Raw genomic sequence first — 72089 nt, forward strand, 5'->3', positions numbered from 1 at the left:
GTTGCTACTGTATTTGGCATATGGAATATGTCACAGGTAGCTTGCCAGGCTTTGCCATGTGGGCGAGATACTCTTGGTAGCTTGCCGGGCTCTCTGAGAGGGGCAGAAGAATCAAACTTAGGTAGGCCAGGACAGCCATGTGCAAGGCATGCCCTACCCGCTGTGCTGTCCCTCCAGCCATTTAATACATTTATTCGGTTGACTTGTTTCTTCTCCATCTGAATATTAATTGACCTCTGATTGGTAATGTGTAATTATTTTGTAGTCATAAAGTAGAAAAAGTCACTGGTAACCCGTTCAAAAGTGGACAAGGTTTGTTTATTTAAAGTAGGAAGAAAGTGGAAATGATTGATGACCTATATTTTGCATCCCTTAGGACACAAAACTAGTAGGCAGTAAACATCTAAGAAGATAATACTGGTAAATGGAACTGGGAAGTAAATTAAAGTCAAATAAATGCCTTTTTAATATTAGGATAAAGATTTTCATATGTTTTATAGGTGTTTCAGGGGGGATTTTATGGACAGCTTTTCTTTTACTACTCCTACTTTATTTTTTCCCTTTTTAAATATAAAGAAAATTGATTGAGAACCCGTGGTTTAGAATACTGTTAATAGTGGTTTCTCAGGGCCAGAGAGATAGTACATCAGTTAAGACACTTGCCCTAAATATGATTGATCTTTCAATCTTTAGCACTCTCTATGATCCCTTGAGTATACCACCAGGAGTAATCCCTGAGGGCAGAGTCAGAAGTAGGCCCAGAACACCATTATGTGTGTCCCAACATCACACCCTCAAATAATAATGATTTATCACGCACATAATTCCATCGTCACACTCATAAATCATCACCCTCTTCCACGGACCCCAGTGCCTCTTCCTTTCACTCTACCACCCCACCAACAAATGAAACTGTGGATCAGTTTTCCCATTCTATTGCCTTTGGCCCTTTTTTACTACCTTACTGTGCATCTTTAAGTTCCACAAATGAAAGATATCATTCTGTATCTACCCCTTTCTTTCTAACTCACGTCACAGTATGATAGCCCCCTAGTTCTACCCATGTTGCTTCAAATGTAATGAGTGTGTTTTTTCTTACAACTGAATTGTGTTCCATTGTGTAGTCTTGACCCATTCATCTATAGTTGTAGATTTGGGTTATTTCCATTTCTTGTCTATTGTACTAAGTGCAGTGATGAGCATAGCTGTGCATATATCTTTTCAAATTAATGTTTTTGTGTTTTGGAGATAGATGTCAAGGAGTCATGTTGCTGGATCATATGGTAGTTCTACTCCTATTTTTTGATAGATTACAATATTGCTTTCCATAGAGGTTAAACCAGATGGCTGATATTCCCACCAACAGTGAATGAAGGTTGCTTTCTCACCTCAACCCTGCCCACACTGGGTGTTTTCAGATATTTTTTGTTTTTGATATATGCCATTTTCACTGCTGTGAAGTGATATGAGTTGTTGGTTTGAAACTTCTTATTAGTTAGTTATGATGAACACTTTCTCATGATCCACTGGACCATGATAAGTTTTGATTCTCTCCCAATTTTTGGATGGGATTTTTGGTTTTATGTATTTTACTGAGCTTTGTAAGTAATTTATAGATCTTAGATACTATCCTTTTACAGATGTATAGTATACAAATATCTTTTTACATTTATTACAGTGTGTTTTTATTTTTATTTTGAGTTTCCTTTTACTGTGCATAAACTAACTAATTTTATGTAGTACAATTTGTTTATTTTTGCTTATATCGTATTTTTATCTGGTCATATCAGTTAAGAGACATCTGAGGCTCATTTCTTGGCAAGTTTTTCAATATATATTATGGATTCTGGTCTAATATTGAGGTCTTTAACCCATTCAACATAGAAGATAAGATGACTAAGAGGATGTTGGAGGCAGGAAAACAGATTGGGGCATCTCATTAACTTAGGCCAGAAGGTTATTTGCCCACATTTGAGTAGAGAGAAAATGGAATAAAAGCAAGATTCAAGAGGTACTAAAAAGACTGACAATGCCTCTTCAAATTTGTAATATATCTATGTGAGCTGTATTGTTTTTATAGGCTTTTATGAAGCACTTACCCTCATACAAGATTTCAGAGAAGGATTATGTGCTTCAGGCCTATGCAGAGGGATTAATAATATAATCAATAATTGAATAAATGTGTGTGTTTTGTGTGCATTGATTCAATCAATAATAGAATGTGATTAAATATACATATGTCATAACAAAGCTTGTTTCTAATAAGTATTTTGCTTTAGATGATCTGTAAGTGAATGAGCACTTTAACTTGTTTAGAGATGTGAAAAATTTCAAGAAATGGTACCAGTGCTGGAACTGTATATATAAAAGTGAGAATTCAACATACTCATATCTCAAGACAGACTTTGTCACTTTGTTGGAGTCTTAGTTTTATGATTTCCATATTTTATAGATACCTTTACATTGGCACTCACTTGATTATTTTAACACAATTTGGAAGGTATAGCAATTACTAGTAATTACTAGTATTAGTGAGACTACATATGAAATTAATCAGAAGAAAACATATTTATAAGCTTATAGGATAATCATTGCCTCTGCTCAAATCTTAGTTTTTTTTAATTAGTGAAACACCATGAAGTACAGTTGTAGACTTAGAAACTTTCATGCTTGGATTTCAGTTATACAATGATCAAGTACCCATCCCTCCACCAGTGCCCATTCTCCACCACCAATGAACCCAGTAGCCCTCCCACCCTCTTACCCCCCCACCCCCTCTGTGGCAGGGCATTCCCTTTTGCTCTCTCTTTCCTTTAGGGTATTGTGGTTTGCAATAGAGGTAATGAGTGGACATCATGTTCGGTCTATAGTCTACTTTCAGCACCAAATCTTAGATCTTAAACTACTTTATTTAGGGGGATTTTATATTCTATATTCAATTATAGTACAGTGAGTAGGGCCATAGAGTACAGTGCATGTACGCACCCTGGGTTTGATCTCTGGCACATACCAAGTATGATACCTAAACACAGAGCCAGGAATAAACCCTGAGCACAACTGGTGTGGCCCAATGCCCTCCTCCCCCCCCCCTTCTGCCCCACAAAAAAGGGGAAGTTCATTATTTGAACTTTGTGAAATTTTGAACTCATTATGACAATTTTCTGCAACTTGAAGGCTTACAGCGAGTTTTGTTAAGACATTACAAAGTTGATGATTGCCTGAACTACTGTTTTAATTTTTTCCAAGATATAATGGGAATAACCTAGTTAGTTTTTGGTATTCTTTCCTTCTTTGTAATTTGATTATATTATGCCTGACTGTGACCAATTTTCAGAATTTTTAATTCGGTATGATCATCACTTGGGTGAGTATCTATCAGTGTGCCATTCCATTTTCTTCTGACAGCTCTAATTTATATTCCAAATTATTCTTTAGCATTTATATCATTCATAATATATATCAATAATATTCATGCATTTCTCATAATTACTTACCTACTTATGATATATTATTTCTATGCCCTATTTAGTACAATGGCATGGAACATATGTACGGCAACTTACCGTTCAGCTGTACTAAAAAAACTGAAAAATTGCATCAGAAGCCAAGGGCTTCTTCAGTTAATTTCAGAATTATAACTTTACAAAATTGTTTGATGTTGATTCTTTGTACAGAATTGTTTGTATTATCTAAAATAAGATTAGAAAATAATTTATTTTTATGTTCTACAGCAAATAAGTAGTTTTATACAAAGGCATGCTACAGTGCACACTGAAGTCTTCCCTTTTATTTTTCTCCATTTATATCTAATGCTTAATGCATCAGTGCTGTCCTTCCCCTTTCAGAAACAACTTTAATTTTATTCGTCATTACAGTGATTCATTATCCTTGTCCTCTTGTGTCTTCTGATCTGATACTTTATAGCATATTCCTGTAATAGTTTCCTTCAAGTACCACTTCTAGTTCCTGACCATTAATAACTTTTTCTCAATTTAACATTTTGAAATTTGCCTTTCCTCATGAGTCTCCAGTTATCTCTCATTACTAATTTGAATTTGATGACTTTGTATTTCTTCCTTATATCTGCTTTCTCACTATGGATCTACAATTACAAGAAATTAAAAGTGAAAACATACGAGGCATTGAGGATAAACTGTTGAAAGAGAGGTTTGGACTCCAGAGTTTGTAATATTACAGGGCTTTTAAATTTCTAAACTACTTACATTTTAGACTGGCTTATTGTTTTGTTGTGAGAGGCTGTCTTCAACTTTGTTGGAAGTTTTAGCAAGATATAGGCTGTATTTCTACTAAATGCCACTAAATTGCACTAAATGCCCACTAAGTGACAGCAGCTACCTGCCTTTATCCTCTCCTAGTTAGGACAGCCAAAAATGTGTCCACACTAGGGAGATAGGCTATAGTGGGCAAAAATTATTCACAGCTGGGACTATGGATCTTATCATCTCATGAGAGGCCTGTATGGTTTGAATCTAGAGGATTTCTTGCTCTCACACTACATTTTATATAATTTAATTTTGCTGTTTTCATTATGGGCTGGAGCGATAGCACAGCGGTAGGGCGTTTGCCTTGCACGCAGCCAATATGGCTGACCCAAGTTCGATTCCTCTGCCCGTCTCGGAGAGCCCGGCAAGCTACCGAGAGTATCTCGCCTGCACAGCAGAGCCTGGCAAGCTACCCATGACGTATTCAGTATGCCAAACACAGTAACAACTAGTCTCATGATGGAGACGTTACTGGGCCCGCTCGAGCAAATTGATGAACAACGGGAGGACCGTGACTGTGACCGTTTTCATTATACTTCTGTAAGATGGAGTTCATGATGGAGTTCATTTATAAAAGTCATAAATTTCTTAAATATTGTCCTAAAACTTTTCTTTTGAAACCCAATGCAAAATAAAGATTAGCTATATTTGAAATTTAGAGAACCCTAAGATATCAGAGGCAACTGAAATGCAAAGTGATTGGATATATTGCTGTATTATAAGAGTAATACTGGAAGAAAGATGTGAGCTTTATAGAGTGTCCTAGAAGGCTATATTTAAACACTGAATAAAAGGGTTGATTGTATAGTAGCAATCTCAGCATGGGTTAAGGATTATGAATATTTATCCTGAACCAAAATGAACTCAAAATATTTGTGGCTGACATTCTAAAAGTTTCTGTTAATTGTCTAAGTATATATATATATATATATATAAACATATATATAATATTTCTGGAAAGATGATAAATATTACACATTGAGTTATTCTTAAAATATTTATATCCTAGTATATTTGAAGTTATATTTGAAGTTATCATTGGTATCTATAATAATTGGTTTCACAGGTACAACAAAATGATTAGTTTCATATTTTATAAGATAATCTCCACAATAATTTGGTTAACATCCATGATAGATTTCCTAAGAATAATTTTCCCGAATGTCTTACCTGATATTAGGAAGATACTAGGGTTATGCTGGGAGTTTCTTTTTAGAGATTATACTGGAAGTTATTCACCCATTGAGAAGCTCAGAAACTATTGACATAAGGAACATTGAAAACTTAAAAAGGAGAATTTAGTTGTAACTGTGTGGCAGGGCGACATAGCTAAGGATAAAGGATTGTAAGTCACTGTGATGCATAGTATATTTCTTCTCTTAGAGGAAATGCCAGGAGAAGCTACTGGCACCAAGAAATGCAAAAACAGGGCCTGGAGAGAGTACAGCGGGTAGAGTGTTTGCCTTGCACACGGCTGTCCTGGGTTTGATCCCCAGCATCCCATATGGTTCCTCAAGCACTGACAGGAGTAATTCCTGAGTGAAAAGCCAGGAGTAACCCATGTGCATTTCTGGGTGTGACCCAAAAAGCGAAAAAAAATGCAGAAACAATAATAACATATCTCTTTGTGGAAAATACCACTGGGCATCTCATTTTAGAGCTAATACAATACAGTAGTACTCGGCATGCTCCAGTCTTAGGCACCACTCGGTCAAATATGGCATCTTGAGAATAGAGTCCTGTTCTCCACAGCTTGATAATAGTATTATCATCCTGCTGTTGAACTAAGTTTAATTTCAGACACTGGTATTTTAAGAGAAAGAGTTGAAGATTTAATCTAACATTGGTGAATTTTCTTGGCTGTTTACCTACATTTGAAAATAATTTTGTGATGATGGGTTTTGTTCACACCTGGTGATACTTGGAGCTTCTCCCAAATCTGTTTTGGGGTCCACATAGAAATGTGGACTCTGGAAAGTGGGGAGGCCTGCAGTAACAGGGGTTGATTTAGAACAAGCTCTATACAACTCCTGTACAATCTCTCTGTCCCTAACCTACATTTTTCGAGGTCGTTTTTCAAAATCATGGTTTGCCATGATTTTGTATTCCAGCCTGGCAAGCTACCGAGAGTATCTCGCCTGCATGGTAAAGCCTGGCAAGCTCCCCGTGGTGTATTCGTTATGCCAAACACAGTAACAATTGTCACAATGGAGACGTTACTGGGCCCGCTTGAGCAGATCGATGAACAACGGGAGGACAGTGACAGTGACAGTATATGCTGTATTTGTTGTTTTCCTGTGTATTCTCTATGCTGCCTACCTGTCACTGTCACTGTCCTCCCGTTGTTCATCGATTTACTTGAGCAGGCGCCAGTAACGTCTTCATTCATCCCAGCCCTGAGAGTTTAGCAGCTTCTCCGTACTCGTCTTTCCCAATGACTATATTGGAGGCTCTTTCAGAGTCAGAGGAATGAGACCCGTTATTGTTACTGCTTTTGGCATATTGAATACTCCATGGGTAGTTTGCCGGGCTCTGCCATGCGGGGCTGCTTACCTAGGCCATGTAAACCTATTTCCAAAGTAGTTGCAACCTCCACAAATCTGAATATTGGAATTTTGCCATAACAACAGAATCTCCAGTTGGGGAGCAACACATCCATCACAGTTGGTGACAGTGTCTTATTGATTTCTTATGTACATAAAACCAGTGAACCTTTCATGCATGTAAATTATAAACATATAGTACATTGCCTATTCTTTAGGGTCAAGCATTTGTTCACCAATATCACATTTTCAGATGAAAGTTATAATTTATTTTTAAACTGTTTTCAGCTTTCATTGTTTAGTACGTATAATCTTTACCTTCCATACATATTTCCATGCTCTGCAAGTTTATTATTTTTCTAGGAGTCATTTTTCTTGTTGATTTCCTTAGAATACATTGTTTATATTAATATTATGAGATGTGTATTTAGCACTTCCCTGAGTTTCAGTTTCTACCAAAACTTTGTCTTTGACAGCAATTTACCTTCTGTACACTATGCCATTCTTTTGGTTTCCAGGCTTCTTGTATTCCCATAACAAATCCCATTTACTTTTGAAGATTTATCCAGAAACTACCAAGTTTAAACCTTAAAAGAGTTCAGTTTTATTCTATTTTATGGTGTTCTGGATTATTCACAGATGCATATTAGAAATAGGTCAACATTCTGAATTCACCAGCGATCACGAGCATCCTGTTGTTCGTCGATTTCCTCGAGCAGGCACCAGTAACGTCTCCTTCTTCCTAGCCCTGAGATTTTAAAAGAGCCATTTCAATGCTCTTTCAGGATTAGGAGAATGAGACCCATCATTGTTACTGGTATTTGGCATATTGAGTACGACACGGGAAGTTTGCCAGACTCTGCCGTGCAGGCAGGATACTTTTGGTAGCCTGCCAGGTTCTCCAAAGAAAAAAAATAAGATAATTAGATGTCATTTGCGGCTGCGCGCTTCCGGGAGCTGGGTTTTATAGTCTCTGTGTCTTGGCCGTTGATGGGACCAACCTGGCACTGGCGGCAGCTGGTGGGTGTGACGCCTACCTACTGGAAGATGGGGCGTCTGGGTAGAGAAGGCCCAGTCCCAGTCTGAGTAGGCTTGGAGATCTCAGCCCCTGGACCCGCATGCCTGGGTTCCTCTGCCAGTTCTTTCATGCATGAGGCCCATCCGGATGTGTGGAGAGTGGTCCCAGCATGGCCGTGGCTGGCTCTGGAGGTCCTCAGCTGCTGGGGCTCTGCTTGGGGCGGGGGAGGGGGTGGAGAGAAACTCAACCCTCCCCCCTCCAAGGGGCGCCAGTGAGGACAGCCAGGCGCAGGGGCAGGAGACTGTGCTGTTCTCCTCCGGGAGCTGGGTTTTATAGTCTCTGCGTCTTGGCCGTTGATGGGACCAACCTGGCACTGGCGGCAGCTGGTGGGTGTGACGCCTACCTACTGGAAGATGGGGTGTCTGGGTGCAAAAGGCCCAGTCCCAATCCAAGTAGGCTTGGAGATCTCAGCCCCGAGACCTGCATGCCTGGGTTCCTCTGCCAGTTCTTTCATGCATGAGGCCCATCCGGATGTGTGGAGAGTGGTCCCAGCATGGCCGTGGCTGGCTCCGGAGGTCCTCAGCTGCTGGGGCTCTGCTCGGGGCGGGGCATTGGGGGGGGAGGGAAACAACCCTCCCCCCTCCAAGGGGCCCCGGTGAGGACAGCCAGGCATGGGGTCAGGAGACTATATATCTGACCCAGAAATTGGAAAATCACAATCATTCAGAATTAGGACTTAGTAAATATGTTGGCTGTCTTTCTACCTGATACCTCAGGTTCCAGAAGAAGTCTTTGAAATATTCCTTTTAAAACAAAATGATTGCTATCTGATATCTATTTTTAAAGTAAATTTTAAATTTTCTATAGTTTCTTATGTTTTAATGTTGGTAATCACTTTAAATATATTTTAGGTTCATGTATAATAAAAGTTATAGTTAATGTTCTACATTCAATCATTTCAGCTCTCAGCAGTAAGTTAATTTACTGTATCTTACTATTTTTATAAAGAGATATTTAGTGTTACACTGACATCTGTCCTGCTCCTTTCAAGAGTACCATTTTTTCTCCTTGCAGTTTGATGTGTTACTATTCATTAATTTCTAACATTTTGCTCGTATCATTTTCTCTAATTCATCATTTATGTTGCATAAGTTTTTTACCTTGTCATGAGGTTGGATGGTACTAAAGGATAGAACCTAATACATTCAAAAGGGACCCATTATTCCGAGATAACATCTTGCTTTGAGCTGTGGAACATCATAAAATCCTTATTTTCAAATAGCTGAAAATGGAAACTTTATTTAAATACATTTGGTGAGCTTCCAGCTGAATAAGAATGTGCTATGCTGGGAATATAAGGATAACTAGGACTCAGTTTTTGCTCACAAGTGACATTGGAAAAAACAGAGTGAGTAGAGTATAAAAATTGTAGAGCTGGTAGTAAGAGTGTTCCAACTCAGTCTTACTTGCTACCTTTGGCTTAAATCTAGAATTTCACAAATTTCAGATTATCTATTAAATATATAACCTCCAAGAGTAATTGTGGAAGCAAAATCAAATATATGTTGCCGTTTTACATAATTTTGAGTATTTTGAGTACAGTCTTAAATTATTATAATCTTGTATATTTATATTTCATAATCATTGATCTCTTTTCATCTAAAGCACTCTCTGGTAGTATTTTGACATCATGTATGTTATTCATTTATCTATACACAATTACTTAGAGTTTGCTTTTCACATGCATATCTTTAATAGCTGGAGCAGATACTTCAGTACAATTACAAGAGAGAAACTTAATATAAATAATTATTTTGTTGCTTAACATTTGTTATTCTTACTTTACTATTTCTCCTTTATTTGGTTCCCTGACTTGATTATTAATTGACTTGTGGTCTACATGTGCATAAAGAAATGTTGTGACAATGAGTATGCAAGGGAAGAGTTTCTTATCTTCTTATCTCTAATTTCTTGAGTAGTTCTAGAAACAAAGTCTAACAGATAACCATAATATTTACAGTGAAAAATTCTGACTCATGATTTGTCAAGGGTATTTTAGCTAATATCATTTATGTTGCATCTTGACAAGGTCTATAATATATCATACTACCTCCCCCCTACACACCACAATGACCTGTTTGTTTGTTTTTGCTTTTTGGGTTATGCCCAGCGATGCTCAGAGGTTACTCCTGTCTCTGCACTCAGAAATTTCTCCTGGCGGTGCTTGGGGGACCATATGGGATGCTAGGGACTGAACCCGGGTCTTCCGTGTGCAAAGCAAACACCCTACCCACTGTCAATGACTTGTTTTATAGTTTAAAAGTATCAGTAGAATAATCACCCCATAAAAACTCCATGATAGGCTTTTCTAGGGGCAGGACTGAGCCACACTTGACTATAATCATGCCTTATCCAAGGCTCTGCAAGGCAAGTGCCTTCCTCACTGTACTATATATCTGACCCAGAAAGTAGAAAATCACAATCATCAGTCTTAAGAGTTTAACCCCTAAAGGTTTTAATTGTTAATATATGGTTTCCTCTTTAAAGACTACTTCAGTACTAGTATCTGTATATGACTTCACCTTTTTAAATCTGTTGTATGTAGCACCATAGCACTGTCCTCCCGTTGTTCATAGATTTGCTCGAGTGGGCACCAGTAACATCTCATAACAAATTGTGAGACTTGTTGTTACTGTTTTTGGCATATCGAATACATCACGGATAGCTTGCCAGGCTTTGCTGTGTGAGCGAGATACTCTTGATAGCTTGCCAGGCTCTCCGAGAGGGGCAGAGGAATCGAACCCGGGTCAGCCAGGTGGGTCTTGTGCAAGGCAAACGACCTACCTGCTGTGCTATCGATTTTAGAAATATTTACACCCACCACAAATAAAAAAAAATCAAAGGCTTTATCATTTTTTTGTTTTGTGTGCAACCTTGAAACTGAAAACATCACAAAGGAAAATAATTAAATAATAAGATGTTATCTGAGTTTGCATGTCAGAAAGCTTAACAGAAACAGTTTTAACAAGAACTCACACAATTTACTTTATGTTATATAACAATATAAACTTGTAAAATTTGGGATATTCAGTATTTAGTACCTTTGTTTCATGCGCTTGTGTAAGTAAATTAAGTAAGTAAGTTTCTTCCAATTTGGTGCATGAAAATAAGAAGCGATCAACTAATGTTATTATAGATATCTTCTGTTGTTGTTGTTGAGGTAGCGTTTGTTTATAAGAGTGGCCAGAGAGATAGTACACTTAAGGTGCTTACTTTGCAGGTAGCCAACTGGCGTTTGATCCCTGGAAACCCATGTGGTGCCCAGAGCATCCTTAGGAGTGATTCCTGAGTGAAGTCAGGAGTAATCCCTAAGCACTGACAGATGTGGCCCTAAACAAGCAAACAGAAAAGAGTATAAATGTTTTTGTGCTTTTAGGGGTACATGGTACCATACCTACCACCAAAATGCCAATATTTTTCCATTACTGCCTACAGGATACCACTTTTTTAAAATGGTCTGAGAGAAAATGTTGTTTCCAAAACTGTTAAAATTAGTAGTGCAAGTTTAAGATCAAGAGGAAGTTTTGTCCTAGGCTAAGTGTATGCTCCAGGTCATTCAATTAAAGAACTTAAGATAGATGAAGTTGGATCTTAAGAGAAGTCTTTTTAAGATAATTATCTTGGGATAACTTTCTGTGAATAATGGCAAGGATTTACTTTATTATAAGTCATTCTTATTAATATAGCTATATTATTTTATATCAGTTGTATGTCCATAGAGCTCCAGGTCATCATCATCTTAATTGCTTTGGAACTTTACCTTCTGAGTTAAGGAGGAGACACTGGGTTTCAGTCATGACTAAACTACATAGAAAGGGCTAACAAAAAATTTGTAAGTCTACAATTGTACCTCATGGTGTTTCACTAATAAAAAATTTTAAAAAATAAAAGCACTGTAGCACTGTCAAAAAAACTACATAGAAAGGCCTAGAGCGATAGTATAGAGGGTAGGGTGTTTGCCTTGCACAGGTCTGACCCAGGTTCAATCTCTGGCATCCCGTATGGTCCCCCAAGCACTGTCAGAAGTAATTCCTGAGTGCAGAGGCAGGAGTGACCCCTGAGTATCGCTGAGTGTGACACAAACAGCAAAAAAAAATACATAGAAAGTTACCTGTTTTGAGGTGATATGAAAGACTAATATTAAAGTAATATTCATGTTAATGTGACAAATGCTTATATGTGGAAGAACAAGTGGCATAACTTCATTTCTACATTCTTTCACTCATTTATCCAAATCTTATGTTTGTCAGGGAATTCCAAGGAGTGGAAATTTAGCAGTGAACAAAATAGATTTAGACGTGAACAAAATCTATCCCCTTGGTACTGAACAGAAAAGAGAAGACAAAGAATTAAGAAGATAAACACTTAAAGTAGGTATAAATATATATAATGAAAAGTGTTACAGAAAAGTATACAGGGAAAGCCTGATAGTAAGTATAGGATGAGATTGTAATTTCAATGCTGGAAAAAAATACCAATTAAAATAAGATTCAATGTGTAATTAATTATATGTTTAGTTATTAACAGTTATTTTAATCTTTGTGCCAAAATTCACAGGGAGCATTTAAATTTAAGTTCTATGAATCTTAACACAAAGCAAATTATAAAATTCCTTTGTTGAAATGTTTGAAAAGACACCAATTCTTCAGAGCAACTATTTTACCTAAATATCTTTCGATTATGGTTCTGAAATGAGATATTAGGAAAGGTAGAAAATTTATCTAAAAAATAGTACGAGTTTTTCCAGACGATGCCATGTTTTTCATGATGCCATGAAGGAGAAATGGCACCATGTGTGTTACCCAGCTGAACAAAACATTTAACATATCTTTTAAAGATCTTAAACCAAAGGGATAAAACTATGATCCTGTGATCCCTGAAAGAAGACTAACAGCAATGATTTCTGCCATCCCCTCAACTTTCTGACAAGAGACAGTTTTCTAAACTGCAAACCAAAGAAGTGAAGCTCAAATAAATAAAGATTGACTATTTGATAAGAGCAAAAAATATCATTTCTCAAGGTTATTGACATAAATCTAATTTGAGGAGCTGGATGTAACAAGAAAGGAAACGATCAAGAACTAAAAAAGGTGCATGAGGAGCTCCAAGAATATGTGGTCAAATACTAAGTGACACATTCAAAGAGTGAAAATACAGAAAGCTAGGCGAAGAACACTGTTGGGATCTGTGAACTGAAAACTAACAGAGATAGCAAAGGACTAGGAAATGATTAAATTCCGAATAGCCAGAGTGAGGAAACTGTATTGAAAGCCCACGGCATTCAGTAAAGATTAAACAAGAAAAATTTGGAACTGTAAAGCTGTAGAGTAAATCTGGCATGGATTCCTCTAATAGAGGTTAATAAAATGTCTTAAGATCAGTGTTATCTGCAAGTAAATTAACTGCCTAAATAATATTTAACACTTTACAATAGAGGAACACAAAATTTAGATATTTAGATATGAATTAATGTTGTCCATATATAATCATAAATTGTTATGTATGAGAAGTAAATAAGCCATTAGCAGTAATTGGATGATACAGCTATAGCAGTGTTAAAGGAAATAACTATGCATATATTAGAATACAGGTTAAAACCAGTGGGATAAGTCGTTACTTTAAGTAGAAAAAAAAGGAGTGAATTGAACGGAAAAAAACATACAAACATTAATATATAAGTATATGTCATGTACAATATAACAAATGACAAAAAGTCATTATACGGAGTGCACAATTTTCTTAAGCATTAATGCATATGTAAACTGATAACAGTGACAAAGATGCGAGTAGACTTATTAGAAAAGTAGATCTCAGTATAGGCTTTAAAGTAGAGTAAATCCTTGTCATTACCAATTTTATTCCAACCAAACTTAATTAGGCAAAGTTTTAAAATACTTTTAAAATGATCAAAGTACCATGAAAATATTGAATTTGCATAGCCCATATACTTACTGAAGAAATTAATATGTATTCTAAAATGTTCGTTAAATTTCAAGCTCTTCTGAATTCCCCAGTGAATTTTATTTTATTAAGAAATAATACCAATATTTTGCAAAAGATTTTTCTAAATAGTGAAAATTCTTCAGAAATAACTTTATGAAGCCATTGTGATGCTGATCTGCAAACCAGAAAAGTAGTACATGAACTGGAAACTGAATAATATTTCTCATGAGGACAGATACATAATTCCATAACAAAATATGAATACATTTCTTTAAGTAATTTCCAAAAACCTAATTGTAGTATTGCATGTTGAGAAAGGCTGTGAGCAAAGGAAGATTGACAAACCAGTATTTACTTTTCAATTGAAACAAATTCTAAGAACTGGCTAAACATCTATGTAAAATAATTTGCTTCTTTAACATATATGTGGATAGAACAGTGATTGAGTAGGAAGGAAATTAAGGGTGTTTCTTGGGTAAACGAAGTAGTCTTTATTATCAAATACAAACAAAGCCAGACTTTGACAAGCAGAAATTGCATTTGAAAAGATTTTTTGAAAGAAGAACATGTATGACAGGGCATATACTGGGAATATATCAATGTTTAGAAAAGGACTTTTCTTTGATAGGAAAAATAAGACACATACTAGAAAGAAACAGTGACAGAAAATGAATGAGAGAATTTGTGATAGGATAATAAAGCAGAGTAAGTTTTACCCTGAAGCGAGCCTATTTTTAGGAGGGGACATTAAGGAAGGTCTGACAGCTGAGTCACAATGAGGGTGTGTAAGCAGTTTGTTCTATTTTGTTTGTTTGTTTGTTTGTTTTTGGACCACACCAAGCTGTACTCAGAACATGCTTCTGACTCTACACACAGGAATCACTCCTGGCAGGAATTAGGGATGCCAGAGATCAAACTGGAACCCAGGCTGACCACATACAAGGCAAGCACTGTACCCACTATATTATTGCTCTCTTCCACTTTTTTTTTCTGTTTCATCAGTGGGTGCAAAACAGTTTAGTCCTTTATGAAGCAAGTTATGGAATTTTGGAGAGTCTTTATCTTGTCACAGATTAAATAAGGAAAGAGACACTTATAAATCTTATACAAATTTCATAGTTAAGTCTTCCTTTGTAGAAAAGGATTTTCTAGAACCAAATGAGTGGAGAATTTAATTTCAGCTTTATTCAAGGATCTTGGTATTTGGCGAAGTCTAATAATGACGTTATCCTGTTTTATTCAAGATTAAAGATGTTTATTTATTACTGAATATAACAGAGGACATTGACTTTGGGATGAAGCTGAATCTAAGCAAGTTTTCTGACCACTATTAGTGCTGTTCCTGATATGGTTGTTAAAAGATCTATTCAGCATGTTGTTACATTGGTATTTGTAGGACTGTCTTAGAAGAGTTAGTATTAAAGAAGACAGCAGTGGAGTAACCCTACCATTCATTTAATTTTGATACTTGAGATGATATTTTCAGAGAATAAGTCTTTAAGTTCTAGGTCATGAAGCAATTTTGATGACTATAGGTCAAGCAACTCTAATCTGTTGATGATAAATGTGGGTAGAATTATTAAGTTGTTGATAGTTTGTAAGAATTTGAATACATTATATTGAATTTTTCTGTTTCCCATGTTGTACATGGAATTTGCATAGCCCTGCCAATAGACATTTAATGTGAAAGTAGAGTTGAATTCCACAAGGATAGGACTAGAGAGTAATGGGCGCCAAGGTCAAAGCTTTAACTGTGGGGAAAGGAAAAAAAAAAAACAAAAACATGAGTTTCTCTTGAGGGTTTTATAGATTTTAGTATTCCATACTTTCAACCATTTCATATATTGGGGATGTTAAGAGCAATGTAATTTTGGGGAAAGAAGAATTCAGATTTATTAGATGGCTTTACCAGGAAATGGGTTACTTGTTCACTTGAGAGGACAAGTGAAATGTCCTGGATGGAGTGAAATTCTTTTTTTTTTTGCTTTTTGGGTCACACCTGGCGGTTCACAGGGGTTACTCCTGGCTCTGCACTCAGGAATTACCCCTGGCGGTGCTCAAGGGACCATATGGGATGCTGGGAATCAAACCCAGGTTGGCCGTGTGCAAGGCAAACAACCTACCCGCTGTGCTCCAGCCCCGGGAAATTCTTTTCAGTAGAAATGAAACAACAGTACTCACAGTGATCGCTTTACTTGAGGAAGCTTGTAGACAATGAGAGAATATTCATCTAATGTTAAGGGAGCTTTCAGAGCCTTGAGACTTTCAAACTTTAGGGAGTTGAATAAAATCTAGTTTCCAAAGTAGAAAGGTTCTTATTAGAGACAGTTTTCTCCTTTTCCTGCCTTTACAAGGATTATGTGATTTTGTTTTGATATGATTATGTAATTTTATTTGGTTTCAGTTTTTTTAAATATTATTATTTTTTTTTTCATATGGGCGAGGAAGGTATCATTTGTTCTTGGTTAGTAGTGAAGTATACCTACTAACATTGATGTAGTAGGTGTTTTTCCCATGATGGATAATCTTGTGAAGGTCATAGAATAAATTTTGAGTGAAGGACTGTAAAGAGATGAAGTGGTCTTTTGGGTGTCTCAGTATCTCATCTGAGTGAATAATATATCCATCTTATTTCCAATTGGCCTTTTCATCTTCAGGAGTTTTATAATAAGAGATTTTGATTTCCTTGATTAGAGTATCAGGTGGTAAGTGGAATAAATAATATCTTTTCTGATTGCAGTGGGATTTCTAAACTGCTAACTTACATATTATAAGGTAATGAATTTCCTCTTGCCTCAGGTGTTTTATTGCCCATATGAGCTTTGATTTTTGCTTACATCCACCTCTTGTGGTAATAATAAGGCCTTTAGAAGGTTTGTCATCTATTTGGTATTTTAAATTTGTATTCCAGTAGCAGTAATAAATCCTCTGTTTTTCCATAACATACTGAAATTATGTACTACTCCAAAAGAATATCTACTTTCTGTGTAGACATTAACTCTCCAATGTTTAACTGAAGTGCATTTTCTTGTGATATTTATGGATTTAGAGTTTTAGTTGATGTTGCATTGGGAAGATTCTCATATTTCTCCTGGAAATTCCCTTGTGGTATGCAGAGATGTGGACAATCATCATAGAGAATGATAGCAGGATATACAAAGGAATTTCCGTAATAGCTATATGGGGAAGAATTAAAAAGTTTATATCTACAATGAAATCATATGACAGTTGTAAGGCTAGTGGAATTAAGATTTTCACAAAACTGAATAGCACTTTAAGAAGCAGCTAGTAAAGTTAGAAATAGAAAGCGAATGTATCTCACAAAAGATAAGGGAAGAGGTGTAAAAATGTGGGCATGTGACACCTCCAAATTCCACAATAATAAAATTCCAGTAGGAGCATACCAAATTAGATGGGAAAGTAACACTGAAGCCACCTAAACGCAACAAACAAAAACAATAAAACAGAAGGCTCAACTAGCAAAAATCAGCTTAGTAAATCCTTAGACCAGGACTTAACAATGTCATGGTGAGATACAAAAGTTTTCAGATTTTTTAAAATTTTTATTAGTGAGACATCATGAGGTACAGTTGCAGACTTACAAATTTTTGTGCTTGGGTTTCAATTATACAATGATTTTTAATTATTGAATCACTGTGAGATAGACCCTTACAAAGATGTTCATGATTAGATTTCATTCACACAATGTTCCATCACCCATACTTCTAATAGTGTACATTTCCCACACCAGTATCCCCAGTTTTCCCCGACCATCATTCCCCAACCCTCCAGCCCAGCAGCCTGTCTCTCTCTGTTTATCTCTATCTCTCTATCCCTCTCTTTCTCTCTCTCTCACTCTCTTCTCACTCTCTCCCTCTCTCTCCCTCCCTCCTTCCTTTTGGACATTGTGGTTTTTCAATACAGATACTGAAAGGTTATCATGTATAACTCTTATTTAAAACCCAAGACTCGTATCCAAGGCCAGAGAAAACAGGGGCCAAAGGGCCTGGCCAATGGTTATAATATACCACAAGTGTGTGAGGGCGAGGCTAGGTAAGTTAGAAGAATTAGGAGTCACATTCAAAAATATATAATAAATCTTAGAAAACCCATAAAATGTCATTTAAGTTCAGTTAAAGTAAGGGTTAACAGAGAATGTTCATGGCACATTCTGTGCACAAATTTTCTCCCACAGAGGAGAGAGCATGCCATAAATGATAAACTGAAATACTCAGTGTCATATTTTCAATAACAATGCCTCTTTTAAATAAAGTCTTTTACTATTTAATATCGGTGAGTTATCAATCCTACTAAGACAAAGAATTAGATGCTCTACATATTTAATTAGAGATGAATCACCTGGGAAAAGCAAATTTCTTTTCTTTTCTTTTTTTTTCTTTTTGGGTCACACCCAGAGATGTACAGGGTTTACTCCTGGCTTTGTACTCAAGAATTACTCCTGGCGGTGCTTGGGGGACCATATGTCATGCTGGGAATTAAACCCAGGTCAGCGAGATGCAAGGCAAATGCCCTGCCTGCTGTGCTGTCACTCTAGTCCCCAAAACATGTTTCTTAAAATTGAATTTAATGTCTGAGAAAAAATAGGGATTCCATAAACTACTGATGCATGACACTTAAAGTTCATTGTTGATTTTTTTAAGGCAACTGCAGTAAGTATGTTAATTCTGGTAGAGGGATCTAGCCCACAGGTTTTGAACTGGTATATATTATTTTGTTATTTCTTTCAAAGGAAAAAACATTGCAGAAGCTTGAGTAGGGTCCAGGAGTTCTTTGTTAAGAAGTGTTTTTGTTAAGAAGTTCTTTAATCATCATTCTGAATCCCTGAATTGGTTCAATGTGTGTGTGTTTGTGTGACTGGGTGTATGTGTGTGTGTGTGTGCTGACATGGTAATTATAGAACCATGCTTTCCATGTGAAAAGTAGGTGTTCTTCCACAGAGCTGCATCACTCGTCCAAACTGATTGAAGTTCAAAAAGATACTGGAGTAGGCTAAGGAGGGACAAAGATGTGTTTTTTATTCAATTTTATGGACTTTACTTTAGAACTTGTCTTGGATCCTATAGCCCAGTGGAATTCAAGAATATGAGGGAACATATTCAAGGACTGTCTAGAGATTTGGGAAGTACAAGGAGAGTAAGGAAAGTGGGGTGTCATACAAAGATGTTAGAAGATAAATGTGAGTAGAATATTCCAGGCATTAAATAGCTAAACTTTCAGGAGAATGTAAATAACATTATTCCAATTTTAAAGAAATATTTACCTAAAAGATTAGCATAGGTCATATCATTAACAAAATCTATATGAAATATCATGAATTGGAGAAGAAATAGAAATCATATTGAAAGAAATAAATCATGTAATAAGTTATCTTGGTAGTAACAGAGATAGGTTGTGTGCTCCAGGTATCAGGGTGAGGCACTGTGAAAAGTTAAGTAACTTGAAAGTGTCTACAAAGAAGATGGTGAATCTAACCCTGAGATAGTATTTCATTCAGCATATTAAAAAGTATTCAGGAATATTCAGAAACATATTCATTGATGAGGAGTCATTGAGACTTGGAATATTTTTCCTTTCTGATTATTCTATACTCTACGATGTCATTCCCTGTAGTTATCTGCTTGCGATCCAATAATGGGTGATTGAAGGGAAGTGGAGGTTGGTGTGAATGCCTTTTTGGGTAAAATTTATTACCCTCAGTGTTTTTTTTTTCTTTTTTATTTTCTTTAATTTTTCTTTTTTTATTGAATCACTATCAGATAGACCATTACAAAGCTATCAATAATTGGGTTTCAGTCATACAATGTTCCATCACCCATCCTTTTACCAGTATACATTTCCCACCATCAATGAACCCAGTTTCTCTTCCCCCATACCTCCTTGCTGCCTGTATGATAGGCAGCTTTCTTTCCCTCTCTCTCCTTTTGTGCATTGTGGTTTGCAGTATAGGTACTATTAGATCATTGTTTTGTTCATTCATGAGTTTTATCCGGAAGGTATAGCTGGAATAGCTTTTTTTTTTACTGGGTGATGATTGCTTTGTGGTGTGGACATGACTTCCAAGGCTTCCAGAGTATAGGGCGGTGGGGGTGTGGAGGATAGCCCATCCTGACTCCAGCAAAGCCCAGAGATTTCAGTCACATAACCCTTATACACAGGTTTTTAGCAGGTTAATGTCTCGGTAAGGTCCCTCCAAAATCAGTGAAGTCTGACTGAGGCATGGTGGCAGTTTTGGATTGTGGGAGAAAGCAGCCGCTGGGGATTCTGTTTTCACAGACACTGGTTTATGTGGCCCACTCCGATGTGCTCCAGGTTGTTCAGCCCTGTGTGGGTCAGAGACTAACTGTGACTTTTGATTGCTTTCGAGATTTATTTATGGGTTTCTAAAGCAAGGCTAGTAGAAGACCTTATATGGTGATCCTGGAGTTGTTTCATAGGGATAATTGCTGAGGCCTCTGAGAGTATAGGGAAGTAGGGGGAGGTAGCCCAACCTGACTCTGAGGAAGCCTGGAGATTTCAGTCACAAAACCTACATACCTGAATGTTAGCAGGTTGCTTTATCAGTCAGAGTTTAGTCCTGAACCAGTAGCATCTGGGTGGCAATTTTTGATTGTGGGAGCAAGCGGCTGCTGGGGGTTCTGTTTGGGTGGGCACTGGGCTAACCTTCCTCCCACCCTCCAGGGTGCCCTGCACAGATCCAAGATTAACTGTGTCTTTTGATGTCTTTTGAGATTTATTTATAGGTCTCTGAATCAAGGCCAATAAATGAGTTCATATGGCTGATCAAGAAATATTTTGTGGGCATGGCTCCCGTACACCTTACTTTTGGCTGTTTAATTTCTCAGAATATTTGGTCCTGAGTTGTTGGAATCTGACCGAGGCATAGAGGCAATATTGGGGTATCAGGAAGTCTGAGGGTACTGTCAGGCTGCCAGTGTCCTCACCAGTTGGTCCAAGTTTACCCACCTATAGCACTGCAACCCCTGGGATCCAGTGGCAACAGCAGCAGCAGCCTCAGCAAGGACCAGGAATGGGGTCAGGGATGCTATAGTTCGTGGCTTGGGCACTCTGGATGGGCCACAGCCACCAACCCAGCAGAACCCGACCAGGGGGTACACATCCCTATCCTGTCTCCAGGTAACTGGCACTCAGGGAGATTTTCCTCCATAATATACGGTGGGTGGTACATACTGGTTCAGGGAAGAAGTGGCAGCGTGACCACCCAGCCAGCAACTTTCCGCTAGTTTGCCATGGTGAGAACCTGAGGCAACCCCACCAAAGTCTGGGACCCGCGCTCCGTGATGGTAATGAGTTAGACCTGAAAGGCCATATTCAGTCACTTTAAAACTCTGCCACTGCCCATAGTGCCAAGAGGCTGATAACTACAGTAGTGTTGCCTGCTCGTTCTGGCATTGTCGCCATCCTCTTCACTGGCAGTCTGTGGCGGGCAACCGTCTGGTTTCATTTAATGGCACTCTCCTTGAGACAGAATATCCAAAGGGCGCCTACATTCACTCACACAAATGTTCTGACCCTATTAGCTGTTGAGAGCACTGAGATCTCCCATCTCTTACCCAGCTCTGGTGCTTGCTCTGCACCACCGCCACCTTGACTAGAAACCCCCACAGATGTCTTTTCTAAAGAAATTTTGGGGTCCTAGGGATAAACCCTATGAGGCAAGACAATCACTTGATTTGCTGAGAAGAGTTCTGAGTTGAAGAGGCTGCATCTGAGAAGCCACAGTTAAATGCTCCAGATAGGAAGATGGTACAGGAGAGATAGACAGACTGAGAATACCCTCTCTTTCCTGGGTACTCCTTAGGGAAGATTCAAGTAACCTCTGGGTCTTATGTGTCCCCAGACTCTGAGAGCTCTGACTGGGCCACCTTCATCTTCGGAAGATCTAGGGATAGCTTTAAATTTTAAAAAATTTCACAACTGTTTACAGTTCTTCACAGTTCACAAAGTCTGTGAGAAATTAATCTCCTCGAGTCAGCAGTTTTCCAGAGGGTCTTTGTGTTAGAGAATACTCTGTGACTCTTCCCTGTGCACAGGACTTGCCCATACAAATAGAAGACCAGGTCTTCAAAAATCGTATGTGATTCTCCCGGTCCTTGGTGCCTCCACTGGGCTATGGAGACCCTCTTCATCAAGATCTCTTCAACTCTGAATTCACTTCACAGCTGTGATGGCATCTCTCCACCAATGATTCCCCCAGTTAGCATCTCCTCTCAGCAAAGTTTCAGTCAGAGATATATCAAAAAAAGGGAAGAATTTGGAGGTGCTGCAAAGTGGACTTGAGATCCAGAGAGTTTAGAGCTAGAGGATGTCTAGACATGAATTTCCAAACCTACCATTTGGGTTTACCTTTCCTATCCACTTGGGTTTAACTTTCCTCAGGTCCTGAAATGTTCTGAGGATCTCTGGGTTATTAAGCTCTGCACCTAATGCCTCTGGACATGGGCCCTGGTGGAGTCCCTCTTCCCATCTATGAGCTGTCATCAGTGCAGGCTACAGCCCATCATCTTCCATGACAGCACAGGCACAGCATGGGTACTACCATTGCAAATGCAGTATCCTCAGATAACCATTTTTTAAAATTTTTTTATTTTTATTTTTATTTTATTTTTTTGCTTTTTTGAGTCACACCTGGCGATGCACAGGGGTTACTCCTGACTCTGCACTCAGGAGTTACTCCTGGCGGTGCTCAGGAGACCATATGGGATGCTGGGAATCGAACCTGGGTCGGCCGCGTGCAAGGCAAACACCCTACCCCCTGTGCTATCTCTCCAGCCCCAGATAACCATTTTTTGAGCTACAAAGTGGAGAGCTGTTTTCTGGCTATGGCAAATGTTTGTAATATTTTCCCCTCTCTTTGAGAGTGCATCCACACAATCCAGTCTGTCAGCCAACACACACTATATAAGTGGTGTTCTCCCAAATTTCTCTTCTTTGTTTTTAAGGGAAGAATTTTCTGTGATGAGTCTGGAAGTGTGTTCCCTTACTAGCATTGATAGAAGCAGCATGAACTTGAGATGCCAGTGAAGAGCCAGTCAAGAACAGGTTCTCCTGTGTATATTTACCAAAGTTACTTTAACCAATCATCTGTTCTTGGACACTCCGTTTTTTTTCCAGATTCTAGTTATTATAAACAGTGCTGCAATAAACATACAAGTGCAGATGTCATTTCTTTTGTGTTTTTTTTTTCATCTCCGGGATATATTCCCAGAAGTGGTATTGTTGGGTCTAATGGGAGCTCAATTTCGAATTTTTTGAGAAACGTCCATACTGTTTTCCAAAAAGGCTGGACGAGTCATCATTCCTACCAGAAGTTAAGGAGAGCCCCCTTCTCCCCACATCCATGCCAACACTGGTTGCTTTTGTTCTTTTGGGTATGTGCCAGCCTCTCTGATAAGAGACGATATCTCATTGTCGTTTTGAGCTGCATCTCCATGATTATTAATGATGAAGAGCATTTATTTATTTATTTATTTATTTCGAATACCCATCCCTTCACCAGTGCCCATTTCCCACCACCACGGTTCCCAGTATCCCTCCCACCCCCATCCCCTCTATCCCACCCTGCCTCTGTGGCAGGGCATTCCGCTGTGTTCTCTCTCTCCTTTTGGGTGTTGTGGTTTGCAAAAGAGTTAAGTCTGATTTTCAGGGAGAAACGTTGGTTGATTTACTTTCCATTGATCACTTTGTATATAAGGAGATGTCACGCGGCCACGTAAGACATGGCGTGGTTTGGAAAAAATGTCCTGGTACCCGCTTGTAGGCTCATGGTCACCGGGGTTCCATCTGGAGAAGGCGGGATGCAGCACCTACCCCATCTGGGACCTCCTGGTGATATCGGCTCTGTTTGGGACCTGGAGCATTCTCTGGGAGCAGTGGGGCCCTCCAACCGGTTTTCTTCTTTGTTGCTGTGTGCTGTATTTTTTCATGTGCCTTTTGACTATTCAGAATTCTTCTTTGAGAATGTTTCTGTTTATTTCATCACCCCCATTTCTTATGGGATTGAATGTTTTCTTCTTGTAGAGTTCAACCAATGCCTTGTATATCCTTGATTTTAACCTCTTATCAGAAGGGCATTAGGTGAATATCTTTTCCCATTCTGTAAACTATCTTTGTATTTTGGTAACTGTTTTTTTTTTCCTTTCTTAGTTTAAGGTAGACTGTATTGCAAACCATAACACCCCAAAGGAGAGAGAGAGAGTAAAAGGGAATGTGCCTGCCACAGAGGCAGGGGGGATAGGGTGAGGGTGGTGGGAGGGATATTGGGAACATCAGTGGTGGAGAATGGGCACTGGTGGAGGGATTGGTACTCAATCATTGTATGACTGAAAATCAAAAAAGTTCGTAAGTTTTTAACTGTATCTCACGGTGACTCATTAAAAAATTAAAAAAAAAAACAGGTTCTCATAGTCTTTTCACCATTGGCGGCAACCCTTACTTCCTCCAGGACTTATGTCCCGCGAGCAGCTCCAGGAGGCATTCCCACTTTGGTACACTTCTTCCAGGTCAGACCTTACATCTGGTTGGGACAGACCCCAGAAAGCCCCTCAAGGGGTTTTACTTGGAGAAACATGAGTAAATGTACGATTTAATTTTATTACCCTATTTTCTTCTCTGTATTTTGCTTTAAGAAAGGATCTCAGGGAAATATCTTGTCAGTTAACATACTATTTTTATTTTTTGTTTTGGGGCCATACTAGGCAGTGCTTAGGGCTTACCCCTGGCTCCGTGCTAAGGAATCACATGGTCAGAATACCAGTATGTGGTACTGGGGATTGAACCTATGTTGGCAAGTTTTAGCCATTTCAGTATCTCTCCAGTCCTACACTATTTTTAAACAAGTACTCTCAGTTAAGCATGGGTCTCATTATCAAAACTGGTAAATGAATTGAATGTCATGTCATAATTTAGAATTAGGCCTGTATATATATAAATATTTTTTTGCTTTTTGGGTCACACCCGGCTTTGCATAGGGGTTACTCCTGGCTCATGCACTCAGGAATTACTCCTGGCGGTGCTCGGGGGACCATATGGGATGCTGGGAATCGAACCCGGGTTGGTCACATGCAAGGCAAATGCCCTACCCGCTGTGCTAGCATTCCAGCCCCCATGAATAATTTTTTAAGTGTTTTCCAAACACGGCCTAAAGTTAGATGCTGACCACTTCCTTGTTATCTATGCTTCTGAATCTTTGAACATTTAGATAGGAGTACAATTTAATGTTTTATACAAGTGCCTTATCTCTGTGATAGTTTAAGGGTAAAACACTGTAAAAGCACTGACCTCCCATTGTTCAATGATTTGCTCAAGTGGGTACCAATAACATCTCCATTGTGAGGCTTATTGTTACTGTTTTTGACATATCAAATACGCCATGGGGAGCTTGCCGGACTCTGCTGAGGGCAGGATACTCTTGGTAGCTTGTCGGGCTCTCGGAGAGGGGTGATGGAATCCACCCAGGTCGGCCACGTGCAAGGCAAATGCCCTACCCGCTGTGCTGTCGCTACAGTCTATGGGTATATTTTAGTTTTGTTGTAGCTATTTATTATAATTTTGACACAGTCATAACCATGTAGCCATCTGGAGATATCTTCAGGTCCTCTAAGAAGTTGGATTAATATAACTCTAATATTATATTCATTTTTTTCTTCTTTCTGGGGGCCTTGCCCAACTGTGCTTAGGGTTTACTCCTGGCTCTGTGCTCAGGGATAACTCCTTCCAGGCTTCAAGGGACCATATGGAGTAACAGGTATCAAACCCCGAATGGCCATGTGCAAGGCAAATGCCTTACCTTCTGTACCATTGCTCTGGCACCAGGTCTTGGGAGTCTTAAGTTGTAAGGGGAGTGCTGTTTCCTTTGCAACAACCTTTTTTTTTCTGAACACAAATGGGAGGAGAGATTTATTTTGTCTATTTACTGGATGACAGGGCTCAAGTGCATAGCAACATTATCAATGTTTTGGTAGGTATATAACTGTATGGAATATGCTCTTTTATTCTGCTGTCAAAGATAATTGATGTTTTAACTTCAGATCTGTGTATTTGGTGCCGAGAGACAGTATGACAAGTAAGGTACTTGCCTTGAATACCTTGTTTCAAATCCATGGCATCACATATAGTCTCCTGAGTTGCGCTGCAAGGAATTACACTTGAGCATTGATTTAGGATTAGCCCCTGAAGACAATTTGGATATAACACAACAATTCCTGCCAAAAATTTATTTTATTGTATGCAAATTTTTACCTAATTAAAAATATACACTCACACAGACCAAACCAACAAACATTAATTTTGATAAATTGCTTGATCAGAACTAGTCTCTTAAAAATAAAATTCTGATTTTAAAAAATTCAGTATTTTTAAAATATTCTTAAATATAAAATTAACTCATATGGGTATTGTCTAGATTTGAATAATAATTTTGGGATTGGTTCTGTATCATTGCAGTTCTATTAAACAGCACTGAATAGTACAAATATTCTGATTGTGTGTTCATATATAATGCTAAAAAGAAAAAAACATGCTTCCCATTTTAATTATTTAAAAGAAAATTAGAATGGTTCACCCATATCTAAAAATGTTGCATCTTAAAATCGTTAAAAATTTCTAGTTGCCCCTGTGTGAGAAAATAAGTTAAAGTCACTATACATTTGAAAAAAATAGGGTTACTTGGAACTTGTGTGAAACTTATATTCTGTGTTTAGGTCTGAATTATCCATGGTGATTATCAGCTTCAGTATATATAACTGTTAATTTCTTTTATTGTGGTTAACTTCTTTTCATTCTGATCATATTCATATAAACAACCCGGTTGGTGGTGGCTACCTTTCTGACCAGTATGATTATTTTGGATTTTATCATCTTTGAAGTTTATCGCCTGATTAGCACAGCTGTGACTAACAGTGCAGAATTTGAAGATGGAATTACTGAGTCAGCTGTGTCACAGTCTGTACATGTACTGACCAAATCCATGCACTGTCCATACCACCACCCCTAAATTTCATGTTATTTGCTTTCTCTGTTTATATTAATGAAAGAAATGGACACTTATTTCCCAATTCACTGTATGCTATGAGGATACAGTATTTCAAGCTAAATGTTTCATTGCATGCTGTATTTTATAAATAATAATGACCCAATTACATATTTTTGCATTAATGGAGTCTTGAATCAGTATAATTTATATGCAGTTCATTTTTACTATAATAATATAACATTTCAATCCCAGTTTCTCATTTTCATTAACATTAGAACAATTTCTTTGTGAAAGCTTAAAAGATAAATATAATCATAGGTTTTATAACTTGAATAATGGAATTTTTTGTAGTTTTTTTTCCCTAAGCAATAGTTCTATCTCTTAAAAGAGCATTTACTATGCTAATCCAAGGTTTAGCATCTCTCCATGTTGTTTGAATAGAAAGTAAATAATATTTTTGCAGTTGTTTTTAATACAACATAGTTTATATATTTTTTATTTTAACATATTTGATGGAGCTGGGGTAATACATTCCTTTGTCTTAAGAAAGTATTATTCCAAAAAAAAAGAAAGTATTATTCCTACCATTATTTTCATGGTTATATCTATGTAAAGGAAGGTGCCATCTGTAAAAGTTAAATATATTTTAGCATTTTCTTTTTTTCTATTATAGTTTTATATTACTGTTCTGTAGCTACTATGTTTATGGCCAGAGTGAAAAATGAAGTGACTTCAGGTATACTGGTGATTACAGTAGCACAAAACAAGGAGTTTCCACCCCACAGGAGATTTCAGCCATCCTTTTATTTTTTCCTTCCTATGAGTGTACATACTCTTTAACTTTAATTTTTTATCTTATAACCATAGGTAAATGATTTATAAAGTGTATGGTATGATTAATCAATAAATATTTATGATTTTATTGAATGATGAAGGTCCTAAATTATTGACTATGTTTCTGGATACATGCAATGAAATTGTTCATGAGTCATTCTAGAGCGTGTTTCCAGAAGAAAAAAGAAACAAGGTTAAGAAGCGTATGTACCTTATTTTGATTGTTGGTCTGTGATTGTAAGAATGTTGGCTAAAGATATATTTAAAAATTACAAAGATTCTTTTAATTCTGGAATTCATAAAAATGGTTAAAAATAAATTATATAAAAAGCACTGCTGCATTTTATGAACTAAATCATGGATAAATAGCTAATTAAACTTGAAAATACACTGTAGGTTTAGAGCTGGGTAAAATCATCAAGCTACATGGTTGCTAGTTCTGATTTCTTAATAATTATCCATATTCATAAGAAGTAAAAATTTTTACTGTATTTTACAATAACAGAAACTAGTGGGCAGGAGAGAACAGTATCTGCATTTTTGTAATTTCTTCACATACTTTTCTGTTTGCTTAAAGTTGAAACTTAATATATTTCTTTCCAAAGGCTGTATAGTGAGTCCTTACACACACAAAGTGAACTAAGGTTTATTTAGCCTGATAGTTAAACAAGGATTCATACAAATGTATACAAATGGTGGAACCATGATTAAGAAGTTGCCTTAAAGTATATGAAAGAAATTAGGAAGTTCTAGGTTCTACTAAAGCGTAAGTTTCAAAGGAATTTATAATCACTGCTTAAACTAATATAAACTAAATACATGTCAAGCTATTTAACTTGTAATTAATTAGGAGTTAGTAACTTGTAATTAATGAGTCAGTGAGATGCTACTAGTTCAAAAGAAAATCAAAGAACTACACATTTGTAGGCAGTGACACACAAAAAAATTTTCAACAAGATGTTAAATTGATATAAAAAACTATAGTGAGACAGATAGATTACCTTCTTTTATAAATTTGTTTATAAATAAAATTAATAAGAGTTTAAGATAATTTCATATGTCTCATAACCTTCTTTAAAATATGCTATATACATAGAATATCCATGAGATTGACCATTACAAAGCTGTTCATGATTTGGCTTCAGTCATATAATGATTCAGCATCCATACCTTCACCAGTATACATTTTTCACCACAAATGTCCCCTGTTCCCCTCCCACCATCCCCCATCCCCCCCCACACATAAACTCCTACATTTCTCTCTCTTTCTCTGTCTCTCTCTCTGTCTCTCTCTCTCTCCTTTTGTGCATTATGATTTGCAATAGAGGTCATTGTGTCTGTTCACTGAGTTCAGTATTTTTATCAGGAAGGTATGGCTGGAGTAGCTTTTTTCAACTGGGTGGCATCTTTGGGGTATGGATTTGACTGCCAAGGCTTCCAGAAGTACAGGTAAATGGGGGGGGGGGGGAGGTAGGCCATCCCGAACCTGAGAAAGTCTGGAGATTACCTTCTGAGCAAATTTAATTTGTATGCCTCTGGTCATGAATCATTTGCATTTATATGTTTCTTACAGGTGAGTTTAAAAAATTGTGAAGACTAAGAAAAGCAGAGCAATTCCGTAGTATCAAAAGATGTAACTGTGTGTTTTCAGAGTGCCTATCTTCCTATGATGACATTCAGTAATCTTTTTAGAACTTACGTCCTGAAAAAGATGCCTTATGTCAAAACATTAACTTTTCTTCAAATAGAAATTAATATCTGAGTTTAAGATAGAATTTCATATGGCTCGTAACCTTCTGTAAAATATGTTACATAGATAATAGAAGTATGTGATTTTTTCTTTAACTAAGGAATACCTGCGAATTGCATATTACAAAACCAAAGGAAGATAATAGCAGTAAAATATGAGATAGAGTTTACTAGTATGAAGTGCAGGACTGGTCCATGGTTGGACGCCTACTTCAGTGCTGGGTGTGAAGGCAGTTGTTAGAGAGAATGAACTACTATAACAATGATGGTTGGAAATAATCACTCTGGATAAGAACTGCATGTTGAAAGTAAATAAAGGAACAAAGAGGACAGCTTCTCAGCATCTGCATTGCAAATCATAATGCCCAAAAATATTGTGGGGAAAGAGAGAGAGGGGGAGAGGGAGAGGGAGAAAGAAAGGTAGAGGGGAAGAGGGGGAGAAAGGGAGAAAGGAAGAGAGGGAGGGAGGGAGGGGGAAGGGGAGACAGATATACACTGGTGGAGGGATGGGTACTGGGAAATTTTATGACTGAAACCAGATCATGAGCAGCTGTGTAACTGTGTATCTCATGGTGATTTAATTTTAAAAAATTAAAAAAGAAAGTGCTGGAAATGAGAATTGAATTTGCTACAATAGAAAGTTCTAGTAGATTTGCATAAGTTTGAGGGAGGCAAGTGATTTTTCATGAAATTTTTTTTAAATGAATCACTGAGATGTAGTTAAAAAACTTTAATATTTATAGGGCTGAAGAGATAGCTCAGCGGGTAGGGCATTTGCCTTGATGTGGCCAACCTGGGTTCGATTCCCAGCATCCCACATGGTCCCCTGAGCACTTCCAGGAGTAACTCCTGAGTGCAGAGCCAAGAGTAACCCCTGTGCATCACTGGATGTGACCAAAAAAAAAACAAACAAACAAAATCCTTTCATATTTGAGTTTCAGTCGTACAATGATCACACACACATCCTTCCACAAGTGTACATTCTCCACCACCAATGTACCTAATACTACCTCCCCTTTCCCACCCTCTCCCTGCTTCTACGGCAATTTCCCCCATACTCTCTACTTTGGGGCATTATGGTTTGCAATATAGATACTGAGAGACTATCATGTTTGGTACTTCATGTATTTTCAGCACAAATCTCCCATCTCCACTGATTCCTCCAACCATCATTTACTTAGTGATCCCCTCTCTATACCAGTTTCCTTCTCCCCAAGCTGATGAGATAGGCTTCGAATTATGGAGTAGTGTTCCTGGCCCTTATGTCTACTGTCTTTGGGTGTCAGTCTCATATTATGTTATTTTATATTCTGCAGGGCTGGAGCGATAGCACAGCGGGTAGGGCGTTCGCCTTACAGGCGGCCAACATGGCCGACCGGAGTTCGATTCCTCCGCCCCTCTCGGAGAGCCCGGCAAGCTACCGAGAGTATTCGATATGCCAGACACAGTAACAACAAAAGTCTCCAATGGAGACGTTACTGGTTCCGCTCGAGCAAATATTCTGCAAATGAGAGCGGGCCTTCTATATCTATCACTCTCTATCTGACTCATTTCACTTAGCATGATACTCTCTGTGACCATCCACTTATAAGCAAATTTCATAGCTTCATCTTTTCTTACAGCTGCATACTATTCCATTGTGTAGAAGTACTAAATTTTTTTTAACCAGTTGTCTGTTCTCAGACACTTGGGTTGTTTCCAGATTTTGGCTATTGTGAACAGTGCTTCAATCAACATACAGGTGCAGATCTCATTTCTACTGTGCTGTTTTTCACCCTCGGGATATATTCCCAGAAGTGTTATTGAGAAGTCATATGGAAGCTCAATTTCTAATTTTTGAAAGAATGTTCATATTGGTGTCCAAAAAGCCTGGACCAGTCAGCTTTCCCACCAACAGTGAAAGAGCGTCCCTTTCTCCCCACATCCACCACAACACTGGATGCTTTTTGTTCTTTTGAATGTGTGCCAGTCTCTGTGGTGTGAGATGATATCTCATTGTTTTGATTTGCATCTCCCTGATGATTAGCAATATAAAGCATTTTCTCATGTGCCTTTTGGCCATTTTTTTTTTGAGAAGGCTTCTGTTCATTTTTTCTCCATATTTTTTGATGGATTTGGAGGTTTTTTCTTGTTTAGTTCTACTAGTGTCTTGTGTATCCTGGGTTTGAACCCCCTTATCAGATGGGTATTGGGTAAATATTCTTTCTCATTCCGTGGGCTCTCTTTGTATTTTGGTCACTGTTTCATTTGAGGTGCAGAAGCTTCTTAGTTTAATGTAGTCCAATTTGTTTATGTTTGTTTCCACTTGCTTGATCAGTGGTGTTTTATCCTTAAAGATGCTTTTAGCTTCAATGTCATGGACAGTTCTGCCTACATTTTCCTCACTGTACCTTATGTATTCAGGACTGATATTGTGGTCTTCAATCCACTTTTATCTGACTTTTGTTCATGGCATTAGACAGAGGTCAGAGTTCATTTATTTGCATCTAGCTCTCCAGTTTTCCCAGCACCATTATTATTGTCAGTTACATAATTACTATTATCAGTAACTTATAATTACTTTATCTTGCATCACTGTCACTGTATCACTGTCATCCCATTGTTCATCGATTTCCTCAATCAGGCACCAGTAACGTCTCCATTCATCCTAGCCCTGAGATTTTGGCAAGTGCCACATTGGAGGCTCTTTCAGGGTCAGGGGAATGAGACCCATCATTGTTACTGGGTTTTGGTATATCGAATACCACATGGGGAACTTGGCAGACTCTGCCGTGCAGGCAGGATAGTTTAGGTAGCCTACCGGGTTCTCTGAGAGCGAGAACCAGACAATAGGAGGTCCTGCACTTCCGGGAACTTGGTTTTATAGTCTGTGGATCTTGGCCATTGATGGGATTTCACGGCGCTGGGGGCAGTTGGTGGGTGTCACTACCTAGCTATTGGAAGATGGGGAATCTGGATGGAAGAGGCCCAGTCCTGATCCGGGCGGGCTTGGAGATCTCTGCCACGAGTCCCGCACACCTGGGTTCCTCTTCCGGTTCCTTCATGCATGAGGCTCATCTGAGTGTGTGGAGAGTGGTCTTGAGCATGGCTATGGCTAGGTTCCAGAGGTCTTCAGTTGCCGGGGCTCTGCTCTGGGCAGGGAAGGAAACTCAACCCACCCCCCTCCAAGGGGCCCAGGTGAAAACAGCCAGGCGCTGTTGCATAATTATTATTATCAGTTACATACAAATATGAAATGAGTTATCTTAGTTTCCATCTGTAATTCAGTTGTTAACTATTAGAACTTGCAACAGTGTGTTGGCAAAATCCTTTGCATTGAGTAACAAACATTGTCCGTTTTTTGACCCTATATTTATTTCACCATTCTGGTTGAGTGTACCAACAGAATCATCTTATGTTATATTTCCCTGAGTTGTGCAAGCGTGTATTATTCCAGGCTGAGAACATCTCTAGGCCAACTGTGTAATTTATATTTATTTCCTTGTAGAATAATTTTTTCTGTTTCCAAATGTTCAGAAAATCATTTGCTTGTGCAACTGAACTTGGATTCATTAGTTTCTGTTTGTAATTTTTTTTTCTTCCAGCTGCATTCATGTGTGTGTGTGCGTGTGTGTGTGTGTGTGTGTGTTTGCGCGTGCGCACACACACATTCAGATGCTACAAATTACCTTAAGGATCACTAGGTTGCATTACCATTTGATTACTTTATAACACCTGCATTTTTACTGCCTTATTCTCAGTGCATAAAAGAGTGGAAGATAGCACGTGTTAAAGAAAGTACTAGTTTTGTAAATGCATATAGCAAAGGGTCAAAAGCATTTGTTATTTACAAATCTAGCTTCAGCCAAACATAGCAGCTACTGTTAAAGATAATTCTTTATTTCTATTCAGGGAGTGAACAGAGTATGATTTAAGAAAATGAGTCAATTAATAAATTTAAAGCAATCCTTTATCCTTTAAGACATATAATTTTATTTTTTTATTAATTGTTATTAGTGAAACACCATGAGGTACAGTTGTAGACTTACAAATTTTTGTGCTTGGGTTTCGATTATACAATGATCAAATACCCATCCCTCCACCAGTGCCCATTTTCCACCACCATGGATCCCAGTATCCCTTCCACCCTCATCCCCTCCACCCCACCCTGCCTCTGTGGCAGGGCATTCCTTTTTATTCTCCCTCTCCTTTTGGGTGTTGTGGTCTGAAAAGGAGGCATTGAGTGGCAATCATGTTCGGTCCATAGTCTATTTTCAACATGCATCTCCCATCCTGGGAGGATCCTCCAAACACCCTTTATTTGGTGCTCCCTTCTCTATCTGAGCTGCCCTTTCCCCTAGAATGCCCGGCTGGCCTCTAAGCCATGGAGTAATCCTCCTGGTATTGATCTCGGCTATTCTTGGGCATTAATCTCCTATTTTGTTACTTTATGTCCCCCAGATGAATGCAATCTTTTTATGTCTATCCCTCTCTTTCTGACTCATTTCGCTTAGCCTGATACTTTCCATGTAGTACCACTTGTAAAGACACATAATTTTATTCTTAAAGATGGTATTACAGGTATTTTCAGTGAAATGTCTATGTTCAGAACATATGGTGTATATCAGTCACACCTCCCATGCCTGTATTTTAAGAACTAAATTTTTCACAGAATTTCTGGTAGTATAAGAAGAGATTCAGAAGGAATGGATATCTATAAGGCATGTTTTTGGTAATGTAGATAATAGCATAGGTATACCTGAAATATATGTGTATATATATGTATTATATAAATTGCTATGTTTTAGTACATTAAGAAGTCACATGCACAAATGATTTGATCTGTTAGCAAATGAATAGCTTTTTACCTATTCATTTATCCTCCTTTTATTTTCATATAGTCACAAATGTCACATTATTTAATTATAAGAACATAAAATATTCTTGAATCACATGATTATATTGAATATTAGCAACAAAATGTGCATCTTAACCATGTGTGCCATAGTTCACTTAGAAATGTCTTACCTAGTGCTTAAATCTACACGTTTGTAGCAGAGGATATATAACTCTTCCCAGAATTGCAAGTTTATATTCTCCCAGGTCTTGAAACTAACTTGGAATGGAAAAAAAAAACTTAATATAGATATCTTAGTATTTCCAAACAGGAAGAATTAGATCTACAACTTTCTAAGTGATGCCTGTTCTAGTAATAGTCTGCTCCTGTCTTATGTTTAGAAAATGTTAGTGTGCTGGGGTTGGGAGTAGATTGACCAAATAAAAGAGTGGTGTTGCAGTTTGATTCTCTATGGTTTCCAAGAAACCATGCTAATTTTTCACGGAAATTTATCATTAAAATACAAAGTCAGTTCGTGAGATCAGAGAACACAGTATAATAAAGATCATTGGAACTGCATGCTGTGTGTCAATGAAGTATTTTTTGATACAAAAAAAATGTGATTTTTTTTAATCTGTACCAAGTTCATTTCAATGATATACTATTTAGAATCCTTACATAATAGGGGCCCTGGGAGTTAGTACTGGGGCTCAGGTGATTTTATTTGCAGATGGAGATCCTGGTCCAATTCCCTGCATTGAACAGGATTCCCAAAGCATTGCCCAAAGTGATCCTTGAACAAAGAAACAGGAGTAGCCCTGGGCAAAGTGGGTGAGACTATTCTTCCTCCAGTTTTTTGGAACAAACTACACAAAGTCTTACATAATAAACCGGTTTTTTTTTTTAATGCCACAGCTAGCAGTAGTCAGGGCTTACTCTTGACTCTTTCCTCAGTACTCATTCCTGGCCATGCTCATGGGACCTTATGTGATGACAGGGATCATACCAGGACTGGCTACATGCAAGGCATGTGCCTTAACCCCTGTACTATCCCTCTGTCCCCTAATAAATAATTTTAATAGATATATGTAATATGTAATACTCAGTGCTAGGATGAAAGAGACGTTACTGGGGCCTGCTCGAGGCAATCGACGAATAACAGGATGATGAAATGAAATGAAATGAAATGTAATACTTAAAAAATAAGCCAAAGGATTAATAAACAGCCAGGGTATACTTTCCTCTATGTTCCGTTTAATACTAATATTATAATCATAATGAATAAAGACAAAACCTTGAATTAATTCCACAATTCATATGTCTGTTCTGTGCATGTTGATATTATCCTATGAAAGGTCAACTTAGTCCTGAATCTCAGAGTACTAAAGTTTCACTTGCATCACTGTCGTCCCATTTCTCATGAGTTTGCTCAAGTGGGCACTAGTAATGTCTCCATTCGTTCCTGCCACGTGCTAGTGTAGCCCAATGGTGTCTGCTTGCTCCAGGAACACGAAAAGCATCAAACCATTCCTTAAGTGTCTTGACGAAGAAGTCCAACCATCTCGTAGGTGGGCGGCCAGGCGTTCTTTTGACGTCCCATGGAATCCCGTCGGTAATGGCTCTAATCCAGTGGTCATCTCCAAATTGCATTATGTGTCAGGCCCATCTGATTTTCAATGTCTTGGCAAATGAGGCGAGCTTCCCTGATCCTTGATCGTTGATGGAGATCCAGGTTCCTTCTCTCACTTGAGTGAAGTGTGTTGCTCCAAGAATAGCTCTTTCGATTCATCTTTGGGAGACCTGAATAGTGTTCTCATCCTGTTTTCTTAGGGCCCAAGTCTCTGAGGCCTATGTTAGTGCAGAAAGAACAGTGGAGTCAAAAATATGTGCCTGGAGCCAGAGTTTCTTCATCCTCATAACAGCTTCTTTGACGCTCTTGAAGGCGTTTAGTTGGAATAGTTTAGTTGGCATAAATGTTGATAATTTAAAAGAAATTGACTAAAATATTTTGTTTGTTTTGGGGCCAGAGCCGGTAATGCTCAAGGGTTTCTCTTGGCTCTGCACTCAGGTTACTTCTGGTAGTGTACAGGGAACCATATGGGATGCTGGGGATTAAACCCAGTTCTGCCACTCTCAAGGCATATACCCACCCCCTGGTACTACTGCTCTGGCCTAAGCAGAGTAAATTTTAGGCAAAATTTTACTTGATAACATTAACAGATTTTTTTTATCAACTTTACAGTTACCATTTCTATTCACATATAAACTTGTTTTTCTTTTGCTGCCATCTCTTCCCTAAATAGATCTTTCTTCTACCTGATACAATAAGCACCAAAATTTAGTTGTTCTTTTGCTCCTTTTTCATATGATGTCCCTACTTCTATTTTGTTAGTTTCTTCACAGCTTATGGCCTGTTAATCTTATCAACCTATTATATTGTATATATGTTTATTGAAATATTATTATTAGTCTTCCCACTTCACTGGACTGTATTATGTGAAAATCTTCTGTACTGCAATAGCCAAAAAAGTTCCTAAATCAAAATATTATTATAACCACTAAGAAGGTGATCAAGGAGAAATGAGACTATTATAACATTTAGTATATACCCTATAATTAGACCAAATTTGTATGGCCAGTATTATACTTTTTATTATCCTATTTTAATGCCTCTTTGTTATATTTTACAAAATAATAAAAGAACTTCTCCTGCTGGATTTTCTTCTTTTTAATAGATGTATTCATGCTTTCTCTGGTTTTTAAAAAAGGACTTAAAATTTTTCCATGAATGAAATTTCCACAAAAGAGGGAGAAAATAGCCTTTCTCTGTAGATGCAAAAAAGATGCTTTCTATTTTTCTGCATCTTAATGTGTTCATTGTTTAAAGTTTTCTATGCAGCTGATAAATTGATTTAAGATACCCTGGTACAAGATGGTAGCTAAAGTTTTTTCAACTTTAGCCTTTTACAAAGTGTTTATGCCTGATTGACTATATGTGCTTCAAACACCAAGCAAAATTATATTTTTATTGGTTTCTTATTGATTAACATTATTAAAGATTCTCATGGGCATTGCTTTATACTTGTTTTCATGTCTCAGATTCACGAGACTACTAACAAAGTTTGTTGTTACCCCCTTCAAAGACCCCAATATTAATTCTTCCCATCCTGATCTTCTTTGCTCCTCATAAGCACTGCAGCGGGCGAGATACTCTCGGTAGCTTGCCAGGCTCTCCGAGAGGGGCGGAGGAATCGAACTCGGGTCAGCCATGTTGGCTGCGTGCAAGGCAAACGCCCTACCGCTGTGCTATCGCTCCAGCCATATATATATATATATATATATATATATATATATATACATATATATATATTTATTTATTATTATTAATTCTGTTTACATTGGTGTAAAAAAATCTTTGGAGGGTTGCCAAGGGGGGCCCCGATGGCTCTGCCCATAGCCACCCACATTCAGGGTGGGACTGGGCCGCTCCCGCAGCTGGAGAGGCCTGGGCCCTGGGGCAGATGGCAGAGGAAGCGAGGGCCAAGCTGATTGATTGATCAGTTGCCATTTATTCCATTCTCCCCATGAGCCTCTCCCAGTCCCTCTGAACCTCCTGTTCTAGTTTCCACTGCTCCTCATTCCCGTCTCCTCCTGTCTCTCCCGCTCATCTCTCTGCATTCCATCTCACAGCTTGGGCTCTCTCTCTCTCCACATGCCTGCTTGCTCCTGTATTCTTCTTCTACATTCTTCTCTCTCTGTCCCCCTTGCTAGCCTCTCCTCAGTCCATCTTGCCGCCCTGCTCCCTCCTCTCTCCAGCTCTCTTGCCTCTCAGCTCTCCTCCCCTGCAGTCTGGGCTGACACTGCACCCATTCAGGTAGCCAAATCAACATAAGAAAGCCCTTCCTGAAGAACCACCTAATAGGTATTCTAAAGCCCTTCCTGACTGCCCCAGGCAAAATACCTCCTAAGGTGTTTTTCTCCTTTCCTGTCCAAGAACTATCAACATCTTAATACTAGTTATTTTTGTATGGACACAGTAAGACATACCATTGAGGCTTGTAGGCAGCTTTCCTGGGAGCATCTTGCCACAGACTCACACTACAGCACTCAGACCAGATTAATCATTCCTAACTCTAGCAGGGTCCAAATCTAGTTATTACTTTTGGATCGTGACCGCATTTATCCATAACCAAGCTCTTAACTTATAGTTAAGCATTATAGCGCTTTGGCCAGGCCCATCTCGATGTCAGGGTAGCACATAGCTTACCATTTGCCCTGGTTCCATCCAGTCCCTCATCGGGACCCTGCTTTTGGAGGCGCTAGGAAGTAAAGGCAGCTGAGGCTTAGGTGAGAGGACAGATGCCCAGTAGGGAAATATTACTGATAGTCACATTACAAAAGCATGTCTTCTTGTGTCCATACAAAAAGTACATTACTCTGAATAAACTATGCAAAGGACTTAGAGAGAAGAAAAAAACAATATTTACAAATCAACAGAGCAGAAAGAAAGAAGTTACAAATAAACAGAGAGGAATGGGAGAATTGATAGGAGCAACCCAATAAACATAAACTACCTGAGGCTATTCAGGAAGGACAGAACAGTGTTATCCTACACATTGGGACATCTGAAAGTTTTGATATTTTCTTTGTAATATCAGAAAATAGTCATTTGTATTTTATTTTTCTTTCACATTCATGGACTGGAGCAATAGCACAGCAGCAGGGTGTTTGCCTTGCACTCATCCAGCCAGGCAAAGCCGGGTTCAATTCTTCTGCTTCTCTTGGAGAGCCCGGCAAGCTACCAAGAGTATCTTGCCCACACGCAATATGCTAAACACAGTAACAACAAGTCTCAAAAATGAAGACATTACTGGACCCGCTTGAGCAAATCAATGAACAACAGGAGGATAGTGTTTTTTGTTTGTTCACATTCATGGAAAAAGTCTAACTTTATGTGAATTGATGATTTAAAAAATTATTTTGTGTGGCAATCTCCCACTCACTGCTCAAGAAGCCCAGGGGCATGTCTGTTGAATTTCAGCTAACTAGGCCAGTGGTTCAGTGTGGAGGTCTTGAAATGCAGTGTTTCTCAGGCTCTGTGGTGTCATGGATTACCTGGACCAGTCACAGAATTCAGGGGCTTCTAAGGCTGCAACCAGAGGAGCTCAAGTAATCATGTGGTATTGGGTCTAGAACAGTTGTTTTCTATGTACAAGGCATATGCCTTACTTTAAATTTGTACCGTCTCTCTGGCCTGAAAGTGATTTTTTAGTAGATAACATGATAACAGTTACAGTGGGTAACATTACTAATGGTTATTAGTATTTCCAGACATTCTTAATGTTTACATGATCCTGCTCCCCTTTGAAAATGGTAAAGTCCACATCTTTGCTTAACAAACAGTGAGTGGCAATAATGCACACCCCTTTAAGATAGAAATAAACAATTTTGGCTTGGCTTACCAATTACTTTTTACTTTTTCTTTGCACTCGCAGACTTGCCCTGAAATTTTTACATTTGTGAAAGTTGAACTGACATACAGAGGGAAACAAGTTTTGCAATATAATTTGCATGAGATATTTTTTGTTATACATGAGATATTTTTGTTATACAAAGCCACTGAAATTTTGAGGCTACCTATTAATACAGCAAAACTTTGTGCTGCCCCTGTGTTTTATGCTTGTGAAATATCTCTGGTGATTATAGCATAGCAGAACTTCACCAAAGATTAAATATTTAAGTGTTTGAACTTAGGTAAAACTTCTAAATCTCACTGTATCACAAAATTTTAAATAAGTTTAACTCTTTGAAATATATAAAACATTGTGAATTGATAACATAAATTTATTAATTAATGTATTCTCCAGGGAAGCATTTTGGTATTCTTTTATTTCCAAATAGATACTGAGTTATTAGGAGACATTAACTTAATGATCAAACTGATTGTTTCAGTGGATAAAATTTTGATTCACTTGAGCGGGCCCAGTAACATCTCCATTGTGAATCTTTGTTGTTACTGTGCTTGGCATATCAAATACGTCACAGGTAGCTTTCCAGGCTTTGCCTTGAGGGTGAAATACTCTTGGTAGTTTGCCGGGCTCTCCGAAAGGGGCGGAGGAATCGAACTTGGGTAGGCCATGTTGGCTGCTTGCAAGGCAAACACATTACCCACTGTGCTATCACTCCAGCCCTTGATTCACTATCAACTTAATTTTTATATCAAATAGGTAGTTTTCTAAATTTTCTAAATCCAAATTCTCAGTATTCATTCCTCTGTTCGTCCATGCTCCTACGCAATGTGATTTTGAAACTGAACCTATTAAAAGAAAATACAAATTTCAAACTATGTGGATTTGAGCATGTTCTTATATTCTTGATATTAGAATGCCACATGGTTTGTTGTACTAGCCCTAAACCTAAAACTTAAGGCATGGCATCATCCACTCATGCTCTTGGAACCTCATCATTTTCAGTGATGAATTCCAGACACATCTGTTGAATAAGTGACATGTGGCCCAGCCACCTTTTGCTCTGCCAAAACTCATCTCTCTAATCATCAGGCATGTGAGTGAGCCCATACTGTAAGAACCAACCTCTGTCCAGCTCATTTGCTAAATAAAGACATATGAGCAAATCATTCCATTTCTGTCATTCCTGCCACAATGAACAGACCCACCAGCTTAAACCACAGATTCATGAGCATTGACACAGTCTTATTTAAATCACAGAGTTTTCTTCAATGTAATATGTAAAATCTTATCACATCGAAGGTTGTGTGTTCACGGGCTCACTGGACGGCACTGTCTCACCGCCTGCGTTCGGTGCTCTTGAGCCGCTGTGTGTGGCCTGGATCGGAATGGCTGTTGGCCAAGGGCAGACGGAAGAAGAAACGGGGCCAGGCCGGTCTATATCAATAGTAGTTTATTCCAATCCTCTTCACTCCTGTCTTTCTCTGCCTCCTTCTCTCCTGGGCCCCAGTCTTGGAAGCTCTCTCCTTCTGGCTCTGACTCTGGATCTCTGGAGCCCGAGCTCTCTCGCTTCTGACCCCCTTTCCGAGCTTACGTCTTAGTTTATATAGCAGTCACATAAGGTGGTGACATAAAGGTGGGGTGAATACTGACGAATCAACAAAGAGAGGTAAAACCACTCCTCCAGGAGATTAACTCAAGGATAAAATCTCATCTACAGAGATTACTTCAGATTACTAGGAGATCTACCCAAGGGTGGGATCCCAACAAGGGTGTGTTCTTCCCTCAGTTAGTAAATAGTTGTAATAAATCTACTTCTAATATTTCTAGTAATGTCATTCTGTATGAGCACAGTAAGAGATATAAATTTAGTTTGGTTCTTCCTGAGAACATCTCACTATACACTTCGCAGTCCTCAGGCCAGGTTAATCTTCCTAGCTCCAGCAGGGTCCTAGTCTCGTCGTTACTTACTTTTGGATCATGACAGCATTCGTCCATGATCATGCCCTCAACTTATAGTTGAGTATCGTGGCTCTTTGGCCTGGCCCATTTCGATGCCAAGGTAGCTCACTGCTTGCCCTGGGTCCATTCAGTCCCTCGTCGGGACCCTGCTTTTGGGGTGCTAGGAACTAAGGGCAACTGAGTCAAGAAATCAGATACCCAGGAGTAAATATTATTCGGAGTCAATCAACTCCCAAGTTACAAAGCATAATATTAACTGTCTTCCTGTGTCCACACAGAAAGGACATTGCTTACAATACAAGCTCAGTGTTCTTAGATGGGTGTGACCTGACAAACCTAAGCTACCTGAGGAAGGACAAAAGAGTGTTATCCTACAGTAATATACATTATTTATACTGATCAGTAGTTTATCATTTTATATTTATAATGTTTAGATGGAATTAAATATAGCAGTATATAAAAGTTGTGGAAATAAAATTAAAATAAGTAGGTTGTCGGGCTTGGCTTCTTAAAATTTTACTACTTGTGACACTTTTTTCACTCAAGGAGTTTTAACATGACCCTTGTTATATAAAACTGGCATACAAACCAAACATGTTACAGATAATCATAAATCTTTTAGTTCAAAAATTTTATGACCCTTGTATTTAGTGATGCATGGACTCTTGACTCACGGTTTTTGAAGCTCAGAGTCAAAATCATTACCTGATGACTAATTATCAGCAAAATAATAATGATATGGACTAGTCTGATATACTGTATAATGTCACGGTCACAGTCCTCCCATTGTTCATCAATTTGCTCGAGCGGGCCCAGTAACGTCTCCATCATGAGACTTGTTACTGTGTTTGGCATATCGAATACGTCACGAGTAGCTTGCCAGGCTCTGCCGTGCGGGCGAGATACTCTCGGTAGCTTGCCGGGCCCTCCGAGAGGGGCGGAGGAATCGAACTCTGGTCGGCCATGTTGGCTGCTTGTAAGGCAAACGCCCTATCTCAGTGCTATCGCTCCAGCCCATAATATATAATATTAATATTAATCACACTTAATCACTTAATCACTTAATCCCCGTTATTCATCGATTTATTTGAGCGGGTGCCAGTAACGTCTCCATTCATCCCGGTTGCATGCTAGCATAGCCCAATGGTATCTGTTCGTTTTAGGAACATGTAATATTAATACTATATAATATTAACAAAAATGTTTGTGCTTAAACAAAGTTCAAAATCCACATCTCATTTCCTTGAAAAATGAAAAACTAGACTATATTGAAAAAAATATAGTACATAGACCCTATTTTTACAGTAGCATTTTCTTGTCTCATTCTCCCACGTAATGGAAGACATTAGTACTCTAATGCAAACAACAAATATTTCCTCATATGCTCAATTATTTCCTCAATTTACTCAATTATACATATAGAGAACAGTATAGCATGGATTAAAATGGGAGAATGCACTAGGAGACAATAAGGCAAAATGAAAATCTGGGAGCAAGAACCAATGCAGAAGACTTAAATATAATGACAAAAACATAGACTTTAGGAAAATGTATACAAATATATGCATTGTTTTATTAATTTCATTGTTTGAAAGTATCAGAAAATAAGTCATTTAATTATCTTCATTTAATCAATTTTTTATAGCTGAAACTTACCATTTATGTTTTTCTTTTGCAAAGCATTTATTGGCGTATTTTCTATCCTAGGATTTTCTTACATCTCAACCTGAGTCAATAATTCTTTTCCTTTTTGGTTAGAGGCAACAGCACCCTGAGAACTGGTGTAGGGAACTGAGTTTGCCATGGTTGGTAGGAGCATGTTTTGAGAGGGATTCACTCTGGTAGAGGATATGGTATTTGAACCTTGTTTTAATGAAATCCTATTATTAGCAATATTGTAAAACACAGTGCCTAAAATGGAAAAAATGCTCTTATTTATTTAAAAAGATCTCTTTATGGGGGCAGGGGAGATAGTTTAGGGGTCAGTGACCTCTGTCTTTCATGCACAAAGACTGGCAATTTTTTTTCTTGTGGTTTGGGGCCATAAACTGTGGATCTTTGTGATGCCTAACAATCCTCCGAGATCCTGTGTGGTGCTGGGGATTTGAACTGAGTTTAATTTTCATGCAAGCAAATGCTCTCACCTTCTGCATTATGTCCCTGGTCCAAGGTCTGAAATTTGATCCCCAGTACCACATGACTTCCTGAGTATCAGTAGGTATAGCCCTGGTGGCCTATGCTTGAGGAGAGCTGCATTGCCAAGTAGTTCCACTGAGCTGTTTGGTCCAGCTGGCAGAGTATTATTGGAGTGGTTTTCTGATCATTATGTGGGTGCTTCCCCCAAATAAAATTGCTACTGAATATATATTACATAGAAAATACATAATTGTAATGGTTTAATAAATTTTCTAATGTTACAGGGTAAAAAACTATAATGTTTTTCTAAAGTTCTATTTAATCTATGGTAATACACTTAGTTGTTAAGGAATGTCACAATAGAAAACAATCTTAGGTTTCTAAAAATGAACAATCTATAATAAAAAGAATATATTTACATTAGATGACATTAAAATTTGAGTTGTAATAAGCACTCTATAGTGGAATCAATTAGAAAAATAGTTACTGAAAAGCTACTATGTGTGAGATAATGTTTCATATACAGATATTTATCTTTCTCTTTATTATAGTATTAAGATTGGTATATTCATGGATAGAAATACAGCTGGAGTATTTTTATAATGTTAACAGTTTGGGTTGATTCCATCTAAAGGAAATGAGAATGTCCATAGGCTCAGTTGTCTAGTTTATATCTTCAAGTACTTAAAATTTCAGTCTCTACAAAGATATTATCTGCATGAACATCTAGTAGTGACTTATTCAGGCATCTAGTTAATCTTTTTGGCATTTATGGCATTAAAATTGTATTAAAATGAGTATAATAATTTTCATGTTTAATCTAGTGTAGTGTCTAATGAGTGTCATTTCTAATATTTGTAAGATACTAGAATCCAATAAAATCCTAGAGTTATGACACAGCACTCTGATAACATCAGAGTTCTTATTGTACATATGCTAATGAAATGTCAGATATTAATGAATCCTTTTTTATGTTTGATGTATTGAACTGAATTGTAACTAGCTAAATGATGTTGAATACTCCAACATATGTATTTCTGTAAGCTTTAGAAATTTTAGGTATGGATATACTAACTTCCAGAAGAAATTGGATTTTTATTTATAGTGGTTTCTTAAATTCAAGTAGACAAACCATTAAAAGTACCTATATTATTTTCTGTGTAGGTACTTAAAAAATTTTCAACATTTTATTCTCTCAGCCATTCATTTCAGTTCACCTCGACACCTGTATCCTCATCTGAATTCTAGCATTTGCTCTTTATTATGTTTAAAGTGGGCAGGAGTGATAGCACAGCGGGTAGGCTGTTTGCCTTGCAAGTGACCAACATGGCTGACCAGAGTTTGATTCCTCCACCCCTCTTGGAAAGCCTGGCAAGCTACCGAGAGTATCTCGCCCGCACAAAAAAGCCTGGCAAGCTACCTGTGGTGTATTCGATATGACAAACACAGTAACAAGTCTCACAATGTAGATGTTACTGTGCCCACTCGAGCAAATCTATGAACAACGGGAGCACCATGACCGTGATGTTTAAAGTCACTTGATCACTTAAAATCACTTGATCATTTGACTTCCCGTTAATCGTCAATTTGCTCAAGCGGGCGCCAGTAATGTCTCCATTTGTCACTGTCGTGTGCTAGTGTAGCCCAATGGCATCTGTTCATTCTAGGAACACGAAGAGGCTCAAACCGATCGTTCATGATCTTGATTAAGAAGTCTGACCATCTGGTAGGTGGGTAGCCACATGGTATTTTGACGTCCAGTGGAATCCAGTCAGGAATGGCTCTAGTCCAGTGATCATCTCTAAATCTCATTATGTGTCCAGCCCGTCTGTTTTTTGACTCCTTGGCAAATGAGACAGCATCCCTGATTCTTGATTGTCGAAGGAGGTCGGAACACCGGATTCTTTCTCTCATTTGAGTGAAACGTGATACTCCAAGCATAGCTCTTTCAATTCCTCTTTGGGAGACCCAAATAGCGTTCTCATCCTGTTTGCGTAAGGCCCAGGTCTCTGAGGCGTATGTTAATGGAGGAAGAACAGTGGAATCAAAGAGATGTGGCCGGAGCGGGAGGTTCTTGGTCCTCTTAGCTATTTCTTTGACGCTCTTGAAGGCGTTCCAAGCCGCTCTCTTCCTCCTGTACAATTCAGGTGCCAGGTCATTCATCATGTTGACTTCTCGACGTAGGTACACATAATTGTTGCATTCAGAGATGGTCATTCCATTGAGAGCGAATGTAGCCTCAGGAACGAGGCTGTTTCTCATAAACATTGTCTTCGTAAGATTCGCCTATAGTCCGACCTTTCCACACTCACGGTCAAAGTCGGCCAGCATTTGTGCCACTTGGCTAATGTTTGGTGTTATTAGAACAATGTCATCAGCAAAGCGGAGGTGGTGTAGTTGCCGACCATCTATCTTCACTCCCATTCCTTCCCATTCCAGTCGTCGCGTGATGTTCTCGAGGGTGGCACTGAAGAGTTTTAGTGAAATGGTATCACCCTGCCTAACCCATTTCTTGACATCAATGATTACTTCTTTGTATAATGGTGAGATCCTGGAGTGAATCCGTAATACAGCTCACGGAGGATCCTGATGTATTGAGTTTGAATGCCCTGATTGGCTAGGGCTTCAATGACTGCTTCCGTCTCAACAGAATCAAAGGCCTTCTTTAAATCAATGAACGTTAGACAGAGTGGCATCTTGAACTCTTGAGAAACCTCACTAAGCTTGGTTATCGTGCGGATATGGTCGATGGTGCTGAATCCTTTGCAGAACCTGGCTTGCTCGCATGGTTGTCCTTCATCTCGTGTTCTGCCAATCCTATTCAGGATGATTCGAGTGAATAGCTTGTAGATGACAGACAATAGGCAGGTCGGGCGATAGTTGCCAATGTCGTGGATGTCTCCCTTCTTATACAGTAGTACAGTCCTGCTGATTTTCCATTGGGCCAGAACCTTGCATTCAGACAGGTAGCGTGTGAAGAGCCGAGCCAGTGTATTGATGAGTACGGATGGCAGGTTCTTCAGGTGTTTAGGTCTGACTTTGGGCCAGGTGCTGTTCGTTTCTTTACCGACGAAATGGCATTTAGGATTTCAGAAGGGAGAACATTGGGAACGACATATCCATCCTGTGGAATTTGGTATGTCAGAAGGTGGACATGGCTATCGAAGAGATCTGAGTAGAAGTCATGGATAATCTTCTTCATTGCTCTTTTGGAAGATGTGATAAGAAGATCCATCAGGACGTTGGAGGGCAGTCATCTTGGCCTTGTAGTTGGCGAAGGACAGGCGGGCATTACGAATACTTTTCCCAGCTTCTGCCACATCTACCAGCACTTCTGCTCTTCTCTCTTTGAGGTCTTCCTTGATTGCATCTCTGCACTGCTTTGCGAGCTTGGAAGTTCCTTGCAGTTGCCTGAGGCATGTGCCAAACCACATTGGCGAATAAGCTTAAGAGTTTTCTACGACGAGCGATTTTTTGTGGTTATCTCTCTCCACTACCTCCACTACTCAGCCGCCGCCATGCTCCAGGACGCTTTCCGGACTTTCCGGTCGAGACTCAGGCACCACTGAAGCCCCATAGAACAAGATAAGAGGAACTCTGAGACCTTGGACTCCAGGCTCAATGGACCTGGGGATAGAGATTCTCTGCTTGATCCCACCAACCACAGGTGATGAAGGGATTAAAATCAGGAGCCCCACCGTACCCTGCTCTGTCTGTTTCCACCAATCTCCAGAGACCCAGGGATTGGATTGCGCACAGAAGACACACCCTACCCCTACTGGTACCAGATAAATACCTCACAGCAGACCTTCACTACCTCTACTACCTCCACTCTACCCAGCTGCCGCCACACTCCAGGATGCTTTTCCGTGTGACACATTATAGGACACTTAATATCCATCTTCCAGAATTGCCGTACCGTATTTGATAGGGTTAAAATATGGTTGGAACCATAGGAACACCTACAAGGGTGATTAGAGGCCGCCTCAAAAGCCTCTATCCCTCTCGGAGAACCTGGCAAGCTACCAAGAGTATTCTGCCCACACGGCAGAGCCTCGCAACCTGTCCGTTGTGTATTCGATATGCCAAAACCAGTAATCACAATGGGTCTCATTCCTGACCCTGAAGGCGTCACCAATATGGCAGCATTGAGAAGTATGAGAAAGGAGGGGCCAATAAAATCTCAAAGCCGAACTAGGCTGCCAAAACAAAGGAAGATAAAAATGATCATCTATAATTTCAATGCACATACGCTAGCATCAGATGCATCCATCGAGGACCTGACAGTACAAGTGCGAAAGATTAAGTACAATATCATTGGTCTGACCGAGACAAGAAGGCACCAATCACATCATGCCATTTTCGACACTGGAGAAGAATTGTTCCTCAGAACATGCGATAAAGAGGCGTCAGAGGTGTCAGTGTCCTTGTCAACATGAACTTGGCCATGAGCATTTGTTCATTCGAATGCCTAACAACCTGAATCCAATGTTTACATTTGAATAGATGTGGTTCACTGCCGGCAGTTTCTATCTTCGTTGTCTACACACCAACATCCAATTATGATGAAGGAGAAATTGAGAAGTTCTACATGGAGCTGGAGAAATTCTATAAAGAAGACCACACCTTCTACAAGATCATTGATTTTAATGCCAAGAGAGGACCGAGAAGATCAGCCGAAGAACTCCACATTGGGACCCATGGCCTAGAATGGAACGAACAGGGTGAGAGACTGTCTGAGTTCATCATGTCGACCAAAACCATCCATGGTAACTCACAGTTCCAGAAGGCCAAATTTAACCATTGGACATGGGAGTCTCCAGTGGACGGTTTCACAACGAAATAGACCACATCATATTCAATCGATGGTTTTGCCTGACTGATGTCGCTGTTGTCCCAAAATTCCAAACGGGATCGGACCACCGTCTCCTTCATGCAAAATTCTACTTCACAGAGCGGGGAGAAAGGGCTGCAAAGTTTAAGAAGAGAACTCCCAGAACGACCACCAACTGGGAGCTGTTTGGCATTATTGCTGCAACATGGGAAGATTCCATTGTTGACAACATTGACGAGGAATATGATCGACTGGTTCAGCACCTCCATGATCGATGTTTAAAGTAACTAAATAAATTTATTCTTGAAAAAGAATATGAGAATTACAGAGTCATCTCTTGAACAGGTGTCTTGGCTCAAATCCACTGAGCTGCCTGTGTTTCACTACACAGTAGGTTAATATTTAAATATGTAATTATATATTACAGATTATAACTATTATGTATTGAGGAAAGGATTAATTTAGCTGTTGAAGTCTTAGAAGCTAAACTTTGGCCTTCCTCTTTGGAGATGTCCTCTAAGATCTCTAAACATTCTGTTTAAAAGGGTTGATTTGTTTGTTTGAGTCTTAAAGACATGACAGAAAGTTTATGCTAGTATCTGTACACCCGAGTTTAGGGTCATCCTGTTAGCTTGACTTCATAACAGGGGTATGAGTAGTATGAGTGGGTATTAGTAGTTTAAGTGTCATGTGCAACCTTAATTTTGATTTGCTGGAAGAAAGCACAAGGACTGTGTTCTGTGAGATATACTTCTTGTGGTTCATTACAGTGAAGGGATATAGATTAAATTTGGTGAAAGTAAAAGGCACGTCACATGGAATCTAGGGAAAATTAGAAAGCTTCCTATAATGTAGTCTTTGTGAAGGACCCTCAATAAAATCCTTGGACATAAAGTCTCTGGTGAACTCTTGAATTTGTCAATATTTTTACTGGGAAACCAAGTGCTGCTGATTTGGCACTACTGTGAAAAGACGGCAGGAATCTGTCTTTTCATAACTTTTCATAACTATGAACTTTTATTCAAAATTTTACAGTGCATCGTTATTTTGGAGTTTTTTATTTTCTTTTTTCTAAGTAGATGATTCATCCAAACTGTTGTGAAATGCTAATATGATCTCCACATACTGTTCTGCAGTATCTCTGTCTCCCAGAAAAGGATTTTTTTCATGGAATATTCTGCCTCCATAGCAAAAAGTAAAACAATCCACACTTATGTAATACCATTCTTCCAAAGTGCTTAAAAAGTTCTCACAGTTATTATGTTTCTGAGAGTTTACTTATAAAAATGACATCTCTCTGAATGTTTTCTCCTAAATTGTATTTTTTAACTCATCATTTATTACATTCTCATTTAACATGTTTATTATCACATTGACTAGGATGATCCTCCTCTCCATGGTTTCATCATGTCAAACCTGTTTCTCTTAACTTTAATTTTTTTCTCAGTCATGTTATGATACGGTCCCCTGTGTAGCATTGCTTGCTAGAAATAACTTATTTTCCAAACCAGAAATCAACTTCCCTTTCTTCACATGTGACCTACTTACTGTAGAATTGGTATCAAAATTGGGAAAAAAGGACAGTAATATCTATAATTTCTAGACCCATTCAGAAAAATCTATTTATAACTTTATTATTTTCCATGTGACACATTAGATGTAAATTTGCGAATTTGGGCCATTTTAGAAAATCTCATGACTTGTGCACCCTTGATAAGTATACAATATACATACCTCACATATATTCCCTCTAAACTTTTGTTATTGAAATAATAGTAGAATCACTCCTTTGAATTACAGATCAGATGAATTGAGTCTTTTTCTTTCAGCAAACCTCTATGTTTTCAGGTTGTTTCTTCATTGAGTTGTAAGTTCCAACTGACACCTAATTTTATATACATAGAATTTACATATTTAAAAGCTGTTCCACAGATCTGATACATAATTAATTTTAGTGTACCTATTTGGAATTCTGAAACAATATGCCTTGTAGTGAATTCAGATTCTGAGAACAAAATATGACTGCAAAACTCTCAGTATATCAAGAGGCCCAATAAAAACATTTTAATAAACTTATTCAATATACTAAGTTCCTCCCCACCTGGGGAATTCCTTTGCCTTTCTCTTCTACTTTCCAATAAACTTTCCTGCTTTCCAGGTTTTTATAGTTATAAAATAGAGACTTTTAGTGCTAAGACAGAACTTCAAACTCTGAGTTAATTTAAATAAAAGTAATTAATGGTAAAGTACATCATTTTGCTAGTAAGTCATTTTATGGTCTGTCATGAATGAATGATAATTGGAATTTCTATCCTCATTGATATAAATCATGTAAAATTTCCTTTAATTATTTTTGTCGTGGCCTCCTGATGGAAGTTTTAGGTTCCTGATAGAAGTGTAGATCAGGCATTTTTGATTTCCAAAATCAAGAAAATAATTGGGATCAACATATTTTCAGTGAGCTCTTTAGAAAATAGAGCTATCTAGTTGTATACGTATAACTCAGACTCCGTACTTACATCTGCTCTTTCTTTTTTTTTATTTTATTGAATCAATGTGAGAAAGTTAGAGGCTTTCTTGTTTGGATTACAATCACACAATGATCAAACACTCATCCTTCCACCAGTGCACATCATTCCCCACCACCAATATCCCCAGTATACTCCACCTTTCCCACCTTCCCCCTTCCTTCATGGCAGACAATTTCCCCCATACTCTCTCTCTCTACTTTTGGGCATTATGGTTTGCAGTACAGACACTGAGAGGTCATCATGTTTGGTCCCTTATCTACTTTTGCACACATCTCCCCAGCAAGCAAAAATGATTTTTTGTCAGCTTGAGTTTAAATAGAAATATATAGTGCAAGAATAAAATAGGTATGTTGCCTGCCCCACCTCCCATGATGTTGATTATATAATTTCCTCAATACACAGAATTAAAATGGTTATGTTTCTAAATGAAATTCTAATAAAAACCACAATGTAGGTATGTAGCTGAAATTCTTGATGTTTAAACACAATATTTTGTTGGCTGCATTAAAATTAATGTTGTATCTTAGAAAAATTCCTAGTATGTTGAAAGCTTCTCAAAGCACCCATGTATCTTTTCTTTTTTATATGAATGGTTTTCTGAGTCTGTGGAATTTGTTCAGTTATCTGCTAATCATGATGGGTATTTGTGCACACACACATTTTCCCATACAACTCTCAATAAAGCATAGGAATCAACAAATAAATCAACAAATGAATCACCTCAGTTTTCCTGTAGCCCTACCTCAAGCTCCTAGTGAGGCAGTCCTAACACAGTTCTAGAGTAGCTGAAAGAATCCTTTGGCTTAAGTCCCAGTTTTTCTAAGCAAAAAAAATCTACTGATGACCCTACTTTTTTTGACCTTTTCCCATTTCTTTTGCAACTAGTAATTTTTCCTAAGGTCGCTATCAAAGAAATTGCCTAGGCTCAGATCTTTGTCTCAGCCTTTGCTTTTGAAGCAACCCAAACTTAAGAAAATGTTTACTCAATTTATGTAGGGAGACAAGTTCATAGTATTTATGATGCTTTTATGGTAAAAAAAACTTTCAAAATCTTATTTGTAGTGAAATTTCAATCACCATTACCAACTCTTTGTCTGCTATACATGTTCTTTTCTCTTTGACTTACTGTGTAAGAGAGATGCATTGCTTAACTGTGAAGTGTGATCAAGTACTTCAAAACCTCTGTGGTATACTCTCCTGTAGTAATACTGGACACTGAAAACATTAAGCACTTCAATTTCTTAAAGGGAAGTCTTTGTAGCAAGTTTTTCTAAAGATTAGTAGTTTGCACCCCTGAGAGATTTGTGTAATACTAAAAGAGCTTGCCTTTTCATATGAGCAGATCAGTAAAGACCTGTTAGGTAGTGCACATTTGAAGGACCTAAATCACATTGATAACCAAACAGGATGATCTTTGAACTTGTGCTTTACATGTGTTATCAAATGTCTTTATGAATTGATATCTATCATTTCAATAACACCAATCACTTCACCAAGGGAATATATCTTGAATATATCTTGATATAGTTGAAGTTAAAATTGTAATATTTTTATTTTTTGCCATAGTCTTTTTACTGTTTAGAATGTTTTTCAAATTGAATGAAGTAATCAGTAACCATTTGCAATGTAATATAGGCTTACATTTATAAAAAGCCAACTGATTGGGCCATCTCATTTAATGATAAAATTGATAATGTCACTAATTTTGGTCACATCTTGTGGTGCTCGGGGTTTATTCCTGGCCCTTCACTCAGGAATAACTCCTATTGGGGCTCAGGAGACCATTTACAGTGCTGGGAGTTGAAACAAGGGTAGTGTGCTGTGTGCAAGGCATGCTTTCTGCCTGCTGTACTATCTCTCTTCTTCCTGTAATGTAATTTTTATCACTTGAATTTTGACAAATTCTGATATGATAACCCTCAAATGAAGCAAGAGAATCAGTGCAATATGTTCTGTATTATTCCTCTTTATCTCCACTTTTAGTTGTTGTTTGTGTGTTTTTGTGTGTGCAACTTGAAAAAAACGAACTTCCTTTAAGTATCACTATGACTTTTCTTCAAAGGAAAGTCTTTAGGATAGAAAACTGATCTCATTCTCCATGTTAATCTTATTAGACTGTTGCTTTGAAATAAATATACTTATTTTATATTTGTTTGTCATAGATCAAATGTTTGGCTGTCCTAATCACTTCAGATGACTGAAGTGATATTCTATAAATACTATGGTATAAATACTATTGCTATCAAATCTTTTATTGAATGTTAGTCTATATATTCCCTACATTCCAGTAAATTGTTTCAAGTTCATATATAGTTTTATATCTCCTTGCATTTTATAGTCCCCTGCTAATCAGCAATGAAAATAAAATTTTGCCAAAACATGAAAGTATATATTACAGAATGTTACTTAACATGCTTGATGCTACTAATCCTTTTGCTTCACACCTCTGAGGGAAATAAAGGCATAGTCTTCAGAATGTCTTCTCATATTAATAATTTACTATTGAACATATCAATTTTTAATATTATTTTCATTGTTTTCTTCCACCATACAAACACATTTGAAAAAAATCATACAACTTTGAGTTACTATTCAATTGATAAACAGTAGATATATTGGAAGAAAATTTTAAATGTGTACCGAGTGTCAACATGGCAAGGGCCTGTCCCTTTTTTAACAGCTCTAGATAACAAGTAACTCTTTAAAGTATGTGTACAGAAGTATTTTCTAATTGACTGTATTTTTTTGTTTGTGATACACTTGGTGATTCTTGGGGGCTACTCCTAGGTTGGTGCTCAGAGTTTATCCTGGTGGTACTCAGAGGAGCATGTTTGATAGCAGATCAAATTTTGGCCTCCCACATGAAAACTACTCACTTCACCCTAATTAATTTAACAGTGGTCATATGGTTATTAGATTAAAAAAATCTTAAAAGTCCTGTTCATTCTGAAAAAGTCAACTCTAATGTTGTTTACAAACAAGCTTGATAATTTCACATTTCAACTTAAAATTTTTGTTTATTCTAAAAAGACACAGTCCTTACTGCTCTCACATTGTAGCTTTCATACTAATCTGTGAATTAGCTTGCTTCTTATATGCATTGTGTGTAATAGCCATTAAGAGGATAACTTTCAAAAGAAAAATTAAGAGAGTGCTCAGATGGTACTAACAATTTTATTAATGTGAATCTCTGCAATAAGTTGCTTTCTTCAGTACTATTATGTACTGGTAAAATCCACATCTTTTGGTCTTTCAGGCTCTCATAATTTTCTGAATAATCTTCAGGATTCATAGTATTCTGTTGTGAATATTGCTCTGAATCTATTACATATAAGATCAGAGACTAAATATAAGATCAGAGACTAAATAAGAAACAAATGATTTAAAGACTACATAGTTGGAAAATGTGTCTGAAATTATATCATATTTTTGTTGAATATAATGTAATTTGAATTGCTGTAAGTATCCATTATATGTGTTAGAACTCAAAATTATTTTATGTTTCTCGGTGTGTTTGGTAAAATTATTGGACAATCTTTGCTTCCTTTAGATTCAATAATATTAACTATGCTAACAGAACCAAATATGAACAGATGAGACAAAATTAAGTTGAGCAATTCTGCACCGTAACAAGAAACGATGACCAGAATAAAATGACGCCCACAGACTGGTATATATTATTTACTCATCACACATCTGATGAAGGGTTAATATCCAGAATACATAAAGCACTAGAACTTTGCTAAGAAAGCAAACATACAAAAGCATGAAAACTTGGGGGAAGTTATTACAGAAACTTCTTCAACTGAGATATACAGGTGACCAAAGGATATATCAAAATATGCTCTTAATTACTTATAATTAGGAAAATAAAAATCTAAACAATAATATAAGGAAAGACCAAAATCTATGTCAGTTCTTGTTTCTTCTGAACTTGGTAGGATGAATATCCTGCTGAACATAAGAGTTTTTCTCATAAAGATAAAAGTATACCCAGGCCAGGAATTGGAGAAGCTCAAAAACCCGGGAGAGAAAGTTCTGTTCTTTCCATCACCATATATGCAGTAATTGGTTGTAGCCATCTCTGGGAATCAAGAAAATGCCCATGATCACTAATAGATTCCTATCAAGTTATACTATTGCTTCACTGATTTTTTTATCTTGTCTTGAGTGTAAATTTAAAGGTTTTAATGTGGGTAAGAGTACAGTTGAACTTTGAATGATGAAAGTTGAAAGTGTTTCTCAATAGTTTAGGATAGTTTAAGGTATATCATATATCAACCTCATTCACCGGCACTACCATTTGTTGTTGTTTACTAGAACTACAAAGATGAATTCTAGTCAGAATATATCTAAGCAGCTTGATTAGTGTTTTCTGCTTCTTAAGAAATTTAGTCACAAATTTATGTTAATGTTCTATCCTTTTGTTAATGATTCGAAAAAGAGAGATATATGAAAGACAAAAGGGATAAAAGGGATAAAACCCTTCTATATTTTGATTGACTTTAAGTAGAGTCATTATTGTGACTGAATAGACTTACAATGATGGTAGTAAGAAATTTAGGTGCTTATTAAGAGTTTAGTTCTGAATGATTGTAATGTTTGTATTTTCTAAAATATCTCCTTTTGGGAAAAGGAACTTCAAACACTCAAAAGCCCTTATTTTTATAAGCAGGAAATCAGAAAAGAAAGAGGATAACTTTTCAAGACGCTTTGTTTAATAAGAATCTGTACCATGTCTGTAGTCCATATCCAGTGTCTAACTGAATAATGGGATTTTTCTCAAAATTTAATACTAATCTTCAATAAATATTTTACTTACAGTGATTTAATTGATTTTTAAAATTTTCTTGGCTATAATGATATTCTTACACTGCCACCTGATATTTCATGGATAAAATTTGAAGAAAGGAACAAGAAACTAATAGAATTTTCTTCTTTTATGTATGTTGTTGATAATTTCATATGTGAAACCCTAATTTTGCTTATTGTATGTAATCATTATTGATTTTATCCATCCATAGGGAATAAAATTTAGAAAGGATGTTCAACTTCCCATTTTCATGTTTTAATTTCAGATAAGAAGCTGGCTAACCTGTTTCTTCAGTTCAGTTTGTGGGAGATACTTTCCTTCTCTATTTAATGCCCCTGGCTCATTTCTTGTTTGTTGTAACTATATATATAATATATGCATATATTATATATATAGCGAGAGAGAGGAGGGTTTTTCCTGGTTTTTAGTTCTCAATTTTCAATTCTCTTTGGTCTGAGTGTGTGCTTTATTTATTTATTCTTTTAATATGTGCTTTAATACCATTAAAACATTGTTTATATTACCACGATATTACTATATAATTTAAAATCTGGGAATAAAATGCTTCCCAGTTTTTAAAGTCAGAAGTGCTTTGGCCAATAAGAGGATTTTTCTGATTCCATATAAAAATTGGTAATATTTGCCTTATCTGCTTGAAAAGTGCCTTTGGGGACCTGGGGTAAAGCACAAGGGCTTGAAGTGCTTTCTTGCCTGTCTATGACCCTGCTTTGAACCCTGGCACAAGGTTGCCCCCAAGATACTAGGTGTTGTCCTGGAGGCATCTGAGGATTGCCAGGGTGGTCCTGGTGTTCCCTAGCACTTTAGGGCCTGAGCAACATCACATAATTGGGCACTTACAAAACTGCCAGTATCAGCAACTTGTTTCACCAGGAGTGAATCCATGGACTTCCTGTACACTACTTGGGAGACCCCCAGAAATACAGTGCCATTGAAATTTTGATAGTGATTTTATTGAGTCAGTATAATTCATTAGGTGAGATCATTATTTTAGCTATGTTCATTCTTCTAATCCATAAAGATATAATATTTTTCTATTTCCTCTGTGTTCCTAATTTTCCTTTTCAAGTGACTTATAGTTTTGAAGGTATAAATCATACACATACATTGGTCCCTAGATCTTTGATTCTTTTTGATGCAGTTATAAATAGTATTGCATTCACTTTTTTTCTAGTTTCTTTGTTAGTTACATACAGAAAAGCAATGATTTTTATATATTGATTTTGTAACCTAACACTTTCCTCAATTGTTTTGTTGTTTGTAATAGATTTTTGATAGAATCTTTTGGGGTTTCTATATATTATGTCATATGCAAAAATGGTAGTTTTATTTCTTCTTTTCCAATTTAAATCTATTGCTTTATTTTTTACCTGTATCTGAGTCTATTTTTGTAGTCATTAAAGTGGAAGGCTTTATCCCGTGCCTAATATTACAGGAGAGCAATTAGGTCTTCACAGTTGAGTACGTCAGCAATATATTTTTAATAGGCCTTTACTAAAACTAGGTGTGGTTTTCTTATCCCCACTTTGTTGAGATATTTTGTCAACATCTTGTCATATGCTTTCACTGCATCTGTAGATATGACCATATGATCATTTGATCTTTCCTTTTATTGGTGTATTGTAATGTATTAATTGGTTTGTGTAAGTTGAACAATTCTTGCAGCCCTGAAATAAACCCCAGTTGATCTTGATTAATGATATTTTCCATTGACAACTGATTTTTTGTTTCATAAGATCTTGTTGAGGATTTTTACATTTGCATTTATTAGGAATATTGGTCTGCACACACAATGTGTTGCCTACACACACACAATGTCTCCATCTGATTTCCATATTAGGGTAAGCTTGGTTTCATAGAAAATTTAGAATTTCCATTTCTTCAATTTTTTTGAAGAGCTTGAGAAGTTGATGTCATATTAGAAGTTAATAGTTTATATTTGAAGGCTTCATAGGACTCACTTTCTAAATCCATCTGGACTTGGATTATTTATTTTTCATTTTTTTAGGGGGGTGCTTAAATAACCATTTTGATTTTCCTGTTTACAATTTCCCTTTTTGAGATTTTTTTCATTCCCACTGATTCAAACTTGGAAAGTCATTTGACTATAACATTTTGTCGATTTCTTATAAGAACTCAATTAAGTGGCATAAAGTTGTTAGTAGTAGTCTCTTAGGAGCCTTTGTATTTCTATGTTATTTGTTGTAATTTTATTTCTGATCTCATTAGGGGATTCTCTCTATTCTCTTTCTTGAATTTAGCTAAGGATTTGTCATCTTGTTTATTATTTCAGATAATTTTTAAATAATCACGTTTCAAATAATATTTTAAAATAAAATTATTAAAACACATAAAAGTGTTACTTTGAGTTACAAAATGGCAGAAAAGCAGATCATTATTTAGGTTATAAAATCAGTAAATGCAGTAATAAAATAAATGAACTGATTATACCTGTTAGGAGTTTTTTTTTTTAAGTTTTATTGGATCACCATGAGATATATTACAAACTTGCATGATTATGGTTCAGCCAAACAGTGCTCGAGCACCCATCCCTCCACCAGTGCACATTTTTTACCACCATTGTTCCCAGTGTCCCACCCGCCATCCCCACCCCACCCCACTCCCTGCCTCTCTGGAAGGTACAATTCTTCTTACTCTCTCTCTAATTTGGGGCATTATGATTTGTAATACAGATACTTCTGTTAGGAGTTTTAACCTGGGGCATATTTCTAGGAGATCTTCATTTTTAAGGATATTTATTTAAGCAGATTTTTAACTATTTTATGTTTGCAATTTTCTCAAGAGGGGGTCATTATTAGTAACATGCTCAAAACTCTTGAAAATGTTTGAATTCCTTGTTGTAAGTGTTTTTTTTTGCAACTATAAAACATAAATATTCTTCTCAAAGGAAATAATGCAGTTAGGTTTATGGCTATGGTATTTATTTTCTCTGCATTTTGAAAATAGAATTAGAGTAATTCTACCTTCTATACATGTTATTGTCAATTTTTAATTTATTGGCTTCTGTTCACTTCTTATTTTATTGGTAACTGGTTTATTCCCCATAGAAAAGTATATTTCTTCCTCCTAATAATAGTTTTATTAATAGAATACCTTGTTTATATTTTATGTTGGCAAGATACTGTTGCCTCAGAAATATATATTTGAAGTATACATGATAGCTAAACACTATGAGAGCTTTGAAATTGTTACATTAAAATCGTTAATAATTGTCACAATAGATAAAATCAGGGAGGATAGATTTCTAAATTGTTAAATGTAGCCAAGAGACTATTAAAATGACAATCGAAATGAGTTCAAATGAACAAAAAGATCTTTTTATCAATTTACATATATGGAAGAAATGTGTCTCTGAGGGTAAATTTGTTCCCTACAGTATCTAATTTCAAGAACTTTAATGCACTTTGTCCTTCTTTGTAATTATTGTTGGGATTTGAAGGGTTGTGTTTTCTCTTAGCCACTGGGGAAATCAGATGAAAATGACCTTTAAATAAATAATTATAAAGTGGGTTTCACTGCAGTCTTCAATCACTACTATCCGTTTGAATAAACTTTTAATATGTTTCTCTGATTATTCTGAAGAGTAGATTTTGAATAAATTTAGGCTTTGAAATACTTTAGAAGGGTTTCTTTCTTGATTTCTCAACTCTGTAAAAGAAAAAGAAATATAAACTCTTGCAGCAACTTAAGTATACATGAGATAACAGAGAAGGAACATATTAAAGGAACATGTTCAAGGTAATCAGGACAACCCCCACCCCCGGTTTTATCTGGTAAATCTATGGATACAGTATTAGTAAATTATAACTTACTTTTGCTAAATTAACCAGATTTATATCCAAAGAAATGTAACTTTTCAGCCTGAGAGTTCTAGATCATTCTTCTAAGTTATCTTGCTTCCATCAAGATAAGCAGGTATACTAGGACTTACATTGGGGTTCTTGCTTCTTTCCCCTTTCATCAAAAAATCAAAATGCTTGAAATTACCACAGTGGAATGCTGGCCTGTGCCTTTTGGTTGGTGTTAGCAAAGAATAATGTTAAGCTAAGTTGGGATAGTCCCGCATGATAGAATAGCCAATTACTGAGCAATAACTGAGAGGAAGAAAATTAGGAATTTTGAAAACAAAAAGAGTCCACACTTTAAAGTAGAAAGTGCGATATGTAATGTGACATGAATATTGGATATATTTGATGATAAGCTTAATGATGTATTCTATCTGAAACAAATTTAAGGGCTGCAGAGAGAAGTTATAATTTTCATAAGTTTTACATAAAATCCAAGCAATAGTTTGGTGTCTAAACACATGTAAATGGTTATTGAGATCAGAAAGTGAGGGTTATAGAGGGTTTCTTAGATCATATTTCATGATAAAGATCAAGTGATAAATTTTGCAGACTGCATTTGTACTTAGGAACAAACCAGCACTGTGGGTCAGAGGGCTTGTACAGGTTTTCAGGTTCTTGCCTTGCATGTGGGTGACCTCAGATTGATTCCAGGAACCACATTAGGCATTACTCTTGAATATAGAGCCAAGTCTATAACGTAAGCAGTTTCAGGTAACATCCCGCCATGCCACCAGCAAAAAAAAAATAGAACTGGTGTGTTATACACAAAGAAAAGAAGGAAACCCTGGAAAGAAGATGTGAAGAAAGAGAATCATATGGTGGCAGGAAATGACAGTTTAAAAGCATATTGAAAATGGAGAAGGAAGATAAACTGGGAGAGAAATGAGGGAGTCAAGAGGAGGTTTAATAGAAAGTATGAAAGAAAATAATGATTTTATACCAAGTCTAACTTCCTTATTAGATTATCTATGATAGAAACAATTCCTTTGGCTAGAGAAAAGTCTTTTTCAGGTTAGCCTCATCTAGGTTTCCATGGTGCTCTGAAATTGTGACCATGAGCTGTAATCCATATAAAATAGAACATATTTAAACTTTAATAGAAAATCTGAAAAATATATATAAAATATATAAATATATATACTTATTGTACAATAATAGCTGTGTTCCACAATGTCTTCGAAATGTGATTATAATGTTTGCTTCTGTAGAATAGATAAAAATATATGACTGGATAACCCTTGAAGTACTACCTAAATTTCTTGCTCAGTAAAATTATTCTTTAATTCTTCAATTTGTCCAACTCTGTCACTGTCACTGTCCTCCCATTGTTCATTGATTTCCTCAAGCATGCCCAGTAACGTCTCCAGTGTGAGACTTGTTGTTACTGTATTTGATGTATCGAATACGTGACGGGTAGCTTGCCAGGCTTTGCCATGCAGGTGAGATACTCTCAGTAGCTTGCCAGACTCTCCAAGAGGTGCGGAGGAATCGAACTGGGGTGGACCGGGTCGGTTACATGCAGGGCAAACGCCCTACCTGCTGTTCTATAGCTCCAGCCTAACTATATTTAATAAATATATAGTTCAGACATAGTATTTCATTTTTTTGTTGATTCTTCATGGCAAGGCCTGGCAAGCTACCCATGAGGTATTCAAGATGCCAAAAACAGTAACAACAAGTCTCACAATTTGTTGTGAGACGTTACTGGTGCTCCCTCGAGCAAATTGATGAACAACGGGAGGACAGTGCTACAGTGCTATCCCAGATTCTGAGCTTTCATTCAACTATATATTGCTCATGATAGACCATAGAAATAATGACTTTAGTCTTCAGAAAAGATTCAATGAATTCCAGTTCTGTCATTAGCTCTATGCTGTTAGACTATTATTTAATATTCTTTGACAATAATTAGTGGCTGGAGCGATAGCACAGTGGGTAAGGCAATTGCTTTGCACGCAGCCAACATGGCCAACCTGAGTTTGATTCCTCCGTCCCTCTCGGAGAGCCCAGCAAGCTACGAAGAATATCTCGCCTACACAGCAAAGCCTGGCAAGCTCCCCAAGATGTATTCGATATGCCAAACACAGTAACAAGTCTCACAATGTTACTGGGCCTGCTTGAGCAAATCGATAAACAATGGGAGGATAGTGATAGTGATAGTGACAATAATTAGAGGCCAGAGGGATAGTACATTGTTTAAGGTACAGTTGTCTCTGGTTCAATCCCTGGAAACACTGAGTCTCACTAGGAGTGAATCCTGAGCACAAAGCCAAGAATAAACTACTATCAGTATAGCTAGTTGTGGTTCAAAAACCTGAAAAGGGGGAGAAGACAGTAACATCAACAAAGTTGATGAAGGTCCAAGAGTTAAAGAAGATACAAATGTCACAACACAAAATTCTCAGTGTATATTGGTTATTGTTATTTTTATTCTTAAATATACTGTTTTTATGTTATCTTAATAGATGATTTAACTCTACATTCTAGACAAAGTAATCACATTATGTAAAAGACAATGGTCACTTTTATTTTTAGAGAAATTTTAGGAACATTTCTTTTAAAAATTTCCTTATCTTACAATTTTTTTAAAACTATGGACTTTTAAAACTTACATAACTGTGATTTATAAAATTATTTATAGTTGAGTTTTAAGCTTATAATATTTCAGTACCAATCGCACCACCAGTGTCAATTTCCCTCCACCAGTGTCCCTAAATTTCCTCCCCACCGCAATATTTAGACAAACACAGGATGTTTAAATATTATGGACTTTCAAGGGCTCAGCTTTATAACTGTGTCTACTTGTCAGTACTTCCTCTACTAAAGATTCGATGCTCAGTCACACCAAAAGACCCCTAAACTCTTTCCTCTCTCATTTTATCTTTATCCTCCAGTAACCACTGTAGTTTTCATCCAGTCTAGGAGTTTAGTTGTTTCATTTTTTGTTTGTATTTTTGAAGGATCACTTCAAACAGTGCTGAGGAGCTACTTCTGGTTAAGTGATTGTGAGTTGCACCCAGCTATGGTATGTGGTAGTGGGGATCAAACTCAGGCCTCTCACATAAAAGCATGGCCCTCTATCCATTGAGCTGTCTCTCCAGCCCAGTTTTCTTGCCAGGTCCTTTGTTTAGCTATTCATATTCCACTTGTGAATTAAATTATCTAGTATTTCTGTTTCATTTAGTATAATCACCTTAAGTTATATTCATTTTGCCCTAAAGCCATATTTTTTTAAAAAATTTTCATGGCAGAATATTATTCTACTGAGTATTTGTTGTGCAGCTTCTTTTAGATAGTGATGACTTTTACTTGGAGAATTCTTGGAAGAATAATGTCAGTGTTATGCTCGGCATATGAAAGAATGATGTGCTCAGCATATGAAAGAATAGGCAGGCCATTAAAAGGTCTTCCAGAGAATACTTTTATATTTCCAAGTAATATTTTCAATAGAGTTTCAGTTTATCCCTAAATCATAGCATGCAAACAATATTGTGAACTCTTATGCAACGTAACCCTTAACACTTGCTGTTGACGTTGTATTCATCTGCATATTTGTTGGGATTGATATTATTTTCATGAAGGAATAATGAATAATGAAACACATATATAAAGCCAATAGGGTTTGAGCATGTGTCTCAGCACTAGAGTACATGTTTTGTACATGTGAGGCCGTTGATTTAGTTTTGGCATTGCAAAATAACCCATTTTTTGCCAGTTTTCAAAAGCTTAATGGAGATAGTTTAAATTTATGTAATTTATGTAATATTATAAGAAGTAATAAGAGATTCTTGGTAATCATTTACCAAGCTTCCTGTAATAGTAACTTTCTACGAAATTATAGAACAGTATCACAACTAGGATATTGGCATTCATAGAATTCATATGTCTTCTTTTGTTTCCTCAGTTTTACTTGTAGTCCTACATGTTTGTATGTATGTATGTATATTGCTCACTTTTTTAGCATTATAGATTTTTATCACATATGTAATCTTTTGTATCTGCCATTACTGTCAGGATACCAAACAGTTACATCAACACAAGACTTTGGTGTTAATTCTTGCTACCACAAAACATTTTTTCCACCTGCTCAAATGCCAGCTTGTTTTCCATTTTGAAAATTTTCGTATTTCCTATTCATACATTTGTCAAAATTTTATAGCCAAGAAGAGAGAGGCTAGGAAAGTATATAGATGTAAAAGACTCTTCTCATTCAGAAATTGGGTCAAAAGGGAAAAGTATATTATACATTAGTTATTTTTGTCTAGTTCATCATAAATGCTTTACTATCATATTTGAAAATAATTACATAACCTCTGAAACATGAACAATCCCAGATGTCCAGATGTTATTTAAAGCTAACTTATTATTACAAATCACAAGTATAGGTGATTTATATTTATATTTTCTTGTACCTTGATGCCTCAGTGTTTTTGTTTTCCCTGGAGTGTATTATTTTTCAGTGGTATAATAATTATTCTCAAGACCTTTTTCTCAGAAGTTCTCTTTTAACCCAACCCTTCCTCATTGTACTGATGATGCATGAGGCAGTATATCAGGCAGAGTACTAATCTGTTATTCAGGATATGTCATTTTCTTAGCTTCCGAGAATGTAAGCTGATGAAAATATTCAGCTGTATTCTTTTCATGTTTTTTTTCATCCACTATAGTGTAATGTTTTGCTGTATGTCACACGTTGATCCTTTCAGTGATCAAAAGAGCCACATCAAATTCTGATCAATGCAATGGTGGGTGTATAGCATCCAGCTTCCCTTTCTTTGAATTCAGCCACTTGTCAGGATATTTTAGTATGAGAGCTTAAACAGTTTTGATTCTTTGCTGTGGAATCTCTTACATTCATTAAACTTTGAATAGATTTTATACTCTGTTCTTAAAGAACTGCAGAATTAGTAGACTATCAAGGTAAGAATCTAGAATATGATGATGATAGTGTCTAAATGCACAACTGAAATATTATAGAATGTAACTTTTTATATTTTAGATAGAATTGCTCCTGCCATAATAATAATGTTAGCCTTTCGATTTCATAGTCAAAACTTTCTTCCACTGTCAGTGAAGTATTTACTGTATAATTACCAGAAATGATAATATTGTGTTATATTTGTGCCACATATTCTTGACATTATCCTATCCAATCACTCTAAAGTCATTCTTATCACTGTGATTTCATCAAATATATGTTTTCTTTGTTTTCATCTCTATGATATTTTCTAAATTTCTCTAGTAGTATCATAGAAAGATTTTAGAATTAGAATAAGGAGGTCGATGTCAAATTTTTTCTCAGTCAGAATTTGAAAAAACATAAAATATTCACACCTAGAGTTTTGAAATGCTCATTTATAAAATGTAAAGGATGCCTACATTTAAACATTTTTTATTCAAATTTCAGCTCAGAGTCTACAGGTATATTACTGAGGCGTAGGCCATTTTCCTTGCACATGGCCAAGCCAGGTTCAATTCTGGATACTATACATGGTCTCCAGAGTTTCGCCTGGATTGATCACTCTGCACAGAACCAGTTTGTAGCATGGACAAGTGTGATCCAAAAACCCCTCAAAATAAAATAAATTTAAGCTCATCTATTTGAGCAATATATACAAGAAGCATATAGTAAAAAATATTTTTTAGAACACATTTTTTACCTGTAAATAGTTTTATAATCAAGATGAATCTCACTGACCTCTCAGTATCTGTATTTCAAACCATTATGTCCACAAGTAAAGAGAGAGTAAGAGGGAAACTGTCTGCCATAGAAGCAGGGAAAGGGGTGAGATGCAGGGTAGGGAGGGATACTGGGGACATTGGTGGTGGAAAATGTACACTGGTGGAGGGATGGGCATTTGGTTTGATCACTGTATGCCTGAAATTCAAACATGAAAGCTTTGTAAGTGTTGCTCATGGTGATTCAATAAAGTAAAATTTTAAAAAAGGTGTATCTCACAATGTCAAAACTTTAACTGTTCCAACAGGCATTTACTTTTTTGCACAATTATATCTCTTAGTGATTCTATGGAACCTTCTATCATAAAAGGTTTTTTAGAATTTAGGATTTATAATATATAAATAATTGAATATAAATAATATAAATAGCTGAAATAAAATCTAATTTAAAGTCATTGCTGACACACTTGTTTGTTTCCTGAGATCTCAACATCACTTAATCACTTAATCACATAATCCCCGTTATTCATCAATTTATTCGAGCGGGTGCCAGTAACGTCTCCATTCATCCCGGTTGCGTGCTAGCGTAGCCCAATGGTATCTGTTCATTTTAGGAACATGTAGAGCCTCAAACCGATCATTTAGGGTCTTGACGAAGAAGTCTGACCATCTTATAGGTGGGCATCCACGTGATCTTTTGATGTCTCGTGGAATCCAATCAGTAATGGCTCTAGTCCAGCGGTTGTCTGTAAACCTCATTACATGTTCAGCCCATCTGATTTTTGATGTCTTGGCAAATGAGACAGCGTCCCTGATTCTTGAGCGTTGACGAAGATCAGAACTCCGGATTCTAGCTCTCATTTGAGTGAATCGTGATATTCCAAGCATAGTTCTTTCGATTCCTCTTTGAGAGACCTGAATAGCGTTCTCATCCTGTTTTCATAGGGTCCAGGTCTTTGAGGCATATGTTAATGCAGGAAGACTAGTGGAATCAAAGAGATGTGCTCGTAGCTGGAGGTTCTTTGTCCTTTTAGTTATTTCTTCAATGCTCTTGAAGGCATTCCAAGCCGCTCTCTTCCTCCTGCGCAACTCAGGTGCCAGGTCATTCATCATGTTGATTTCTCGACCTAGGTATATATAACTGTTGCATTCGGAGATGGTGGTTCCGTTGAGAGCGAATGGAGCGTCAGGAACAAGGCTGTTTCTCATAAACATTGTCTTCGTAAGATTCAGCTGTAGTCCGACCTTTCCACATTCACGGTCAAAGTCGTTCAGCATTTGTGCCACTTGGTTGATGTTTGGTGTTATTAGAACGATGTCATCAGCAAAGCAGAGGTGGTGTAGTTGCCGACCATCTATCTTCACTCCCATGTTTTCCCATTCCAGTCGTCGCATGATGTTCTCGAGGGTGGCACTGAAGAGTTTTGGTGAAATGGTATCACCCTGCCGAACCCCTCTCTTGATACGGATGATTACTTCTTTGTAGAATGGTGAGATCTTGGTAGTGAATCCGCAATAGAGCTCACGAAGGATCCTGATGTATTGAGTTTGTACGCCCTGATTGGCTAGGGCTTCCATGACCGCTTCCGTCTCAACACAATCAAAGGCCTTCTTTAAATCAATGAACGTTAGACAGAGTGGCATCTTGAACTCCCGAGATACCTCAATGAGCTTGGTTATTGTGTGGATATGGTCGATGGTACTGAATCCTTTTCGGAATCCAGCTTGTTCACATGGTTGTCCTTCATCTAGTGTTCTGCTAATCCTATTCAGGATGACTCGAGTGAATAGTTTGTAGATGACAGACAATAGGCAGATTGGGCGATAGTTGCCAATGTCGTGGATGTCTCCTTTCTTGTATAGTAGTACAGTCTTGCTGGTTTTCCTTTGGGATGGAACCTTGTATTCAGACAGGTAGCGTGTGAAGAGTCGAGCCAATGTATTGATGAGTACTGATGGTAAGTTCTTCAGGTGTTCAGGTCTGATCTTGTCTGGGCCAGGTGCTCTTTGTTTCTTTACCGACGAGATGGCATGTTGGATTTCGGAAGGGAGAACATTGGGAACGACATATCCATCATGTGGTATGTGGTATGTGGGCAAGTGGATGTGGCTATTAAAGAGATCTGAGTAGAAGTCATGAATAATCTTCTCCATTGCCCTTCTGGAAGATGTGATAGATCCATCATGATGTCGAAGGGCAGTCATCTTGGTTTTGTAGTTGGTGAAGGACAGGCGGGCATTACGAATGTTTTTTCCAGCTTCTGCTGCATCTACCAGTACTGCTGCTCTCCTGTTTTTGAGGTCATCCTTGATGGCTTCTCTGCACTGTTTTGCCAGTTCGGACGTTTGCTTGTGGTTGCCTGAGGCACGTGCCAAGCCACGTTGTCGAATAAGTTCAAGAGTGTTCGAAGAAAGACGGTTTTTTGTGGTTATCTCTCTCTTGGCATTCCTTGCACAATCATGGAGGTGCTGAATCATTCGATCGTATTCCTCATCAATGTTGTCAATGACGGCATCTTCCCATGTTGCCGCAACAGAGCCAAAGAGTTCCCAGTTGGTGGTTGTTCTGGGAGTCCTCTTCTTAAACCTTGTATTCTTTTCTCCTCGTTCTGTGAGGTAGAATTTTGCACGAAGAAGACGGTGGTCTGATCCCGTTTGGAATTTTGGGACAACAGCAACATCGGTTAGGCAAAACCGCCGATTGAATATGATGTGGTCTATTTCATTGTGGAACCGTCCATTGGGAGACTCCCATGTCCAACGTTTAGATTCAGTCTTTTGGAATTGTGAGTTACCATGGAAGGTTTTGGTTGACATGATGAACTCAGACAGTCTGTCACCCTGTTCATTCCATTCCAGGCCATGGGTTCCGATGTGGAGTTCATCGACTGATCTTCTTGGTCCTATCTTGGCATTAAAATCACCGACAATGATCTTGTAGAAGGTGTGATCTTCTTTATAGAATTTTTCCAGCTCCATGTAGAATTTCTCAGTTTCTCTTTCACCATAATTGGATGTTGGTGCATAGACAACAAAGATAGAAACTGCCGGTAGTGAGCCACATTTATTCAAGTGTAATCGTCCGATTCGGGTTGTTAGGCATTCAAATGAATCAATGCTCGTGACTAAGTTTGTGTTGACAAGGATACCGACACCACCGACGCCTCTTTTATCACATGTTTCAAGGAACAGTTCTTCTCCAGTGTCGAAAACAGCATGATGGGATTGATGTCTTCTCGTTTCGGTCAGACCAATGATGTTGTACTTGATCTTTCGTGCTTGTACCATAAGGTCTTCAATGGATGCAGCAGATGCCAGCGTACGAGCATTAAAAGTACAGACAATCATTTTTGTTTTTCTGCGTTTTGGCAGCCTATGTCTGCCTTGGTGTTTTATCAGCCTCTCCTTCCATATCCTTCTCGACTCTGCATATTCAGGGTTAGGGAAATGAGATCCATTTATTACTGGATTTGGCATATTAATTTGGTCTATTTGGCATAGACCACGGATAGCTTGCAGGCTCTGCCGTGTGGGTTGGATATTTAAGGATATTTAAAGTACCCTGAAAATTTAGAGAAAAGTAAATAAATAGTCGCGTGGCCATGAATGCGGCCGCGCGCTTCCGGGAGCTTGTTGTGATAATCTCTGGATCCTGGCCTTTGTTGGGGTTACACGGCAGTTGGAGGGTGTAACTGTCTAGCTACTGACAGGTCCAGTCCCTGGATCTCAACATAATCTCAAATAATTAAATATGTAGCCCTTTGTTATAATATAAATTTTTTATATTTATAATATAAATTTATAATATAAATTTTATTATAATTATATAATTATATTTATAATATAAATTTATAATATAAATTAAATTTATATGTTAAAATGTTACGAAGGCAATAGAGAATATTTAGGGTACTTTCTAGAAGCCTTCAAGAGAACTAAATTTCTCAATGCAAACAGGTATTAATTTTGAGCTGCCAAGACATCTAGGAAGAAGACATTTTGACTTCTAAGTGCTGAAGAATAATTTACATAAATGTAAAATCTGGGACGAATCCATAGTAGAGGGTTTTGTTTTTTTTTATGCTTGCCTTGTTGGAGCGATAGCACAGCGGTAGGGCGTTTGCCTTGCACGCAGCCAACATGGCCGACCAGAGTTCGATTCCTCCACCCCTCTCGGAGAGCCCGGCAAGCTACCGAGAGTATTTCTCCCGCACGGCAGAGCCTGGCAAGCTCCCCGTGACGTATTCGATATGCCAGACACAGTAACAACAAAGTCTCCAATGGAGACGTTACTGGGCCTGCTCGAGCAAATCGATGATCAACGGGAGGGCCTTTACTTTCCTTTTACTTACTTATGCTTGCCTTGCATGTAGCTGAGCCAGGTTTGACGACCTGGACCACATATCGTCCACCAAGCCCCAGGAGTGATCCTTGAGCACAGAGACAGAATTAATCTTGAGCAACACTGGGTTTAGCTCAAAAGTAAGATAAAAAGAATGGGGGAAAATAAGAAGAAGAAATGCAGGATTAAGAGGCTGGAATAGGCAAATCAAACTATTGAAACATAAGTGGAATGTACACCATATGGACATTGATTTTTATACTGTGAGAAATATGGCACTTTTTTTCAAGTTTAAGATGATTCCAGAAGACAAGAAAATATATGGCATCTTTATTCTAGACACTTGTATCACATTGAGCATTAATCAGTCAGGAAATTTATCAGTTTCTTCCATTTGTAGAAAGCTGAATTCTATGAATTTAAAGATCCGAAGTTTTCAAAACCAGCACCATGTAAAATACAATTATTTTAGTTAATGATAAAGTGCTCATCATATGTAGGAAAATGTATAACCATTCTCATAGGTGAGTTGGTAATCTCTAATACCAAAAGCTGGCAAAGAACAAACCAAAAAAGAATTGAAAGGGTATATCTTACGGTGATTCAATTAAAAAAAATAAAACTTTAAGACTGCACTCATCTGGGGAATATAAAGTAACAGAATGAGAGATGAACACCCAAGAATAGTACCAGGAGAACTGCTCCATGGCTTGGAAGCTGTTAGCACATAGTGGGGGGAGAGGAAACTCAGATAGAGAAGGAAACACCAAGTGGGTGTTTGGAGGACTCGCTCAGGATGAAAGATGCATGCTGAAAGTAGACTATAGACCAGACACGATGGCCACTCAATAACTCTATTGCAAACCACAACACCCTAAAAGAAAGAAAGACCAAAAGGGAATGTCCTGCCACAGAGGTGGGGTGGGGTAGGGGGATGGAGGAGATGGGAGGGCTACTGGGTTCATTGGTGGTGGAGAATGGGCACTGGTGGAGGGATAGGTGCTTGATCATTGTATAACTGAAACGCAAGCACACAAGTTTGTAAGTCTACAATTGTACCTCATGGTGTTTCACTAATCACGACGATCACGACCATCCTGTTGTTCTTCGATTGCCTTGAGCAGGCCCCAGTAACGTCTCCTTCATCCTAGCCCTGAGATTTTTTGAAAAGTGCCATATTCAAGGCTCTTTCAGGGTTAGGAGAATGAGACCCATCATTGTTACTGGTATTTGGCATACTGGGTACGACACTAATAAATAAATAAATAAAACAAAAAAATTGAATTGGAAGGGATTTACCAATTTGATAATCTGTGTTTAAATATCTTGTAAATTAATTGGTATACAAATTACGTTTTAGATAAAATTAAAGTTAAATTAATTATAATTAACATCTGATAAATAAAGATGTAGCACTGTAGCACTGTCCTCCATTGTTCATCGATTGGCTTGATCGGGGACCAGTAATGTCTCCATCGTGAGACTTGTTACTGTTTTTGGCGTATCAATTACACCACTAGGAGATTGCCAGGTTCTGCTGTGCAAGCGGGAACCTCTTGGTAGCTTGCCGGGCTCTTTTTTTTTTATTTTTTTTATTTTATTTTTTATTTTATTTTTTTTAATTTATATATTTTTTAAAGTTGTAGATTTACAATTTTTTGTGCTTTAGTTTCAATTATACAATGATCAGATACCCATCCCTCCACCAGTGCCCATTTTCCACCACCATGGATAATATCCCTCCCACCCCCATCCCCCCATCCCCCCTGTCTCTGTGGCAGGGCAATCCCCTGTGTTCTCTCTCTCCTTTTGGGTGTTGTGGTCTGCAAAAGAGGCATTGAGTGGCAAACATGTTCAGTCCATAGTCTACTTTCGACATGCATCTCCCCTCCTGGGAGGATCCTCCAAACATCCTTTATTTGGTGCTCCCTTCTCTATCTGAACTGCCCTTTCCTCTAGGATACCCGGCTGGCCTCTAAGTTATGGAGTAATCCTCCTGGTGCTAATCTCAGCTATTCTTGGGTATTAATCTCATACTTTGTTACTTTATATCCCCCAGATGAATGCAATCTTTCTATGTCTATCCCTCTCTTTCTGACTCATTTCGCTTAGCATGATACTTTCCATATTGTACCACTTGTATGTAAATTTCATGACTTCATCTTTTCTAAGAGCTACA

The sequence above is a fragment of the Sorex fumeus genome, unplaced genomic scaffold (assembly GCF_029834395.1).
Source record: "Sorex fumeus unplaced genomic scaffold, SorFum_2.1 ptg000086l, whole genome shotgun sequence".
Classification (NCBI taxonomy): domain Eukaryota; kingdom Metazoa; phylum Chordata; class Mammalia; order Eulipotyphla; family Soricidae; genus Sorex; species Sorex fumeus.